General features: G+C 40.0%; 2 protein-coding genes and 1 pseudogene across 2 annotated transcripts; all 3 read left to right on the forward strand.

Moving 5' to 3' along the window:
* Nucleotides 1-7,126: 7,126 nt before the first annotated feature.
* LOC102509648 lies at nt 7,127-18,380 on the forward strand (annotated as a pseudogene).
* Nucleotides 18,381-22,821: 4,441 nt separating this feature from the next.
* On the forward strand, nt 22,822-29,001 carry LOC102509890 (NADH-cytochrome b5 reductase 3-like). The gene is given in 3 exon segments (XM_014567347.2): nt 22,822-23,006; nt 27,978-28,579; nt 28,582-29,001. Coding segments are annotated over 3 exon segments (825 nt in total). The 3' UTR covers nt 28,620-29,001.
* A 1,896-nt stretch (nt 29,002-30,897) lies between these two features.
* LOC116665515 lies at nt 30,898-40,240 on the forward strand. The gene is made up of 2 exons (XM_032485415.1): nt 30,898-30,921; nt 39,088-40,240. The coding sequence occupies exon 2, from the start codon at nt 39,209-39,211 to the stop codon at nt 39,902-39,904; it is 696 nt and encodes a 231-aa protein (XP_032341306.1). The 5' UTR covers nt 30,898-30,921; nt 39,088-39,208; the 3' UTR covers nt 39,905-40,240.
* The last annotated feature ends 31,849 nt before the right edge of the window (nt 40,241-72,089 follow it).

The raw sequence follows: 72,089 nt of genomic DNA on the forward strand, positions 1-72,089 counted from the left end.
GTTTGATTTTTAAACTACTGTCTAGGACTAGCTGTGGCTGAAGAATTCCGCTAATGGTTGTATTCAAGCCAGTTACTCAACATCTGCATCTTTATGTTTATTTGCTTTCTTATAATAGACCCACATGATGATAAAATAATAGAAGCTGACATGAAATAGCTTGAAATGATTAGGTAATAATTCTCAGAATCATAATTAAAACTGTCTTTGCTTTGAGAAATAAAATATAAGTAATCAATTTTCTCACTGAAATTATGTATTTTATTATTAATTTATGACTCATATTTTATTTGCATTTTAACTTTACTTTAAGACTGATGAGGGTTGTTGAGGGTGGAGTGTAGGGTGGGAAGGTGATGTTTGCCTGTGGGCAGAATGGTTAGAATATTCATGGGCAGTAAGTTGGTTTAAACTTGGCCTGTGAAAGGCAGTCCTGTCCAGTGTAAGTTTGCTGCCTTTATTCCTGCTCTCTTATTGTGAAATTACTCCAGAAACCAAAGATCTTCCTACACATATAACTGACAAATCTCAAAAATTGCTTATGGAAATACAAACCCTTTATCAATGATGACAGCATTTAACTAATAACATTCCAAACACCAGATGAGAGGACATGATTTGTATGGAAGTGACCAAATTTATTATTTTGCCTGCCTTTGGATGTTATGAATAAGAAATTCATAGTCTCATTGCGTATATGTTATATACATTCACCTTGGAACATAAAATCCTAAATATAAGTAGGAAACAGTAAAGTCTCACTTCTCAGCGTTAATGATTGTTAAGTATATTAAGGTGAAAATAAATAACTTCCTATTTGGTTTCTTAGGAATCATTTATTTGGCCTAATGCAAGAGCTTACCCTAAAAAAGAATTTTAAATATTTTAAACATTCTCTGAGGTCATAAACGAATGGCCTTATTTGCACTTTTTGACAGAGGAAGTTTGTATTTGATTACCTTTTCATGATTATTATCCTTGATGAATTTTAAACATCTTCCCATCAAAATGCCACTACTGTGTCTAGACATTGTACACTCACAAAGAAATAGGTAGCTGCTTTCCGTGTTTGAAATTGCTGGTAAACTCCATCTGAATGTTATAAATTATATGTCCAGTGAGACAGAAAATTGACAGATGTTGGGTCTCCAAACAGATGAGATTCTTTATTGAATATTTTTTCTTAAATAAGCTTATTTGTTTATAGGGTATGCAATATGAATTTGTGCTTAATCACATTAGCCAGTTTTTATCATAGTATCTCTTATAAATGCATTTTTCTGCTTAAAATATTTCAGAGCTCCTAATGTTTAATGTAAACTTTCTACATTAAATGAAGAGTTTTAACTCAACGAGAGAGTTGATGTCAGGCTTTGATATTTGCCGGGCCAAGGGTGATCAGGCCTTTCCCGGGTTCTGAACATCTCTCAGCCTGACAAACCCCAGGGATCCCCAGAGCAAGTCTGGTACCTTGTCTCCTGATGACCACTGTGCATGGATTCCTTGACATTGAGTCCCATGTTGCTGGTGTGCAGTGTGGAAAAAATAGCCAAGAGTGAAGAGTTAAGGTGCAAGCTAGTTGGGCTTGGGATGGGATGAGGCGGCCAAGCCCTCAACCAGCGGAGTCAGGGCTAGGAGTACATTGGACCCAGGTCTCTCCCTGATCCCCCACAGCCCTGGCATTTTATTGAGTTACAGATCAGTCAGGCAGAACGGGGTGAGGTGGGGTGTCTCTGGGATTGGAGGAGCAGGGTAGTGGTTAGTTTTAATTGGTGACTTTTAAGCTGTTGGAGGTGTTAGTGCTTTGGAGGTGTGGGGCGACTGTCCACTGGCTAGGCTACCTGGCCTGCGGCTAGTGCTGCTATTGCGGTTGGCCAGGTACTGCTTTTTGCAAGCTAGCAAGCAGCTCTTGTTTTGCTGGCCCATTCCTGTAGCGAAGCCTTATTTTCGGTTGATTCTAGTTTCTTTTTGGAGCCAGCTGGCCCGGACCAGCCTGCGTAGGCCCAACAGTTGATTCAGTATTGAAAAAATGAAATCAATAGTGAACCTTTAAAGTGAATGTTTCTTTTATAAAGCGAATTAATCCTAATTTATTTATCTCTGTTCTCCATTCTGGTTTTGGCTTCCTTGTGGTATCTAAAGTAACGCACAACTTAATGCAGAATGAAAAATACTAGCATTGGGTAACCATGTTCCCCTATAGAGGTGCAGCTACTGTGTGTGTAGACACTTGTGTTCATTACTAATTGGTATGAATCAAAGGCTTCAGGGAGATGATGTGTATATAAACTTGGTTCTTCATCCTGCAGGGTGATAGGGACAAAGATTATTGCTATTTTCCTCTCATAATTGCGCTTTCATAATTTTAAAATGTTTTACACTATTGTATACAACCAAAATAGGTGGTTTTTACTATTACCTTAAGGCCCAAATACCATGCAGTCAAATCATTACCGTTTCTATATCTCACGCTTCAACACCCTAAGAATTTTCTAGATCTTACTTGTTGTGGCCTTTATGATGCCAAGTTAGATGTTTTAGCGCATGGAAAGGGAATACCAGTGATAATCACACCAGGATAACAGGCCGGAACCACGGCCACTTCTGGAAATCCCAAACATATTCTATTATGTGATGATTTTGATTGAATGTATAAAAATCTTAACTCTCATCACCTTAAATAGGAAGTGAAGTGTTTAGTCCTGCGCCTGAGAGGCCCAGAGGTGGGCTGAGTTTGTTGTGTGGTTTGAGGTGGGACCTGGCTCCCAGTGGCTATACTTCTGTGTATCTACCTCTGGGCCTAATGTCAGAGATTTTATCAGCAGCTCATTCATATTTCAGAGTTAAAATAATGAAAATAATTGTGGCATTCAGAGTCTGGTAAAATTATAGAACACGTTTTATTTAAAAAGAAGTATGTTAACCCCTCCCCCTACCCTCAGCCGGCTGGCCCTGCTGGGGCCCTAGGAGGGGGTTGGGGGGTGGTGTGAGGGGGCATCTCTCAAGCCTGTCCTGGCCCTGGCTGGAGGCGGCCAGGGAACCCCCTTCCCGGGTATAGGGGGAGGGGCGCCTGCCACCGCCGCCGCCGCCGCCCCTCATGCCACCCTCTCCCACCCACCCCCCACCGTCAACGCTTTTATTCCGTGGGCCCCGCCGCCGCCTCCTTCCCGCTCCCCGCACCCGCTTCACCCCGCCCACTGCGAACGTTTTGGGTCCGGGCGGCGGCAGGGTCACAGCGGAGAGAAGAAAAGCGGCGGCGGCTCGCTCCCGCGGCTCCCGCGGCTCCCGCGGCTCCCGCGGCTCCCGCGGCTCCCGCGGCTCCCGCGGCTCCCGCGGCTCCCGCGGCTCCCGCGGCTCCCGCGGCTCCCGCGGCTCCCGCGGCTCCCGCGGCGGCCGTCAGACGCTTCCGTTTGAGGAGCCGGGAGCAGCGCGCTCCCCCCCGTCAGACCACCACCACCCTCCCTACGCTGCCCGCAGTCCGCCCTGCGCGCTCCGCCCGGAGGAGCGGAGCCCGCGCCCGGCCCGCCGCCGCCGCCGCCGCCTGCCTCGGAAACAGTAAGACCGCGGGGAAGGCGTGGAAGTCGCAGCGCGGGGCCAACAAAAAGATCGAGAAGCAGCTGCAGGAGGACAAGTAGGTCTGCCGGGCCACGCACCGCCTGTACACCGCCTGTGCGGTCTCAGGAAACTTAGGGATGAAAGATTAAATGTTGAAGTCATATGTGAAACTGGTTTTTGTTTGTTTGTTTGTTTGTTTTGCCATGTTCTAGGATATCAAGTTTCTTTACACCAACAATATGAACTAGGTGGTTCCAGGAGCCAGGTACAAAGCGAGGAACGGGTTATGGACATGAAAACCAGTCTTCCCGAGAGTTTTTCTACCTCACTAGAAGGTCAGAGTGTGGTGGAAAAGAGAGAGGTCACTTCATACGTGATGATTAGAATGCGCACAAAGAGGGTGTAGTATTACATCCCGCCAAAAAGGGTACGTCCGAAGTGGGTTTTGATGTTTGAATATAGAGCTTACTGGTATACCTAGTCTAGGACTGCTCTTAGACCAAAGTCCTAGAAGTTGTCCCATTAACAGAAAAAGTCATTGTTTTTTTCTGGTGTCCCAAGACCTCCGTACAGAGTATGAATATTAATAGGTTCTCAATGTATAATTTTTGACTGTTCACCCCCTCGAGGAATAAAATGATTAACTGTCTTCTAGAATAAATTCAAGAACCTCAATTGGGCATATTTTACATAATTATATTTGTTTTCTATGGCTTATTTAAAGTAACAATCTCTTATTTTTCCTTAGCGAGCATTTATTCTTATAATTTGTAAACAGTATGCGGTAGACATCACTAAATTTTTGGATTGTCTTTGTTTTATTTTGCTGTTGTTTTAGGGTATGGGGAGTGGTAGATTGAGCCAATGATAAAACCAAAACTAGAGTCTGAGTTTTCTGTCTAGCATATTATTGTACTTTTGTATTAATCATCAGAATTTAAAATATTAAGCACGAAAATGGGGTACTTCTATATAGTTTGGAGTGTATGGAGAGTGATTTGTTTGCACTGTGGAGTTCAAGTATGCCTTCTCTCTACAAAATCAAAAAAGATTAAGTGAGATGACTCTGGATTTTCTAGGCAAAAAGGTGCCAGTTTATGGAGACAGTGAAACTAGCCATACATACATGTATAATATATAGATATGCATGTGTATATATGTCATATAAGTTTAATTAACTTTTGTTAAAAGTGAAATTTGTTAATTGAGAGTTAATGAGATTGAAAATAGAAATAGCCATATAAAAACTAGCAAGATTAAGATAAAGAAGGATTATCACAGGCAGGAAAAAAAAATGAACAGAGCAAAGCACAAATAAGACCAATGAATATGTACATTTATCAAGGAAGGATCTGGAAATAGATGCAACTATTACAGAAATACCTTTTCTAACACAATTTGGAGATAACATATATTGGAAGTAAGTGCATCAGAAATCTCATAAGACATCTGTGAAATCCACCAGTTTACAGGTGACACATCCTAAGGAACAGGACCTGGGATTCTTGAGAACTCTGACACTAAATCAAGATTGGTGGCATGCGTCTTACTCCATTCTTAATCCTCCAGTTCTTTTCTGTTACTGTCAATTTAAAACACTAGCATGGAGAATGGCATGGGTGATTGATCTGTCTTAATGAAGTCTGTCTTGTCCAGAAACTTCTTTCTTGATGTTATCTTTTTAAATAATACAACTTCTTCAGGTATTTACGTTTTAAGTTGCTTTTTATGATTGTCTTATCCGTACCCTCTTTCATTCATAATAAATAAATCTTAAAGGGACTAACAGTATGAAATGCATGGCAAATATTACAAAACTGCTTTGATTTTAATGTTAAGCTTACTGAATACATACAGATGTGTAATGACTCTTTGTAACTGAATTGTGTGTGTCTGTGCGTAGTTGACAGTTTTACAGTATTTACTTTATTAATCTCATTTCTTTTCCTTTTCTGTTTTTGTTTCATGTTAGTTTTCAGTGCTTCTGCCTTAAGGGGAGTTGGGCAGGATAATATGAAATGGTGTATAATGTTAATTTTTTAAATTGAGTGTTTATCTGTATTTTCATATTTCATGCTCATCTGATTATGTAAATAAACAAGACTTATTCCCATTTAGGGGACATTGCAAGGAGCGTGTTGTAAATAATGATTTGGCTACAAACATTTGTTTTATTGCATTGGTACTTTCTTTGAGCATGCTGTTCACTGAACATAGGAAAAGCAAACATTCCATAAAGTAGTCAGAAAATCCGTCCCTGTCTCATTCCTAAAGCCCTAGTAAAGTTGTATGTTTGAAAAGATGATTTTTCAAACAACTGAACTATAAATGCAGAGTCTTAGCTTGGTAGGACCCAGTAGTTTTTTGCTTCTCCTCCTCCCGCCCCCTTCCTCCTTCTTCCCCTTCCCCATCCCCTTCCCCTTCTCCTTTTTTTGATTATAGGCCTGGTTGTTTGAAATTTACGTAAAACATCAGTCATGCGCAAATCAGATGCATTTGGTGCAAATCTCACTGCATTCTGAGATGATTTGGGGGAGGAACAATTTAACTTTAAAGGACATTTACAATTCTTTTACCACAAATAAGGGCTAGCCTTTTAGTCTCTAAATTATGTTTAATTATAGTTTAATGGAATTCTGAATTATAAAGAAAAAAATGTAAACATAATTTAAGAATATACACTTTAGTCATGAGCTTTTTTGACTAGAAATACAAAATAGAATTCAGATCTTTTAGTAGCCATGTAGTTTTTTAGACTGCATATGAGACTAAACACTGCTATATTTGTAGAGTGCCTTGAATGATATGAGGTTCTCTCTCTCTCTCTCTTATTTTTTTTTTTTCGGAGACTGGGGCAAATAGTAAATTTTAACAGATCTGATTTGAAAAAATTAATTCATTTAAAAATACTAGTTGCCAATGTGAGAAGGACTCTTCATATAAAGTACTGCTCTAAAACACCTTGGAAATATGTGGATTATTGTATTAATATTTAGGCAGTGGGAAAAATGTCATTTTTTAAAAGCATTCTTTGAAAACTGACTATATTGATTTAATTTTAGTAGTAAATTATCATTTTCTTAAAAAATTTGTCAGTATAGAGGAGAATTCATCTGTGTTCTTAGGAGATGAGTCGTGGTGGTTAGTGATGTGCATAGGAGAAGTATGAACTATCTCATATTTGGTAACATAGCCGATGGCTGTATTGAACATTAGTACCCAATAAGAGGGAGCCTGCTTCTGCTCAGGCTACTCGTTGTTGGGGACAAGTTTAGGCACTGGGAAGAGTGCAGCTTAAATTAAACTATTTAATTTAAAAATCCTGTGGCACTTAAAGTGTATTTACTACTATGATGATACGCCCCCATGATACGCACTGAATGTATGCAAAGTAAACTACGTTTGTCATTATCTTGTCTTTCTAATTAAAAATTAGACAGTATAAAATAACACGTGCTGTAGAAACATCCCAGTTTAAGAGAACAAAAAACTTGCTTTAGGAATCATAATTACAACTTATTAAAATCATGTTAGGTGTTTTAACAATAAAACAGGTGTGCTACGGGGGCAGCGGCGGAAGGTGGCTGCGACTGTGGCTGCAGACACTCAGCTGATGCTCAGAATCAGGCTGACTGAAAAGGACACAAATGGAGAAGTTCTGTGGGTGTGGTGTTATCCTTGCATGACAGCTACTTTAAGGAATCTGCCGCTGAGAAAATGCTGCCTTACAGATGAAAGTAAACTTCTCCACCCCTTCGTCTTTGGTCAGTACAGAAGAACATGGTTTTATATCACAACAGTTGAAGTTCCAGATTCTTCCATTTTGAAAAAGGTGACTCTTTTTTTCTATTGTTCTGACTGGCCAAAGATTTTAATCCAGAGAAATATGCCACCTTCACTAGGGTATTGTGTAGAATGTACCTGAAACACGGGAGCCCTGTTAAGATGACAGAGAGTTACATAGCATTTCTCATGAAGGGGATATGCCAGAGTGAAGAAAATGGCTCTTTTCTCAGCAAGGACTTTGATGCCCAAAAGGCATACCTTTCAGTCTCCATCAAAGACATTGTATCTCAGTCTGGAATGGAAACCATTATCTTAGACACAGCACTGATGCTAAAGAAAAGAATTGTCTTCTATCACCCCAAAATAGAAGCCATCCAGGGGTTTACCAGGACTCTGCCTGTCCTGGTGTGACATCAACAAGACTGGACCATTCTTCACTCCTTGTGCACATCGACACTGATAAACTGGAAGCCCTGCAGATGTGCCCAGGTTACGTTGCAGGATTTGTAGACTTGGAGGTGAGGAACAGATCAGACCTGATTGATGTGTTTGTGAACCTGGCAGTTAGTGAGATTACCAGTGCTCCACCTGCAAAAGAGAACAAAAAACTTGCTTTAAGAGGTCAGGACAACGGGCAAACTGCATAAAGAAATCGGTCAGTTAATTGTCCAGTTGGCAGAAGAGCCAGAGAAATCAGACAGCCAAGATATACAGCATATTTCCCTAAAAACAAAAGAAATTTTCACCAACCTGGCTCCATTTTTGGAAGTTTCCGGTGATGGAGAAAAGTGAGTGCTCAATTATGAGGCACTAAAGCAGAGATAACTTCCACCAGCAACAGAAAACGTCCTCTACCATCTAGCAGAACAAATGCTGAAAATCTGACCATAGGGCAGAATGTGTCACTGATGACAGATCTAAAGCCCTAGCACCATGATTATCCATCAACTATGTAAAATACTGGAAATAACAAAAGAAAACGTTATATTTGTAATGATTTATTTGAAAGCATTGCAATTTGACCTGAAAAAGCACTGAAACAAATATGAAAACACTTCTGAATTCCTCCCATCTGATTAATTTCATGCCTACTCTCAACATTTATGAAGTGCTGTTAACCACCATGTGTAACGTTATAAAACGGTGTCCTGGAGTAAGAGCAAAATAGCTCTGTCGAGTTCTCGTGCAAATGACAGCAACTCCGAAAGCTTTCATCACTCTGAAAAAAAAAAACAAACAAAAACAGGTATTCTTTTTAATTTATTTTATTTTTTATTCTTATTTTTTATTGAAGTGTAGTCAATTTACAATGTTAGTTTCAGGTGTACAGCAAAGTGATTCAGTTACACATATACATACATATGTACATTTTCAGTTTCTTTTCCATTACAGCTCATTACAGGAAATTGAATATGGTTCCCTGTGCTATACAGGAGGTCCTTGTTGTTTATCTGTTTTATATATAGTAATGTATATCAAAACAGGTATGCTTTAACCCTGATCATAGTCTAACTAATGAATGACCCTTGACGTTGTGTTTTCAATTCAAGAAGTTTCTTAGAGCAGTAGTCCTAAATTGCATTCTATCCGTGTGAAATAGGTATTTTGAGTCACGTAAATACTAAGTGAAATGTTGTTGCCATGACCATCACCGTAACTGCTGTTGAAGACTGGGGGCAAGAGGAAGTACTCGCAGCCGTCTTTGTGCGTAGTGTAAGATGTAGCAGTCCTCTCCTGTTATATAAGAAAGGACCACTAACCAGCAGTTTCAAACACCCCTTGCTTGCTCTCAGCTCTGGGACTCAGGAGTCCAGGCACTGGGCCACTGGGCTTCTGCTCAGAGTGTCTGCAAGACTGAACCAAGGTATGAGCCAGACTCAGTTCCTTTCTGGAGGCTGCTGAAGAGTTTGGTTCCAAGTCATGGAGGCCTCAGGATGGAGTCCCGGCCTTCCTGCTAGCACTCAGCTCCCACACCTTTGGCACCTGACTGCTTCCCTTTTCAAGGCCAGCAAAACACAGACTTTCCCTCCTGTTGAGTCTCTCTCCCACTCTGAACTTGTGAGTTTAGGAGGGGCCTGGCTTCTGTCACATGCTCACCCTGTTAGGTGAGGCCCACCCTACAGTCTACCTTTTGATTAAGTCAGAGTTAACTCATCTGATCAGGGGAGTCACAGTCCATCCTCCTCACAGCTCCCACCCCCTCCAGGCAGGGGTCATACACACATGAGGGATGTCGGGTCACTTAGAATCTGCCTTCCAGAATGGGAAGTGAGATTATCAGTGTGAAATCATATAGAGAGCATACAGAGTTTAAAAAAATGAGTACGGAGACTGGGCACCAGGGAATTCTTTGGTTAAAAGGGAGTTATGATGGACAGATATATACTACTATGTATAAAAGAAATAAACAACGAGGACTTACTGTATGGCCAGGAACTATATTCAGTGTCTTGCAACAACCTATAATGGAAAAGAATCTAAAAAAGAATATATATATAAATATATAATGATTGAATCCCTTAGCTGTACACCTGAAACTAACACAACATTGTAAATCAGCTACACTTCAATAAAAACCAAGAGGGGATTAGGGTGTGGGAGTGAAAAAATTGAAGAGGAAAAGGCAGAAAAATATAATAGAAAGAAAAAAGAAGAAAAATGTAGTTTAGTGTAAAATGTCATGTGACTTAATAGGCCTTAGACAACTGTCACACAATTTGATGGGACATGCCTTAAAGGAGTAATAAAGTGAGAAACCTGTTGTATTTCTGCAGGTAACTACGCATTTCTTGAGACTGGATGTTGAGAGAAGGACAAATAAAGGAAAACATGGTGCATATGATTATAATATCATATCATATCATACCATATCATATCAATATTCTTATCTCTGTATAATACTGAAAATACAACATTCAGTATTATGAAGTGTATCTCTGAATCATTAAAACCAATGAGGTACTGGTATAGTTTAAAATTGTCCCAACTTTACGAGTATATAAAAGTAGCACCAAAAAACAAAAAACAAACTGTCAGGAATATGACTTTGAGGTCCAGTTTAGGATTCTTAAATTGTTTTAGAGATTGAGTAAAAGATTGTTTAAAACTTTTTTTTTTACTGAAATTTAGCATACTTAAGTGGATTGGATTTTAATGGCCCAAAAGAGCATAATTTTCTTACTTTGTAGATTTTCTTTGTGTAGATAAACAGCTGCTCATTTTCCAAATATAAGTTCCATGTTTCATCTCATTATTAACTCTCAAGTGGGTGGATATAAGAACAGTTTTCTCTCAACAATACTAATGTGCCCTTCTCCTCATCTCTCCCCTTGGCAATCTAACCAAAAGAAAGAGGTATTATTAATAACGTATTTTAGCATTTCACAGTGTAAAAGGTTGCTGTGCCTAGTAAACTTGGAAACTATTTTATATTGTAGTCTCCTCTTAGAAATTTAAAATTCATTTGAGCCTTTTAAAGTCACTGATAAGTCCTGCAGCATTTCTTATAATTTAAAAATATCTTCATAGAGTGCCAATAATTTCCTTACAACAAGAAATTGAGACCATTATTTTGACCTCATTTGTGGTCTTCAAGGTCATTTAAAGATTGGGAGCATTTAGTAATTATGGTTCATGTAAAACTTTGGGCTTGTATTGGATAACTTTTTCAGAAGTTAATTTGAAACTTAAGATTTTTGAAATGTCTAAGTGTGTGTTCATGCCTGTGTTTTTACTTTTAGGAGTACAAGATCCCTAGCATGAGTGAATTATTATTGTTTCTACTAATAGAAGTATTCACAGCCTGAGGTTCCCTCATACTTACCCCAAAAATATGGTCTTGGTGTAGAGATTGGAAGCAGTAGAGGAAAGTGTGTGGATACAACTCACATTTGATAAAAGATTTGGGCTTGAAGACCCAGAAGATGACATATGCAAGTAAGTTATCACACAAAATGCCAACAGAGTGTAACAACTCTTAACAGTCTTCCAAGTTGCTTCACTTCGATGATGTGATTTTCAGTGTCATCTTTTTTTCTGTTATATTTTTCTGATAAGCCAAGAAATTTACAACCTTATTTAAGATATGTTTCTGTCTACTTTTGAAAATAATTTGAGGTACTATACGGTCAAAAATACCTATAGAGCAAAATGATTTAAAATAAGGAATAGAGGGGGGAGGGTATAGCTCAGTGGTAGAGTATCTGCTTAGCATGTGCAAAAGTTCAATCCTAATAAATAAACCTAATTACCTCCCCCACAAAGAAAAAGTCAAAATAAATAAATTTTTTTAAATGTAATAAAATAAGGAATAGAGAACAAAAAGCCCAGTAAAGGGATGCAGTTGTGCCAGAGTTACAGTTAGTGCTGAAAATTTTACGTTTGAGCTTCCTTTTGGCCAAGTCAATAAAATAAATGGTAAACTATTAAAGGGAAAAGCAGTATGCATGGATATAGATCCACATATAGATACATACACACACAGGACAAAGAAGTTTGAATGTTTCATTGAAGGGAGCAATACAGTTCTGAAAGTAGAATTAGAAATTTTGGCTAACATTCCAGTTGGCCAGGTAGAAATTCACCGTAATTCTCCTAGAAGTGCTCATGAACCAAAGTCAGCTGGAATATTTCACCCAGGCAAAAGACCACCTACCGTATGGCATACAAATATTACTCCATAAATCCTGTGTGAATACACTTGTCAAGATTGGGTGGTCTTATGGAAGACTGTTGACTTCAGTGGCATTTGTGTATCATGAAAATATTTTCCTTGTGCTTCTTTGCAGGGTTCTTTATTTTCTCTTTGATATACAAGTTAAAAGAGAATTTTTACTTTATGGTATATTATAGATAAATATTTCAGTCCAGATGAAATAAACTTTATACTTGCTGTCACCACAATTTGTATCTTTACCATTTATAGCAAGTTACATTTTGTTTCAGTTTCTTTCTGTGGCTCTGCATCTCAAGCTATTTTTCCCCTTAGATCTGTAATCTTAGCCTTTGAGAACTAGGAGTTGTCCTCGCTGTCTTTAGAGATGGTGTTGTCCAGCCCTTCATTTTATGGATAAGGACACAGGGGCCAGAGAGGTGAAGTGAGCAGTGCTAGATTTCATTCACAGTTTTTAACTAAACAGATTTTTAAAATCCATTTTCCCCACACTGCTGTAAATGGTTTGTCATCATGTTATACTGCAGCTCTTGCCTTCTCTTCATGCAGAGGGTTACATAATACTGTAAAAAATTGCAAAGGATTTGAGATTTTGCCCTCCCCGCATTGTAGCAAGTTAGCCTAGCACAGCTGCATGGATGCTGACTGCAGACCTGAGCCTCCTGGGTCAGAGACAAGGGACTGATGACAGCACTAACTGAGGACCAGTGCTCTCTGTTTCCATCCCCGCAGGTCCGGGCCAGGAGGGCCACGTGGCCCCTGCACACCTGGTGGTTTACATAGCAGGAGAGGCAGTACTGGAGGTGCACGTGTGGATGACTGTGATGCATTTATTTAGTCATCAGATAATAAACAATAAAGTATCATCCAGAATGCCTCATCTCGGGTGGGACTCAGCGTCACTCAGCATGAGACTCCACTCCAGAAAAGTGGCTCTTCTGATGGTTCTGAAATCCCTTTCCTTTTGCCAGCCTGATGGTACCTTCTTATTAGTCCTGTAACATAATCATTGTCCTAATTTTTCTTTTTTAACTGTCTCCTGATTTTCTGTATAATTTTACTGCATGTACAGATTTCCCTCTGTACTATCCTATGAAAAGTAAGTTACTTTTTGTTTCTTTTGCAGTATCTCCCGGTGGGATCATGCTGTGTGTGTGTTCACTTTTGTGACGCAGTATGCATTTCAGAGCAAGCAAACTAAGTAGTACTAGGATGTTTTTCAATTCACGTCGATGTGGATAGCTTTAATCATTTGCTTTTCTTGATGGACAGTATTTCGTTGTATAAATAGGCAGTCTTTCTGGAATCTTCTACTTTGCTGAACTTTTAGCTGAAGAGGCTGAAATAGCCAGTTCTCTTTCTCCAAAAGTGCAAGAAAACGTTCTCTGAGTGTAGCTAAGAATGGTACCCATGTCTTAAGACATAAATACTTTCAACTTTATGAGACAATCAAATTATTTTTAAAAGTGACCAATTTACACTTCTACCGACAGTATACAAACATTTGTTTTTCTGCATTCTCCCCAGCCTTTTGATTTGGCATTCTTCTAATTATGGGTAATATAGTAAGTTTAAAATTGTACCTCAGTGTTAAGTTCTACTTATTTTTTCTTATTATTAATGAGGCTGAGAATTTTTCATATTGTTATTGGCTACTCAGATTTCCTTCTCTGTGAAATGCCTACTCATGCCTTCTGCTCAGTTTTTAATGGACTCTCTGGCTATTTAATAGATCATTTGGAAAAGAATTGACATTCTTATAGTAATGACACTTCCTATCCTTGAGAACCTTGTTTCTCCTTTTATTCTGGTCTTCTGTATTGTCCACATGGTTTTAAAATATTCTTTATAAGGATTTATAAATCTTTTATAAATATGTGATGCATCATTATTTGGGTTTATTTCTGTGGTCCTTAATAGACTTGCTAAAGTCCCTTTTTGAAAATAACATTTCTAATTGTATATTGCTGGTATATAGAAATGCAATCAATTCTTAGTATCAATCTTACACCTAGCAAACTTGCTGAGCTACTTTATTTTAATCATTGTTCTGGCAGTTATTTTGGATTTATGCCAAAAATCATGTGGTTTGTGAAAAAGATTTCTCTCTCCTTTCAGTTCTTGTGCTCTTTCTTTTCTATCTCTTACTAAGTTGTCAGCTGCATTGGGAGGTATCTCCAACCTCTTCTTGATTTTAGAGTTTGCTTCTTTTAAAAATAATAAAGTTTAAAATTTGGAATAACTTAAGATTTACAGAATGTGGCAAAGCACAGAGAGTTTCCATGATGCCGGGCCCCTCTCTGGTAACATCTTCCGGAACAGGAGCACCTTTGCACAACTACGGGGTTAGTGTTCACACAATACTGTCAACTAAATGACACACTTTCCTCAGATAACAGCATTTTTTCCCTGCCTGTCCTTTTTCCATTTCAGGATCCTTCCCAGAACAAGTGTTTCATTTAGCCTCATGCCTTTCAATCTCTTCCAGTCCATGGCAATTTCTCTTTCCTTGTACTTCATGACCTTGACACTCTTGAAGAGTATTAGTCAGGTATTTCATAGAATATTCCTCAATTTAGGGTCTTAAGATGTTTTCTCATGATTCCCCAGAAGTGATGGGTTTGGAGGAGGGATTCCAAATCAGTGTAACATCCTTCCACTCATAGCATAGCAGAGGCTGCCTACTGTGAACCACACCTACACTGATGCTGTTAGCTTGAGTTCCTCATAGGGCTCATGTAATGAGCTCTTAGAAGGTGTTGAGGAGCTGCAGTTTAAAACCCTGTTTAATCAGCCATGATGAGTGATGTTCTTTTCCCTATGGAAACCCTGAGAGGAATCCGGGTTCCTCCTCCTCCACCCAGAGCATCACCAAGAATTGCTTTGTGGTCAGTCTGCTGTGCTGGATCTTTGCTTGTCAGCATGGAGGAAATGGCAGAATCATCAGCTTTGTATTATGAATGCCTACTTACAATGCTGGAGTGGGATTTTTTAAAAAGCACTGCAGCATTTGCACTGAACCTGTCACTCAAGCTCCAGTGTTGATTCCTTTCCAGTAAATGACCTTGTTTTCCTATTTTCCCCCCTTTCTTTCTACAAGGTTGTCAATGTCAGAAGATGTAAATTTCAAGTATACGTTGTATGGGGCTCGGTGTGCATATTGGAAGGAAAGAAGTTTGTTTAATGTAAAGGACTAAAACATTCATTCAAACTAAGCGTATTTGATTACACAAGGGAAAGTATATCTTCTTTAGGAGTTTTGATTGAATTTCATCATAATATAAAGTTTGCTGCTGTGATTTTCTTTTCCTTTGACCAGCAACATTTCCCAGTTTAGCTTATAGTCTATGTAGAGTGCCTGAGAAAAGGAGTGTTGTCTTTTTTCAAAGCATTCAGATCAACAGAAAGTGAGTGACCCTCAGGGATGGGTAGAAATCTCTGTTTTAACAAAGATTCTTCTCCACTTCGGAATTGTAAAGCTCAAGCTACAGACTAGGAAAATTGCAGAAGGAGCTGTGTTTGGTTCCATCCAACTTATTTCAGCAAGCACGTGATACTGGGGAAAATAATACATGAATTTATGTCTGTATCAGGCTTGCCACTGACGGGTAAGCTTCGAATAAAGGTTACTCCAAAGAAATGTCTCTTGTTCTCACTCGGCACGCTCATGATTTCTATTTCTTCCATATCCTGCCCTCTAAAGCAATAAAGTGATTTTAAAATAATAAGTAAAATATGATTTAATAGCCCATCTCCTGTCCTGTAATGATTACATGTCTCCTCTCTTGTAGCTCACAGCAGCTGGAGGACAGTTGACATTTCCCATATCCTACAACCTCAAAGAAGAGGAAGAAGATACAGAACACGTACTCCAGCTTATGATTATCTCAGAGGTAGATGACGGAGTGCATCATTTGTATTTAACTGCTTTACACTCACGTTATTTTAGGTTATTCCTTACTTGGTTAGTTTAACATTCATTTACTTACTACTAGAGAAGAATGTCATATCTCGGTAATTTTTTTATGCCAGTCTTATGGTTCATTCAGACATACCTAGAAGACTAAGTATATTCATTGGGTTTTAAAGATAAAGGAGATTTTTAGAGCCAGCTTGGAATTTTAATGTCAAACTTAATGACCACGTTCCCAAGAATATAAGGCTACTGAAAGTGTTTAGGCAAATGGCTGATTTACATAGTTGTATTTTTTCCATCTCTCCTTGCTTCCAAGTAGGTTGTATCATTTATTTCTTTGTTTACATTAGGCAAAAGTAAATGGAAAAGGAAACTTGTTTATTTAAGTGCAGTTAAATCTTGACTTCAAAAGTACTAATTTAGGTAAGAAAGATACACGAGAAACTGCTTTTGGGATTTGGAGGGCTATAGGCAATCCCCAAATGCTGAAGCCTATATTTGTCATAAAGGCTCTTTCCCCCTTTCTCATACTCTGCCTTTCACATAACACGTGCCCTTCCCTCAGCTCAGATGCTCAAAAGTACACATTTCATGCAAGTGTATGGTTCCAAATGGGTCCATGTTCATTTAGCACCAAGCTCTGTTTTTTGACTTGAAACTTTCATGTATCTGAATCAATACAAACAAAAATTCTTCCCTGAAAATGAATGTTTCCAGTATTAGATGAAGTGATCTAGGTGATATATATCAGGAGGTTCTCAAAAAATGTAAAATTTTGAGAAGTTATATATTATTTATATGAATGAACTAAGATAAAAGGTTAACCTAAATGATAATGGTGCCATTATCCTATTGGGAACATTAGACTGCAGGGGTTTTTTATTTGTTTTTATTCCCAGATAGAAGAATCCTTTAAAACAATAGCCTAATACAATTTTGAAAATAAAAAACAAAACAAAATAAATCAAACACAATAGCTTAATACACAGTTCTAAGTTTTCTTCCATAATTTCCTATACAACCCACATTTACCATAAAATAGTATATTTGAAAGATACAACTTTTGTGCACTTTTATAAAATTGAGGTATTTGTAATCACATATATGTATGAATCTCTCAAGTATGTTTTATTTTAGTTAATAGGGGAAGCAAGGTCATGAGTAACCAAAAAGTATATACTTTGTAATGCATCTAATTAAGGCTACTATTTAAATTGCTTTCTCTGCCTTTAATACATACCAGAAATATGCTGAATGGCAGGGAAAGTCAACCTGAAATTAAAACCCTACTGAGGATAATCTACAAAGTGGAGAATCGAAATACAGATCCTTTTTACCTGTTTATACCTTTTCCCCCTCAACAGTTTTACCCCATTTTTACTTTCTTTTCCCTTTAGGGAAATGACTTGAGAATCAGCACAGCCCAAGATGAGGTGTATCTGCCACAATCTCAAGAACATATAAACATATTGTTACATAAAGAAGAATTATTTACCAACATGGCACAAATTTCCCATCGGTAGAATAGAGTTTGTTACAGTGCTTGCAAATTTAAAGAGTCCTGATACAAATCACAAACAGCCTTGAGATGGATGCCATCTTCAGGTAATCTCAGGGTCTGCATCTCCCAGTGTTTACACCTTTACCTTGGGGCAAACATACCTGTATGTGCTAAGACTGGCTTTGAAGATCCCTAAAGTTTGCTGCCTTCAAATAGTAGATAAGAATGGAGCACTAGTTTTCTGAAAAATGTTTCTATTAAGCTTTAAAAATTTACCTACCCAGAATGGACTTGTCTGAATCCTTTTATAGTATTGATGATTTTTTTTCCCACAGTTATGTTAGAACATGCAATGAAAATGATCCCCATACTGAGAAATAAAGTTGCCTTTATCATGACTTAGAGAGTGGAAAACTAAAGTTATATAATTCCAGGGTACCCATGTTCAGAAAGTCCTTTGTGAAATATTTTCTTCCATTAATTAATTCAGTAGTTTCTGACTTAATAGTATATATTTTGTAATAAAAAATATGAGTACCTTCATTTAAGTAACCAAGTCTTTTATAAAACACTGTAATACAATAATGGCTGCATTATATAAAGGAAAGTATGAGCTTTGGGGGCAACCTGACTAGGAATTAGCTCTATTGCTTACTATATACGTGACCTTTGGCAAGTGGTTGGTCCTTAAGGAAACTTAATTTCCTCAAATGTGAAGTAGAGAAAATAGTGCCTACTTTTCACGGTGATTGTGAAAATCATATAGGATAATTATGTAAAGTGTTTATTACCTAGAACGCTTTAAAAGGTTAGTTCCTTTTTGTTCTTCATTTTTCTTCTTAAGGAGCGCGCTCCCTGACAAACCAAACATGCCCACATGAGACTGTCAGCCGCTGCGCTTTCCTTTGTTAAAACAGTGATGTATTTGTCTGACAAAATGTTAACTTCGATTGTTAAAACTGTCTGAATGAGCTTTTTCTTTTGTCCTTGTCTGATCTAATGGTAAATAACACAAGCTATCATGGCAATTTTCTCCTACGTTAGACTAAGTTAGATGATCGAATGTTACCCAGAACTAACAGCGGGGCATACCCATAATCAAAGCAGTGTCTCCAACATTGGTTCATCTACAAGAGGGTGGTTTTCATTATTTTATTTATTTGTTTATTTTTTCTTGCTGGTGGGGACTATTTTAATTAATTTCTATACTGCTAGCACCTAGCTCAATGCTTGGGACATGGGGCCCTTCAGATTTTGTTGTGCAAATAAAACTTATGGAGTTATAGGCTGAGAGGTATGTAAAGAGGGGCCTTTACAGTTTGCCTACCACACTTTGCCTCGGGAGAAGCAGAAGGTTCTCAAGAACATCACTCTGGCCTTGGAACCTGAGTGAAAGTCACTGCAAAGATAGGCACTTAGAGAAGAGCCTGTGAAAGGCAGCAAGGAACGGAAGGGCAGCCGTGTCCTAGGACAGCTGAACATTCAGGGCACAATCAATGCCATGAGACTATGGGAGGGGGCAAGCAGGTCTTGAGGGCAGGCAGCAAACTGGAAAGTTGAAGGGGTTCAGATACCAGGTTAAAGGGGTTTTCACTGATTACTCTAGGCTTTGGGAAGCCCTTGATATTTATTCCAGTGAGTGACACAAATATTCATCTCTTGAGGGTCTTTAGGCCAAAAGTTATGAAAAGTCTGGGTCCTCAAAGAATTTTATGTAGAGATGCCTATTTTAGGTTCTTTGGAGCTTTTATATCCTAGGTTACTGTTCTGCCCATCATTTTCTTATTTATTTATTTATTTCAGTCTCTGCTATGTTTCATTCACTCAGTATCAGGTGATGTGAAGGCTCATTTAAACACCTAATGAAATTCTTATTATCTGTTTTAATTTTTTAAGAGGGGGTTGGAGAATTCTTTTTAATGTAAAGCAAAAAAAAAAAAATATCCTGAATTCCTTTTTCATCACCATACTTAAATCTCAAGTTATAAGATGGCAGCATCCCATCCCAGTGCCAGTAAGGTTAGAAGCTGAGGGCCCACTTTACCAAGAGGGTTCCCTAACTGGGTTTAACAAGACTCTCAAACAAGATAATCCAAGAAGGAAGATTCTAAGTGAAGGGTCAACACAAATCTCCTAGCCCTTCACGTGCTGCGTCCAGGGAAAGTAATGCCGGCTTCTTACCATTAGACTTTGCCAGGTTTTTAAAAATGTAAGATAGAGGGTTATTTGTGAGCCGACTAGAAGGCACCGAAAGGCAAGGAGCAGCTCACGGACAGCCTCAGGTTTCACTATTGCAGCTCGGCCCTGGACCAGAGGGAAGCATCAGCCTGACGCAGGGCTGAAGACAAGGGCGCCTGCTTTCCCCAAGCGACCGCGCTGGGAGGCAGGCGGCGCGCCCCAGCACGGAGTGGCGGGTACCCGGGCCGGGCGCGCCGAGCGGCGCGGAGAGCCGGGCTGCAAGGCGGCCGTGGAGCAGCGGCTGTCAGGGCGCGAGGCCGGCATCCTCCCGGCTTCGGGAAAGAACCTGAGCCTCCGCAACTCCTACATAGCCGGGTTCCCCAAGGCGAGAGGCTGCTGACCGGAGGCAGAGGCGCGACTGCGCCCGCCAGGTCCCCCAGGGCGATGCCCCCGCAGTCCCACCCCGGCTGCGGCTGCCTGCCGCGTGGCCACCGACCGCAGGCTGTGGCCTGGGCGCGCGGGAGGAGGGAGATGCGGGGCGCTGCGGGGTCCTCTGCTCCGCTGTCCCAGAGATCTGGGAGATAAAAGTTGGCAGCATGCGGACGGTCTGCCGTTCAAGTCACATCCGCCGCGCCACCTCCTGCGGCACCAGCGCTCACAATAACATCTTCCAGCTCAGTACGCGTCCCTGCAGAAGGAACAGCCGACCAACTGCGCTGCCTGGGCCGGAGAGCTGGGCGCGCCGGGCGCGCGGGGGACGACCTTCCACTTGCCTTCCTAAGCCCCTGACACCTCTCCGCCAGCGCACGCCCTCCCCGCCCGCCGCCGCCCAAGAGGGTGTTTTTTAATTGCTGATGCCCTCGCCCATCATTTGCTTGTGCTGCCTTGGTTGTCTTACACTTGAAGTATTTCAGCTAAGTGTAATCATCGTCACCATCTCCAGGAGGGAACTGCAGGTTCATAAACAGAACCACTCAACAATGTACCTCTGTTCCACAGTGAAATCTGCTAGAAGCTGGGTTAAAATACCATAAAGATGAGAAGCAGCACTTAGGAGTTAATTCTGTTTTTTTCACATTTAGATTGAATTAAATAGATTGTCGATGTTTAAAGAGTACAAAGAGATGCATTCTCTGGCTTTCAAAATATAAATGACAACCAAACTGACAAAAAGTGGCCAGGGGATGATTTATTTTTGTCAGCATTACTGCTCAGACTAGTTAATTCAAAGCATTTCCCCTGATTCATGTCAGATCATTTCAGTGTCTACCCATCTTACAATCATTAGTTTCATCTGAGCCTTCTGAGGTTTTCCCATATGTGAGCATGGGCTCTGACATGGGCGCTCATCCAATTAGGTGTCGCTTTCTGCAGCCTACATTACGTAAGGCACTGTGGCTCATGAAATAAAAGCCATGTCAGATTTGAAACTCCTACCCGTTTCAGGTGAGCCAAGAGGCAGCATGAATCCTGAGTTGGTAAGCTTGTAATTTTATCTCTGATCTGCTAGTGGATTGAGTCATTTGTAAAATGTCACTTGGTTTCAACTTGTCTTGCACTGTAGGCTTCCAACGTGGTGTACATCCTGTGTGCAAACAGATTAAGTTGAAGCTATCTCAACAGAAATGGATGTTTAGATTTGTTTAAGGAGGATTTACTACCAAGGTAGTTGTCTTGGAAAATGGGCTCACGTTCCGCCCGCTGTGGAGGAACTGGAATTGAATAACTGGGATGCAGGTCTGGATTTTGATTTCTGTTTTCAACTTAGCCATTTAATAGTCGTAAACATAAGTGTTGTTTTGACCTCTTTGGATTTCAGTCACTTCGTCTGTAAAATAAAGGGAGGAGAATTTGCTTGCCAACTTCAAAAGCTGTCTATGAGAATGGAATTAGGGGACTGTAGGAACACTTTGTTAGTGTCAAATCAGCACACAAGTCCAACACAGTTCTATCTGACCTGCATCATTCCAAGGAATACCATTTTTTCCAAATACCACGAAGGCTTGGAGATGTCGAGAATAAAGCACATACTGATATTTTGAAAATTGTGACAGTTTTTGCTATAATTCTTTTCCCAAAATGCCCCATCCAATAAAATCAATTGATTTCCTTCTCATTGTCCTCATTGATAAGATGAAGATAAAAATGGAAAACTTTTTATTCTTCCTTTAGAATTTGAGAGAAATCAGTTTAACCTAGCTGTGCATCTGTCTCCTTTAAATGCTCCAAACATTAGATTTAGTAGCATAATTAATATTTAACTCAAACCAGGAGCCCTATTCAGTTTTCGTAAACATTTATTAGATATACGACTGTGCAAAAAAACCAGATTTTCCCTATTCCCTATAGTAGACATTAGTATGGTTCATCACATTTTCAACCTCCTTGTGGAAGATTGCACTTTCCTAACCTTCAAGGGTAGATGTGGTCATCGGACTCGGTGTGGCCAATGAAATGTGAGCTGCAGTGATGTGTTACTCCTCTTCCCCGTCCTCCAGCTTCTGGAAAAGACTGAATTGCCAGTGTGAGGCTCCATGGGGCTCACCCAGCTACCAGGAGATCAAAGCAGCCTGACATACGGACAGCACACGGAGGTCAGCTGCTCTGAACCGTCACCCAGACCTGTGGAGGATTTGACATGAGGAAATTTTTGCTTTCTGTTAAGCCACTGAGAATTTGGAGTTGTTTCTTGCCACAGCGTAACTGAGCCCATCATGATTTTATTCTGATGCTTCCCCATGTGTCTTTACTGCTTGTAAAGAAATAGGGGATTTCTTCAAGATAAGATGTTTCCACATGAGTTTTAAGAGTAATAGTTTTGGTATCAAAAATGTTACACAAATTTATGTAACAAATAATCTAGAAAAATCTTTATGAACAAAAGTGTGTTTTGATGATTATAGAAATAGTGTTGATAGCATACTTCTGCCTTTTGAAATTAATGATACAGGTAATCACATTTTGAAGAAATTATTCTGACGAGGGCTTAGGACTCTTAAAAAGGTTTATATAAATGTTATTGGAAAGAGTCTGAGCCTGGATTTACACCCACATGTGTTTTCTCCTCCTTATATTTGACTGCCTCCCAAATCTATTCTATAATAGTGGATTCATCCAGACCACCAGCATTTACTGAGTGCCTTCCTTGTGTGTGGAAGTCCCAGTTCCTTCTTCTGTAAAATGGCAGAAACAGTATCTAACCTTCAAGATAGAATGCTCAGCCAAGCAGAGAAGCCGCCTCGCTGGGTTACCTACAGTGAGGTTACACAAACCTCCAAGTGTTACATGAGACATGTGACTGCTATTGAATCTGCTTGGCTGCTGGAAGTGGCTCCACACTTTTATCAACAAGGAACACACTTGTCCCTCAAAGCCAAGAAGGCCAAGGACTGGGACCAGTGAGCTGAGCTGTGCTGTGGCCGCAGGCACAGCTTGGTGCCCTGTCCTCCATGCAGCGAGCCTCCATCTAGGGTGGGTGAGCCAGCATCGGCACGTGTGGAACCTTCAGCTGCCTGCAGTGGTTTGCAGCCCATTCAAGCCCCTGTCCGCCCTGTCCCTTCAGCATCCACCTTCCTTGCTGGGGTCCCAGAGGATTTTTTGCTTGAGTGGGCATCCTGCTGCATGGGAGTTGGAAGGACCATGCTCTTTGCTCACCCAGCAGCCTCCCTGACCCGGCATGCCATTTCCAGCAGACTCAGTCCTGGCCCAGGTCACAGGGAATGAGGACAGCGGGCCACTGCAGCTGAAGCACCAAGTGGGATGGGCAGACGGTTTGCTGGGCTGGCTTTGCTTTCCCTGCAGGGCCACAGCTCCATTGACCAGTAAGGTGTGTGGCCAAGTGTGAACAGCACATGGCCACGAAGGTCTGAGACCCTGTGAACACTGTGGGTTTCTGCCAGCATCGCTGAGGGGTGTGCCTGCTGGGCACAGGAGTTCCCAAACCAGGCATGTTCTGTTTTCCCTCTACCAGTGTCCTTGTTTGTCAGTGGCCAGGAGACTTGCAAGGATTGGCGATTGGTGCAGAAGACCCGTATGTGCTGTGCTTTGTGCACAGGGCCTCTGTTTCACAAGTGGGCTTAGCTTTCCCTCCGTGTATGGTACCACATCCCGGTGCCACTAGTTCACCAGCTCAGACCCCATCTGGGATCCTCTGTAGCAGAAATTCACCACCATTTAGAGGCTCAGCCTTCTGTAGCTCAGGAGCATCACTTGTACATTTATTTTGGTGTGTCTGCTTGGTTTTGGCCAGAATGTGGGGTTTGGTGGGTCTCCTCCAGCAGGCGCTGGTCTTAGTGGTGCCCCAGGGCTGCTTTGCTGTGATGATGTTTGCATTTCAACACATGACCAATACAGATTGTTTTCCCCTTACTGTTTCAATGACATCTATTTAAAAAATACGTAGCTTGAGAATTTATTTTTGTACTGATGTTTGCTTGGATGTGCCGCTTTTGGCACTAAACATGTATGCCATTTTTATTTCTGTTTTATAAACATGCAAATAATAGTGATAACTTGTTAATAGTAAACCTTTTATACCTAAAGTAAATATGTTCCCTTAAAAAAGAAGATTGAATGCTCAGAAAATGATGTCTCTAAAAACACTTACACTGCTACTTAGCATACATTGGGAGGCAATGTGGGGTAACAAACAAATCACTGGTTTGGGGTTTGAGTCTGTGCTGTACTATTTGCTAACTGTATCCTGTAGACAAGGCACTTGACTTCTCTGAGCTTGGGGTCCTTCCTTTGTAAAAACATGGACAAAAACATTACATTGGTTTCATTGACATTTAAAGGAGAAGTCTCTCATTTTCCCGTTAGAGTGTACAGAAGACGAGACACTCAGTGCACGATGATTATTATGATGTGATAGTTCTAGGCTAATGATAAAGGATACAAAGATGGATACAAGATGACTGAATTCAAAGAAGGCCTAGTGCAACATGAAAGGCAGACAGGTAGGTCTGTGACAGTGTAATAAAGAATACAGTGGATGTGTGGGAGTGTGGGAGGACTACAGTGCACACCTGGAGGAATGAGGAGGAGAGGGATTGTCATATTAGCATTTCATATATTTTTGATGAGTGGTTGCAATGGTGGCCAATTTCCCTTGTCCTGAGATTGAAAACGTATGGAGAAAATGTCTAGCTTGTTCCCAGATGGCCCACTCAGATGTTGACTGAGCCAGTGAGTAATTCTGTTACCTTTTTAGGAATGGAGTAAAAATGATCAGGCTTCACAAATTGAGTAGTATTTTGTGGAACTTCCACAGGACAGAGGCTAAAGGAAGTTCTAAGCCATCGTCTTATGTTTTGTCAAAAAAGAAATAGAACAAAGCACCCCCACAGCAATGAAATCTTTACTGATAGCGACTAACCCAAAGTAACACCTGTTTAAGTGCAATTAAACTAAGGTCTTCCATGTAACAAAGGTGACTTGAAAAAAATTATATGAAAGAGTTTTAAGATCAAAAGTCTTGTTTAAAAAAAGAATTTGGTGTTTTTTTCCTTTTTTGTAAAGCATAACATATCTAATTCCGGTGGAAAATATAGTAAAACAAAAATATTAAGAAAAACCTTTAAGTCAGTGCCAGGCCAATGTTTCAGATATGATTCCAATATTTTCAATACTAGTTGTATAATTATGTCTTTTCTCTTCATCCATCACCTTATCTGTATTTCCCTCTCATAAAGATGGGAACTAGCCAGCTAGAACATTTGACTTACTTGACAAATCTTTGATTGTTCATGCATCTCCAAACTTTAGAACTTTATTATTACTGGTGTTATGTATTTAAATGAATGCAGCCTGTATCAAAAAAAGAAAATGACCATATTGAAGGGAAAAACAGAATAAACTACAGCCTTCTTCATGAGTAACACTTAAAACCATTAAATGCATTAAAATCCCATTTAACAAATAGCAAAACCTAACAAACATTGGGATGGCTCAGTGAATACTAATGTGGAATATTGTCGGGAAGGATATCTGAGTGTTGAAATTTCTCAAAATGGTTACATAGATTATGGAGAGGAACATCTATTATTTCAAAAGACAAATTAAAGTTGACAGTTCATTGAAAATATTTTTGTTTTTATTCTGTTACATTTTAAATTGTTTCTTAAAGTAGTTAATCACTCATTTTCTATTTTAAAAATTCCAATATTCTTTATGTTTTGCTTATTAATTTTATATTGAAAATCCCAGGACTCTATCTATATACAACTGACCAGACTGCTGCTTAGTAAATTGTGATAGTCTTTTGTATGATAATCAACTAATATAGTCATCATAAAATCATCTAATTCTTAAAGTGATCAAAAATATGTTTGTCATATGATAGTCCATTAATTGCAGGCAATTAAATGTCACAATCAATTCAGATGAGTTCTGGCCTCAAGTCATATGCTAAGTCTTCAATTTATTTTCTTTATTAGCTCAAGTAACTTTTCCTCTACTTATCTGATTTTATTCATCTGAAATGTGGCTACTAAGCTTTAGTGTATCATTTGTTATGGAGTATGTTACACATTGTTGGTAATATAACTGCATTCCATTTATCTATCCATTTACTTATTCACTTATGTATGTATTTAGTCTTGTATCCATCCATTTATCCATCTACCTATCCACTATCCATCTGTCCTTCTATACATCCATAGATCCATCCATCCAACAAAAATGATTGGGCACGTATTGAGGTGATAAGGCTAGGTATATAGACACACAATAGAATCTTTGTTCTTAAAGAGTTGCTCCTAAGCTCATGGCAACATAAGCAAGGACTATCCTTACTTGTAGTAACTCTTCCAAGCCTTATGCTGTGTTAAGAATTACCAGGTCTAAGGGTGGGAGGGTATAGCTCAAGTGGTAGAGTGCATGCTAGCATGCACAAGGTCATGGGTTCAATTCCCAGTAACTCCTCCAAAAAATAAATAACTAAACCTAATTACCTCCCCCCACAAAAATTTTAAAAAAAATGAAGATAAAAAAAAAGAATTGCCAGATCTAAAACTTCCACTCCTAGTCATATACCCCCCAAGAATTAAAAACAGGTGTTATACACAAATGTGAAGCAATACCATTTAAAATAGCCAAAAAGTGGAAATAGTCAAATGTCCATCAGCTGATGAGTGGGTAAAGAAAATGTGGTATATTCCTACAGTAAAATACCCATAAAAAATAAATGAAATACTGGGATGTGCTACAACATGGGTGAACCTTGGAAACATTATGCTAACAGAGAGAAGCCAGACACAAAAGGTCATGTATTAGATTTGACCATTTGCATAAAATATCCAGAAGAGGTAAATCCACAGAGACAGAAAGCAGACTTGCAGTTGCCAGGGCTTGGGGGAGTGGTACTCTATAAAGAGTGACTGCTTGTTAGGTACAGGGTTTTACCATTGGCGGGAAGGACTAGTAAAAATATTTGGAACTAGAGAGATGGTTACATAATATTGTAAATGTACTAAATGACACTTTCAAGTGGTTATTTTTATGTTATGTGAATTTTACCTGAATTAAAAAAAATTGGAAGTGACACATCATATACAAGTTTATTCAGTGGAAAAAAATGACAACTTGAATTAAAAAAAAAAAACTACATAACCTGAATGTTGTAAAATAATGATTTTTAATTCTTCCCAGATTAGGACCTTCTGCCAGGTTGTCTAAATCGTGCCCCTAGTGAAGAACGCATTCAAGAAATAGTGTCAGATGAGTCAATCAGTAGCTAAAGATAATTCACTTGTTTTAGAGAACACCAGCTAGCACTCAGCCAAATGCTTGTTTTCTAAGATTTCAGGTTAATTTTCCTTTTCAGCTTCTTCTTGATTACGTGTAAACTCACACATGTTCCTAGGTACTATCAAGTGTCTAGGCTTAGTAAAGTCAAGGTAAAAACAGTATTTTAGAAACTTGTTGCTGAAAAGCTTACAACTTGGTTAAAGGTTGTCACTTTTGAAGATGTATTTATTGAGCCCACTGACTTTGTTCCCTGTCTCAATTTCAACAGACATTATCGGACTGGCAAGCTCTTCGATAATTGTGAAATTGCCAAGTCAATAAAAATCTACCACCACCAGACTAAACTACAAATGCATGACCTAGCAAGAATTAGCTGCATCTTTTTTAGGGCTAAATAATGGCATATTATGTGTTAACAGAGATCTATCAATTCTCTAAAAAGCCAATAATTATCATTATGAATCAATAGCAGTCATTTAATTTTGTGTTCTTAGAGTTTATTTAAAGTTTATTTTAATACATTAAAATGACCAAAAAAATCTAGTTTGAGGGACAAAAGTAGTATTTTTTTGTTTGTTGTAGTATTTCTTGCAGTCAGTTTTGTTGTTTCAACCTCTCAGCCTGGTCATTCAGCCCTACACACCCATGTCCAGTGATGATGACAAGGGCTTTGTGGACCTGGTCATCAAGGTTTGCTTCAAAGACACCCACCCTAAGTTTCCCACTGGAGGGAAGATGTCCCAGTACCTGGAAAACATGAAAAATGGAGACACCATTGCATTCCGGGGCCTGAATGGGCTGCTGGTCTACCAGGGCAAAGGAAAGTTTGCCACATGCACAGACAAGAACTCTAACCCCATCATCAAGACCGTGAAGTCTGTGGACATGGTCATGGGAGGAACAGGCATCACCCTGATGCTGCAGGGGATCCACACCATCACGATGGGCACGGACAACCAGACCATGCACCACCTGCTCTTCACCAAACAGACCGAGAAGGGTGTCCTGCTGTGGCTTGAGCTGGAGGCACTGAGGGACACACATTCTGGGCGCTTCCAGCTCTGGTACATGGTGGACAGAGCCCCTGAAGCCTGGGACTACAGCCAGGGCTCTGTAAATGAGGAGATGATGCGGGACCACCTCCCACCCCTGAAGGAGGAGCTGCTGGTGCTGATGTGCGGACCCCCACCCACGATCCAGTATGCCTGTCTCTCCAACCTGGACTGTGGGGGCACCCCAAGGAGCACTGCTTTGCCTTCTGATGGCCGGGCCCCCTGCCCTTGCTTCCTGTGCCCTGCCTGCACCCAGCCATCCTGTGTGGTTCCTTAACATCACTGTCCCCCACATCTGCTGTGGCCGGGTTCAGCCTGGCTTGCCCATGCCTGGGAGGTCACCTCACTGGGCTGGTCCCTGAAGGTCCCCTCTGGGAGCAGGGCTCTATTACAGGTAGGGCTGCCATTGGCCACATTCAAGACAGATTCCTGTCTGGGCCTCACTGATTCTTACTGGAGATGCATGGCCCCTGGTCTCCCTACCCATGCCCACACTACTGGGCTGAGGCTGCCAGCACCGTGCTCCCCACCCTTCCTGGAGTGCACCACACTCTGGAAATAAACATAAATGTATGGGCAGCCCACAGCTGTAGGTGCCAGACCCACAGCCACTGCCTCAGGACCCTTGCCTACTGCCCCTGCCTGCTTCAAGGCCACAGCCAGACCTTCGCACCTGACACTACATGATAGGTAACACCAAAAAGTCCTCCTGGCAAGAGCTGCTGTGGGTGAGAGACTGCCCCCACCCCAGGGCCCAGCAGGCCCGGCCAGCAGGGAGCAGGCCTCTCTCTGGGGCTGGAGTAGGAGGGGCTGGCTGGCCGAGGGCCCTTCTAGCTGGCACACAGGCCTCCTGAAGCCTCAGTTTTCCCAGCACAGCCAGACATTAGGGCAGCCTTAGGAAGTCCAAGCCATCAACCTCTGGTCAACCGCCTCGGGGTTCTGGGCCACCAGCCCTGATGGCAGAGCAAAGAGATGTTTATTCCTCTGTCCCAGACCCCCCTCCAGCTGCCCTCGCCCCAGCATGGGGAATTCTGCAGCAGATCCTCTGGTCTGAGAACATTCTCAGCTGCCTCCTCGCTGCCTTTAGACAACAGCGTGCTAGCCCCTTGCATATCAGCTTTTTCAGAGTCATTTGTGAGCTGACAAACATTGAAGTAAAACTTTTCTAACTTGAACCCTTAAAAAAAGCAGAAACAGAATAAATTCAACAGAATTCGACAGAAACAATAAAAATGACTACTAGTTATATAAATGCCTAGCATTTTACAACCATGGATATGTGTTATGTACTATATCAAGAAGTTTCTGTTCATTACTTCATTTATTCCTTTAATCAGACTCATGATGTTTGGGCTCATATTATCTCCATTACATAAATGACAATATTGAGGCCTAGAGATATTAAGTAATTTTTCTAAGGCTATTAGACTGGGAAATGTTGGAGACAGAATAGGAATCTTGGTCTATCTGACTCTTGAGTTTGTGTTTTTAACAATGAAGATTTAAAATTTTCATTTATTAAAAAATGAGGAAAAGTCAATAAGATGCCAATAACACTTATTTAAATTGTGAATATATATACATATTATTTGCATACTTTTTGTAAAGAAATATACACACACAATATACATATATACCACTAGGTAACAATTTTCAATTTGACCAGACCAGCTTTTCCCAGAAATAATGAATGATACCAACTCCCTTTGCCAAAATCACCAGATTGACAGAAGTACCAATAAAATAAAGCCCATAAATACAGAAAACAATGAATTTAATTTAGACCCAAAACAATTTAAGAAAATAGTTCTAACTAAATCAACTGAGCATTTGAGAAAGTTTCACTTTTACCTACCAACAAGCAGATTTATTGCTGAGAAAAAGCAACCAAAATAACTTCCATCTTTCCTTCCTTCCTTCATTTTTTTCACTTCCATTTTTTCAGTAAATTTAAAATCTCAGACTGAATGTTAATATTGTCTTTCCACTTTTCTAGCTTAAATGTTAAAAATGAATCAGTTAGATGTTTTTTGTTTTAAAAATTCCTCCAGCCATATGAGTTTAAACGATCTCAAAACAAACAAAAACAAAAACAAAAAGGAAAGAGAAAGAAAAAATGAAAGGGAATCAAGAAACAACCAAAAACCAAGAAATGAGTAAGAATGTTCTCATATCTTTTCAGTATTTGATGGTGGTACTGGTTGTGAGCACTTTTAACTGGGCTGAATTTCCCTAATATGATGAATGGCCAGACTCTCAAGTTATGGAGATTCCTATGTCTTTTTCCTCAACATAGATAGCTTGCTTGTATTTAAATCATTGTTTCTATACTCTTCCTCAGGTGATGTAGCACCTAAGAGCTTGTTTACTCATTTACCATCTCCTTTTCCTTCTGCTCCAGGTTGGGCTCTGTTGGCCTTGACCCTGCCGTCCCCTGTCCTGCTGACAGAAGCACTGTGGTGGCCGTGGAGTCTGTCCCTGTCCACCAGGGAGCACCAGCTTCTCCAGGGACGTGAGTTAACAGGAATAAAGCCTCAGTGCATTTTAAGTTCCTTCAACATTACTGTCAATAAACTAATCTAAAATAAATTTAATTTTTTCATTAATGATTGCACAAATGGTAGTGTATTGCTTAAAGAAACTCTGATGTCTGCCAACAAATCATGGCTTTCAAAAATTGTTATGCATGTCACCTTGAAATCATGTTTCTTTTGAAGATATTTTGCCTTACAACATATAGCTGAAAATCTGATGTTTTTATAGATACTTATTTTCTGCTTAATCTGTTGATAAAATTAGGGTGAATGATAGCAGGATAATATTCCAAAATATTTCTCCTTCATGTCCACCTCTGTACTTGCCAGGAATTTAGCACTACTTCTCTTTTTTCTTTTTCTTAATTTTTCCTCCATTTTTTTAACCTTACGTACCACACTCTTTCTCTACTTTATTCCTAAGAATACAAGCAAATCACAGCCATCTGAAGGATTCAATCTTTAAAATGTCAAGAACATGATATATGGAAGAAATACCTTGATCTGGAAAATTCCCTAGGGATTTTTGATTTGTTTAGCACCTAAAGTTTGAGATATTTATTGTTGTCTCAGTATTCTAGATTTATAATAAGATTAGTGTTTCTTAATACCACAGTGGGTCATATTAGGGTAATAATTTTTATTTACTTTCATGTATTTTTTAGGTAGTTTGAAAATTAATTTTACTTTAAATCAGGTCAAAAAAAACGTAAATACCATTTTCCTGATAGAGGGCATAGCTTACAAATAAACAGAAGCTTAAATCCTTTACAAATGGTGCCTTTAAGGGATCATTTGTGTGTACAGGATGTTCCAAGTCAGGGCACTGACCCACTGTGCATTTACAGACATACTCCAGGCATGGCTTTGTCAGTTCTCTTGTACTTTAAAATAATGCTTGCTTCCAGAGGATACACAGGACTCGAGTCGTATTCGCGACAAATGTGCTCTTTTCCTTTTTTTCTCAGAAAGGCAATCTATGTTTTTTATTTTACAAATGTGGGGAAACAGGCTTAGACCTGGGCAATGACAGCGCAAAGCCTCAGGTCCCATCAGGTGCCAAACACCCTAGCTTTTCCCCGTGTGCCTCTGCTGTTCTTGCCCATTTCGTCTCCTCCACCCTCTGCATGCACTTGACCCTCCGGGGGTCAGTCTGCTGCTCAGCTCGGCTGTCCGCGCGGCCTCTCTCTCCCCGCTGGGCCCCGCGCTCCCGGGCCCTCTCGCCAAGCCGCAGCCTGCGGCTCCAGACCCTCTCCAGCCTCCGCCGCGGGCCTCGCCCCCGGGGGCCGCCTGGATCAGCAGCTGCCGGGGCTCGGCCAGCTCCGCGCGCAGCGGCTCGGCCGGCGCGGCAGCGGCGCCCAGGCCGTGCGGTCCGCCTCGGCCCCCCGGGGGTCGTGCAGCCGCCGCGCGCCAGGCGCCGGGCCCCGCGCAGCCGGGAGCGCACCTCGCCCAGGCTGGGCCCGGCGGGCGCGCGGGGCGCTGGGCAGGCTGCCCGCCGCGGGGTCCGAACACCGCCTCCGGTGCAGGACCTGCAGGACCGCGTCCCCGAGCACGTCGGGCAGCGGCGGCGCTTCAGGCCCTCGAGGGCTCCAGGGCGGCCCCGGGCCTGGAGGCGGCGGCCGCGGGCGCTCACCGGCGTGGGCCCCCAGGGACGTCCGGCACCAGGCCGGTGGCGGCGGCAGCGGAGGCGTTGGCGGCCCCGGGTAGAAGAAGAAGCCGCCGCCGCCGCCGCCGCCGCCGCCGCCGCCGCCGCCGCCGCCGCCACCGCCGCCGCCCCGCCGCCGCCACCGCCGCCGCCGCCTTCCTCGGGGGCGGGGCTGCAGAGCCCAAATGTGTTTTCTTTAACTCGGCTCAGACTGATCTATCTATAATTTTTTTTAAATGTAATTCATTGAAGTTCTCTCTTTTCCAAACACCATATAGAGAAGGTAAAAACAATTAAGGAAATGAATTAGCTCTGTCAAACCAAATATGATTTTACATTTAAAATACATGCTGTATCTGGTGAAACATTCTTTTATTAAGAGCCTAGCAGTTTTTACTTCAAACCAGGAAGCTCTCTTTGAACCTTTAAGTTCTCATTTCAATTGGAATAATAAATACCTTGATTCTTTTCTTGCTTTAACACTTTTATTCCCACTTTGATTATTCTCAGTACCCTTCATCATCTTTCATACCAATTTCAAATGCCCATTGAATATAAAATTGTCTGAATATTAGAATGATTTAATTGGCTGTGGATTTTGTTTCTTCCTCTCTTTCTTCAAAAATATTTATTAAGACTCTTTGGTAAATTCTGCACTAGATGCCCAGGGGATTACCAAGGTTACATCATAGTCCCTGTTCCTAAAGAGCTAACAATCTGTTTAGGGAGACAGAATAAATACCTATGAAAAACTGAATCACAGTGTAATAGAAAAGAACAAAACTGACCCCATATTAGAACTGTTCTTTTGGTTTTAACCCTGCTCCCTGTTTTCTAGGCTTAGTCTTGCTAGCTCTGTACCTTTTGTAAAACATTGTTGCCTTTAGCCTGAAATAGACAGGAGAGCCTATTCTCAAGGTTCTGACCTATAAGGCTATTAACACTTTTGCACTCCTACAAAAATAACAAGTTGCAGAGTAGAAAACAACTTTTGTTTTGTTAGAGGTTTTACAAGGGCACCATGGCCTGACCCACATGGACAGCTGCAAGAAGAATTCTTACAGCAAGAAGTTTGCAGCAACCAACCAACCATACCCCCTCCCCTTTTTACTATAAAAAAAGAGCCTGAATTCTGACTTGGGGAAGATGGCTTCTCCAAGACATTAGACTGCTATCCTTCTTTGCCTGCCAGCTTTCTAAATAAAGTAACTATTTCTTGCCCCAGCACCTCCTCTCCCAATTGTGCAGCAAGCAAAACAAGTTTGGACTCGGTAGCAACAGCACTGTAAGAGTAAGGCACCAGGAAGTGGTACAGAACATAAGAACAATAATAATTGAAAGAGGTGAGTGATTTGAGTGTAGAGAAATGTCACAGAAAGTATCCTGGAGTGGAGAAACCTCACATTGGATGCTAAATAATGGTAACAATTAGGTGGGAAGAGAGAAACAGGCCAGTGTGGAAGAGTCAGAACAAAGAAGCAGAGGAGAAAGGAAGCAGAAGCAGAGGAGAAAGAAAGCAGAAGGAAATGCCAGTGCCTGTCACACAATAATTGTTTGATAAATGAAGTTACTTCGGTGTCCCTAAAAGAATTTGGTTGAATCAAGAGACAATGACTTCTGGAACTCTGGAGTTTCTCTGTGACCTCTTAATTTCTTCTACTCTCTAATAATTCCATCTTCTCTTTATCAGAATTCCCTATCCCCAGGCTCACTGTTACCTATGCCTATCCGTTCTTAATTTCATTTGCCTTTTTATTGAGTTCAGAAGGCCAAGCACCGTAGTTTTGTTGTCACTCATGTCCCTGGACCCTTTAAAAGCTGAGTAGACTCCAAAAGATCATTAATGTCTTAATCCTAGCCTGCTAAAAACAGATCAGGACTCCATTATAAAATCATTGTTTCTTTTTGTTTGGGGCCCCAGGGTTGATTCAGAACCCCTTTTCTCATTTCTATTTTTCATAAATCCCTTCACAGTTCATCTTCCAAATAGTGTCTTACTTTCCTAGTGTCATTATAATTCATTTCACTTGACAAGTGAGACAGGTGAGGGAGTGAAAGCAAAGTTGGGTATTGAAAATAAAGTGTTTTAAGTCAAACCTCAATTTCCTCTTTGTATGATGGAAATATTAACCACCTCATGGAAGTGTTCATAGTTTCATTTTAGCTAACAGATATTGGTGACCGTGTATTTTGAGACAACCAAGACTCCTGACATGGATGATAATGTGATGGACAATACAGAGATAGTCCCTGCCCTCAGGTGGGCTGGACAATGTGCCAGAAAGAAAATTTAGATAAAGGTGGTAAATGCCATGAAGAAAACAAACAGGGTGCTTAGATAGAGGTACTGAGAATGGGTTTAGGAAGACAAGATGGGAGGGACTCCTTTATGAAAGGTGGTCAGGAAGGCTTTCTGAGGTAGCAGCATCTAAACTGAGCTTCTGCACAAGTGTCAGGTGTGTGTGGTCACAAAGGGCCCTGTGCTGGGAACAGGTCCGTTCCCAAGATGAAGGGAGTGTGGGGTTCGCCTGGTGGAGGGGCAGTCGGGCTTACTCTGATTGCTGGCCTCTGGTGCATCCCCTGGGCTCCCCCACCCACCTGCCCTCTGCACACAGGGGTCACAGTGAAGGGTCACAGTGTGCTGTCTGAGCAGCTGGACCAGCCCTTTCTCGAAGATCCCGGAAGTGCTGTGACCCCAGGGTGCTCCTTCCTGCTGCCCTGGAATAGCCCAGTGCCCTGGAACCACTTCCTGTCCCAGGAGCAGCCCCGGGACACCCACACTGGCCTCAGGACAGCATGGGGGAGACGGACATAAATGGCCCAGGTCGACCTCCACAAACAATCTGCCCATGGCCTTGGCTGGAATCTGTCAGCTGCCTGAGGGACCCCCTGCAGCTAAGTAAACACCGAGACATAAATTGTCCCAGAAAAGGGGAGGTGTATACCTAGGAGCCCCGAAGGAGGAAGCACTTGATCTTCTAAGCTGCCTGAGAGGAGAGAAAGTGGGGGCCTGGAGGTGAGTAGAAAGGGTGACCCTGAGAAAAGCACCTAACAGATCACACAGAAGCTCAGGAAAGAGGGAGGGGAGGGGCTTCGGGGACCACCATGGTGGAGGCTCTGAAAGCATCCTGTCAGGAGCCCCTGCCTGGGGTGACAGAGCGGGGAGGAGGCTGTGTGCCCTCCTCACCTGTGTGTGTATGTGTGTGTGCGTGCACGTGCACACGCACACAGGCCATGTCCTCAGTGCACGCCGCCCCCGCCAGACGGGACCAGGTCTCCTGGCCCCTCTAGAGGCACCTGGTGCTTGTGTTCTTCCCCGATGAGGAGGAGTAATGAACCCCAGGCACCCCACCCCCACCTCCATGTCAGAACAGGGTCAGGGCCTGTCTCTGGGTGTGAGCAAAGTTAACCAGGTTGCTGTTAACTTCTGAAGTGAGGGCTCTGGCTCAAGGCTCCAATTGTTGAGAAACCCGCAAAGGTCAAAGCACTGGCGAGCACAACTGTCCTGGACCTTAGGCCAAACCCGTGGGGCACCCTGGGCATGGCCCCACCTACGTGTCCCATGTCAGTGTCAGCCCAAGGTGGGAGTCAGCCTGACCTGCTCAGTGACCAGCCAGGTCATCCTGACACCAGTGGGGCCCACAGCCCGTCACCAAGGCCCGTGCATCCTGGGCACTTACTGTCCCTGAGTACTTACAGGTGGACAGCCTCTGAGATCCCGTCCCCTCATCTGATGGGCCATCCCAGCCACCCTGCAGGGCCGGGCCAGCTCCCACTCCCAAGCCCAGTTATGGGATATTAAGGAAGTAACTTTGTCTTTTTTTTTTTTTTTTAGCTAATTTTTGATGGAGGTACTCTATCATACTTTTGAGCTGATAGTAATGGTCCAATAGAAGAGAAAGCTACTACTGATGCAGCAGAGAGAGGAAATACTGGGAAGACAACAGATAATGGAGTACAGATTATAAGTGAAGTGATATTCCTTTGAGAGGCTGAGTAATCCTGCATGTCACCCCCATTGTTACAGAAGAGAATGTGACAAATGGAGATACACACTTATGCTTGTGGACTTTATCTATATCTTGATCTATATATATATAGAGAGAGAGAGAAGGAGAGAGAGAAAGTGCTTATTAATGACAATTCCATTGTCCTGTAAATAGTCAGTACTCACCCTGTTACCAACACCCTTAATTACTATCCCCCTGTCTGGATATGTACTTCACCAGTTTTTAGAAATACAGATTAGTTTACAAAAGCTCTTCTGTAATGAATCTAGGATAGCAAATTTTTTTAATGAGAAATTATTAGAAAGGTTCAGGAAATTGCTACCTTTTTTGTTCTGCTCAAAGAGGAAAGTTGCTTTTGTTTTCCCTTCAGATGTGAAGTATCAGCTCATTCTTTTTTTAAATGTGTTTGCTATAGATGTTCAAATTTAAGAGCCCTCATATCCTGAGGCAGAAGGAACATTTCCAACAATACATGACACAATTCTATATATTTTATTACTTCAGTGGCTTCTCTCTTGTTTCCATTTTCAACTGGAGAGAAAAAAAGAAAGGCCTTTTCATGATATATTATGTTGTAGTAACCCTCCAGAAGTATAGTAAATAACCCACAAAATGCAATTTTAACTTGATGGCAGCCATAAGCTCCTAGAGGGCAGCAGTGCTGTCCCCCTGACCACCCTTATTTTGCATCCCATCCAGTTTGTGGTGACGCCAGAGAAGGGAGACTTAAACATGGTGGTGGACTGAAGGCCAGCACTGACACACATGGACTCGAAGGCCCAAATATCCTTTTTCTAATCATAATTCTATTTTTATATGATAAAGTGTTTCACACTTAAAGAGGAATGGTGGATTAAGCAGAGTCCTAGTAGAATAATGCCATAAAATAAAATATCAAGGGAATATATGGTAATAAATCATAAATTACTTTGTGTAATTTGAGAAAGCCTAATAGGATGGAGGCAGTTGAGAAATATACATTTATTATCTATGCATGAAAGACAGCCTTGTGTGTGACCTCACGTCAGAGTGGGGTGCTACCTTTCTTCCAAATGATTGCAAAGATTTTGTGAAAGTGACAGAGTTCAGGAGTTTGTATGTGGGAAAGGGAGCACATGCCAGAGCATCTACATCCCCTGGGGTGACGTTAGGCACTCTCTTGAGCTAAGGTTCTGAAGAGTCCATTTATGTCGGCTGCTTTTTTTTTTTTTTTTTTTTTTTTTTTTTTCAGTAACTTCCCCTTCCATTTTCTTGTCTGTGCTTTTACTTTGAGACTGACATGTTTCAACACTTTATATCTTGGCTGTATTTGACTATTTCAGAAGAGACATCAAGCCAGTGCTTCCTCTAACTAATCTCATTTGCTGGGTTTGCTACCTAAGTATTTTCCTTTATCCAAAAAAAAAAAAAAAAATATGAAATTTACAGATAAACTGCTTTTTAGTTAGTTTGGCTTTGAAATCTAGTTAGAAATTAACTGAACTATTTTTTTGATATCAGACCAAAATCCAGGCCTCTGTTACAGTGTGGACCTACATAAAAAGATTATTTTTGACTCAGGGTACATTTGAAGTGACCTAGGAAACATTCCAAGCCACAGGGGAAGATTGCATACTTGCTCCTTGTCACTCTTCTTGTGACGAGTGATGTGAACAAACATTTGGAAAGCAGTTTTGTAGCAGGACGCCACTAAAAATACCCAGATCCTCAGAGTGAATCATCTTTTTCAGTCTGGGTTTCCTTTGTATTGTTGTCTAATACTGTTTTATTGTTTCAGTTGCAAAAACACTTGCATTTTAAGGTTAATTTTATTATTTTGATTACATGAAATATGACCGTAGGAAATGTAATGAACTTCTACATTATTATTTTCCTTTTAAATCAGTAAAGAAAAGTGGGGTCTCTTGGTTCTACAAGATTTTCCATTGAGTTTCAGAAATGTTGTTTTCAACATGATTAAAACATAACCAGTTTTATGATCTTATTTTTTTAAATCTCTGTCTTTGAAGATATAATTTTGTGTCAATATGACTATTTGTAAGAAAAAAAACATATATTTTTTTTTTTTTAGTAATAGCCAACCTTAGCTAAACTAGAAAGTTGAAAGGAACTAATATGAAGGTGAATTCGAAGAGGAAAGCCAGTCATCACGTTCATCTATGTGTTGCACATTCCATCCCTATTCCTGTTATTTAGGCAAGTGTTGATAGTGAATTTAACATCTTTACTACTTTGATAGAAGGTTGCTAAGTAAATTTGAGAGAATTTTAAATGCCTTAAATAAAAACCTATTTCAACCATCAGCAGGTACTAAAGAATTACTTACTCACTTGCAGGCAATGAAACTGCCTTGGGATTTCAGAGCTTGGAAATTCTGTATATCATGTATATTAAGGGCTTTAGTTCCTACATTTTGCAGAATGTAAGCAAGTGGTTCAGGGTTAAATTATTGGATTGTAACTTAATATCTTTTTTCCTTCTTCCTCCAGGAAAATCGCTTTTCCTCTTTAACATTCAGCCTTTGCGCCTTGCAGACCACTCCCCAGCATCCTACCCTCAACGCCAGCCTTGCTCAAGTTAGAGCATGCTGCAGCTAAAACCCAAAATAAAATGCCCAAGTGTGCAGCAAGAACTGTGCCAAAGACCGCGTGCCAGCCACCTGGAACAGCCAGGCCTTCAGTAGGCGAAGGAGTCCAGGGAGATGCTGTCCACCTCATCCCGCAGGGCCAGGCTGCGGCAGCTCACGTCCGAGCCCCACGGCTCCCGGGGGCCATCTGCGGGGTTCTGGGAGCTGGGCTCGGGGTCTGCCAGGAAGCCCGGCTCTGCTCTGCCCAGCGGGCTGCTCCTGGCGGGCACCCGAGAAGGGGAACTGCCGCCTTTGCCCTCCAGGGACCCCAGCCACCTGTCGGGACTGGCAAGCAGCAGAAAGGATGCCCTGTCTTCTGCATCACATTCCAACAGGGATCTGGTGTCCAATGTCGGGGCCGTGTGGACCCCCGGGAGCTGAGGGCCCAGCCTGGCCCAGGCAGCTCAGAGGCTCCCCACTCAACAGGGGGGAGGGCTGCTGCCAGCCTGCAGGGAGGCCACAGTGGGGATGTTCTTGGGGCCTTGGAGGGACCTGGGCCTGGGGACCCGGGAACCAGGCTGCATGGCTCAGACAGGATGGGCAGTCTGTCTGGCACTGCGGCCACCCGTGACAAGGCCTCACCCTCGTCCACACCCGCAGCCACACAGCTCAGAGTGGCCTGTGGCATGGTCACACTGGGAGCCCCCCTGCCAGGATCTGGGGCATCTGCTGGGATCTGAGTCTCCGGGGCCAGCCAGCTGCAAAATGTCCCTTTGCCACTTGTGCCGTGTCTCCTGGGAGGAAACAAGAGCCTGAAACAGAAGCTACCTGAGCTCCCTCTCGCTGAGCACATTCTGCGGAAGGCCGGAGCCTGGACCCCCTGCCAACGCAGGGGCCTTAGCTGGCCGGCCGAGCCCCAGCCGGGGCCCTGCAGCAGACCTGGTGCCAGGCAGGGAGGGCCCACTGCTTCTGCCCCCGGAGCCGGGGACCTGGGGAAGCTTAGCATCGGGCTCAGGACCGCTGGACGCGTGAGCGCGCATCTGCCGGAAGCTGCCACGAGGCCACAGCCCCCTTAATATCCTCTACTCAATAAAGAATCTGTCCCTCTGCCCAAGGAATTTAACAAGCTATGTTCAAACGTGTTTGTTTATGTGTGTTTGTGTTCAAAGTGTTTATTTAGGTGTGTTTGTTATTAAATCCATTTACCAAATTTAATTAAAATTGAGCTTCTTAAAAATAGACTGAAATAAATAATAATTCAAAACTCTTATTAAATCAAGCTGGCTATCCCATTGGTCATCCAGATTAATAAATTTTTATTTTATACTTAACATGAATTGTATTTTAGCTATTAGCTATTTCCTCCACATATTTGGTTATTGATGATAAAATGAAAGGTTTTGCACCCCAAGCTGTGATAAACTCTTTCAAAATGAGAAAAAAATAGAATTTTATATGCTTGTAAAAATAGAAATGTATTTCAGTCACAATGAATCCATATTGTATGCTATTTAATAGGCATTAGATACATTTTATTAAATCATTGGAAATTGAAGAAGTTATGCCTACATGATGCCAAAACATCATAAAAATTTATCACATTGTGTTATTGGAAGCTTTCTGGACAATTTCATTGGTTGATTACCTGATTGGATTGTTCACCTTTACCAATCTTGATAAATTTTTTGAAAACGTTAGTTGATGAATATACTTTAATTAATACAAAGAAACGGAGATATAAATTATTTTATTCGGATTTTTTTTTGAAAAGTATATGGTTCCTAAAATACTTAGTTGGCAGAAAAATGCCATTTCAATTTAAAAAAAACAATGTCTGAGGAAAATTGTTAAGTGCCTTGTGGTTTTATCATATACTAGTGTACAGATATAATTGTTTCATTATCCTCATTGTTTATTATGTGTCAAGCAAGCCCCTCACAGATGTAATGCATTAGTCCACATCATCAGAGACTACTGAGGTCCAAATTAATCTTTGAGGTAAGAGGGCCATAGACTCAGAAGATATGTGTAATTAGCCACAGTTCTCATTAAATCAGCAGTTTTAAGCTGAACAATTGATTTTTACCTAAAATCAGGTAGTTTCCATGAAGCAAATGTTATTAAGACTCTATGACTCTACACACACACACACACACACACACACACTCACAATCACATATGTTTCTTTAAGAAAAAAATTAAAAACCAGAGGAGGAAAGGAACTAAGATTTGTATAATGAAAAAAATTAGAATGAATTTCAGTCATCTTCCTGTAAGTACACATATGCTGAAATTAGCATGTAGTTTATAAGATAGATATTGAATTAACTTTCAATGCTATTTCCCAGGTGTAAAACTGACCGTTTAATGTGGAAAATTATTCTTCCTGGAAGGGAACAGACTAATGACACTGTGGACCTACTTTTGGTAATGTGTTGATGCTTGAGACCAAAATAAACTCTAATGTGCATTTCTTCCTCAGAACTCTAAGGATCACACAGGTGGCCCTTATTGCAGTAAATGTCTTCCTGGTTTCTATGGTGATCCTCTTAAAGGAACCTCTGATGACTGTCAGCCCTGTGCCTGTCCACTCAGTATCCCATCCAATATATGAGTAACAAACTTCTCTCTGTCATGAGCTGGAAATCCAGTTCTGCAAGTGCATTTTTGATATAGAATCTACCCTTTCTCTTATCACACATAACTAAATAAATAATAAATATATGCATGACTTTGTTGGGAAGATAATAAGAGCTTTTCTAAATACAAAATATTTAAAGTTATAGTTATTTACTTGGCAGAATTTTTAACATTTTATCTCTAGTTTGGGAGATTAAATATCTAAGAAACAGAACTCAAATAGAGTTTCTTAAACAACTCCAAAGAACAGATGTATCTTATACAAATATCGACATGTGTCTGCACGCATGCATGCACACACACACACACACAGACGCACGCACATATCTTCATATTATGATAAAAAAAAAACTGCAAATATAAATGCTGCTCATTTGGGTCCCAGTCACCCTCTATTTGTGACTCGGGCAAGTCATAAACCCCTCAAAAAGGTAAAATAAGTGGTTGATCTAGTTGATTTTTAGGTACCAGTTCTATCCCTCACTTATCACATGGTTAATCATATTATCATATATCATATTATGTATATGCTTATCTTATTGAAACAGTTATAATGGTTTTATATTATAAATTATATTAATATTAAAATATGGGTGACACTTAGCATCTAATTTTGCATAAACTATAGCTTGAAAAAGTTTAGTGCAAACTTCATACAATTTTTCTAGTCATCCGGATTTTTTTTTTTTTTTAATTCTCTACTTGTTCACCTGAAATAGCAGGCTTTTAAAAGTATATATTTTGTCTGCTTTTCCCTTTACCTTTAGGGGAACAGTGTATTCCAGCTGCTCTAATTCACTTTTCCCTCAGGGCAGCCATCCCTTAAGCAAACACATAAGCAAGACCCTGAAAGCAAAAATGTTTTTATTTTAATGAGGCATATTATGTTGAACAATAATCAACACTTTTTTTGTACTAGTAAAAATTGTGAATAACTAATTTTAAATCAAAGACTTTTTTGGAATATACTTAAGGGTAAGCTTAGAGCTTAATAAAATTCATATTATATCACACATTTTTCCAGCTATTTCTAAATACTGTAGTAATGTTGCAGAGCAAAAATTTTTATTTTTAATGAAACGTGTTAGTGACAGTCTTTTAATATGAAGGTGTTATCAAGTTGATCATACTCTGATGTCTTACTCCAGATAGTCCTAACAAAAATGGATTTTGTTACTAGAATCCATGAATACTACAAACTAAAGACTCTGAGAACTATTCTGTCATAAAGTTTAAAAGCCCTCGTTAGAACTAGGCTTTTTACTCTTCAGCCCACATGAAATCCTGGTCCTCTTCCCCAGCCACCTTCCTCCATCAGTATTTTCCACCTTAGCCATTGGAAAAGAAGAGAAAGAAGTAATATTTAATGGAAGCAGACTAGTACATTCCAGGCATAGGGGCAAACACTGTATTTGATATTAATTTACCTTCAAAAACAATTCAGTGAGCAGATGTCATTACTCTCATGAATTAAGTTTGAGAGTGGGACAAGAGCATTAAGTGCCATCTGGAGCTAGAATGCCTTGCTTTAAATGTTATGTTTCATACTTTCTAGCTGTGAAACTCTAGGAAAGTCACTTAAACTCTCTGCTGCCTTAATTATCTTGTCATTAGTTGGGGATAATAGGATCCTCTCATAGGGCTGTTGTGAGAATTACAGAAACTAAAATACACAAAGCACCTGAAACAATGAGTGAACATGGTGAGTCCAAAATGAGAACTGACAATTATTAAGGAATTTGCTCAGAGTCATAAAATATTAAAGTGTCAGACTTGGAATTTTAAGTTTAAAGTCCATGTGCTCCCCATTCCTCTACAGCCTTACACTGAAGACTTCTTAAAAACACACACACACACACACACACACACTGTGTTTTAACATTAAGGGACTTAAATGGGAAATGAGTTAAAGTGCAACAGTGATCAGAAATTCCACCTCTTGGGGGAGCGATGGAAATGTTAGCTGTCTGGGTTGAGATAGTAGTTTCACTGGTGTCTACATCGATTGAAATTCATCAGACTGTACTTTTGAATTACGTGTAGTTTGCTGTACAGGAACCATACCACAATAAAGTTGTTAAAAATTTTTAAAAAAATAGTGAGCAAAACATTTCCAGAATTTAAAGAATTAGCCTGGGTGGTTACAAAACTGAAGCTCCTTTATCAACCAGGGATGTGGGAGAAGAGGAACAAGGCAAAAGGGGAATGTGGAAAATAATGAATGTGTTGATCATAACATGACACAGGCCTGGTTCTGGGGTGTGCTTGTGAAGGGTTAGAGCCAGCAATGGAGAACCCATTCACAGTGGTGGGATGGAATTCTCCAGAACCATCCAATTTACACAGAACTTTCACTGAAAAAAAAAAAAATAAAAAGGAGGGGTGGCACGTGGCCACTCATCTGCAGTGCTCTCCTTCTCAGCCAAAATGTCAATGGCATTAGGGCAGCTGCCAGCCCAGCAGAGCTGGCCATTCACAGCACCATGTGAAGCCTAGCCTGGTACCTTTGGGTTCTGCAACTGGGTGAGTATGTAGGCCTTGTGAATTTATTCTCAATTTGGACCATTACTATAAATGCAGAAGAGTCATTAGGGAGAGAACTTTGCCTGGGTAATTATAGGCATTTGTGACCCATCCTTCTTTATTTACTGTGCTTCTACTTTATTTTATTTTTTGAATTTCATTTTTTATTGAGGTACAGTCAGTTTATAATGTTGTGTCAATTTCTGGTGTACTGCACAATGCTTCAGTCATACATGAATATACATATATTCATTTTCATATTCTTTTTCACTGTGAGCTACTACAAGATACTGACTGTATTTCCCTGTGCTGCACAGTGTAAACTTGTTTACCTATACTGTGCTTCTACTTTAAAATAGATTCTAAATGTGTTCCTGAAAGAAGAAAGAAAGTCAGCAAATGTTAAAACTTGGCATCCTTCAGTGCCAAAAGGATTGAGGTCCCCATGTCCAGTGACAGTATTTTCTTAAGTATGTGTATTCCAATGTGGTATATATATTATGCAGATCTTGATTCTTTAAAATAAAGACAACTCGGTAATAACAATATCAGATACACCAAATATTTAAAGATCCTTTAATTTACAAAGTGCTTTCATTTACATTAAATAATTATTAATTATTACATAATAAATTTATCCTTAGAAGTAGAAGTAATCAAATGTAATGGCTTATTTTAAATTCCAACTTTAAATGTGACATTTTTACAGGGAGTTATACCTGATATCTTGTAAAAACCTATAATGGAATATAATCTGCAAAAAAAAAAAAAAAAGCTGAATCTGAAACTGTACACCTGAAATTAATACAATATTGTAAGTCAACTATACTTCAACTGAAAAGTGGCATTTTTTTTAAGTAGAAAGAGGGAACACTGATAATCTACTTTGATTAAAAGTTCTAGAAGTCTGTTCAGAGGTATTAGGTCTTTTAAATGTAAAAAACTGTGAAAATTAAAATAGTTTAGCTGCACAGTTATGGAGAGAAAAGTCCATCTTAATCTAATAACCTGAATTTTTTTCTCTCTAAATAATGGGGCACTTAGTGACTTAAGAGAGAAACTCTCCACCATTTGCAGCAACATGGATGCTCCTGGAGAATGTCATTCTAAGCGAAGTTAGCCAGAAAGAGAAAGAAAAATACCATATGAGATAGCTTATATGTGGAATCTAAAAAACAAACAAACAAACAAACAAACAAACAAAAACAAAGCATAAATACAGGACAGAAATAGACTCATAGACAGAGAAAACAGACTTGTGGTTGCCAGGGGGGCGGAGGGTGGGAAGGGATAGACTGGGATTTCAAAATTGTAGAATAGATAAACAAGATTATACTGTATAGCACAGGGAAATTTACACAAAATGTTATGGTAACTAACAGAAAAAAATGTGACAATGAGTGTGTATATGTCCATGTATGACTGAAAAATTGTGCTGAACACTGGAATTTGACACAACATTGTAAAATGATTATAAATCAATAAAAAGTGTTAAAAAAGAAAAAAGAGAGAAACTCCTTTTAAAAATGTTTTTAAAAAAGCATTACTCTTATAATCTGAGTTAGAGACTCTGAGGAATAAATTGAACAGTCACATATTAACCAGAAGATGGGATTTGAATGTTCACAGATTATTCAGGAAAAAAAATTCAGCTAAAAGTTGCTGCAACCTTCATCTAGAAGAAGTGTTAGGCTTGGTGATAGTTTTGCCTTGGTGATTTATCTGTTTAATCCCTGGTCATAAATCTTATAAATCACAAGCATTTTGGCTCCAAATTTCTTATATAATGCTGCAAAATAAATCAAATGTGTAGGAAGATAGAGATAAACTGGTATAATTATGATGTATGAATACAGACAAGCATATAATATTTAAATTACACATATGTATCAACTTCATCAACTATTTACAGCACCCACTGTTTGCTAAGCCTCCTCATCTTGGTGATGCATATGTTCTAGCTGTAGATTATAACCAGGTAGTGAAATTTACCTCTAGAGAAACAAATAAAAATGTAAATGTTTCAAATGTTTTATATTCATTAATTTCTGGCATCATATAGCTTACAGGCTAAATATGATGCGAAAGAGATAGGTGATTGTCTGCCCTTGAACACTTAGGATGTATCTGAATAAGTAATATTACTGAAATCATTATAGACTTCCATCAGTTACATAATAAAATTAGAGATATTCTTGGCACAAGGCTGGACAGAGGGTAGGCCCTTAATAAATTCTATTAACATCATTGTGAGTACTACTTCTTTCTGTGCATCAGAAATGCTAAAATTTAAATTTTTGAAAGAACAGACCACTTCTAGAGCTGATCCTGGGGCACACTCAGGGGACCACATTGAATTATTGTTGTTAAAATTAGTACTTAAAATAGAGAAATATAAATATTCTAAGACAAAAGGTAAATTTTGGGAAACATTCAATTCAATAACATTCTTTAAAAATTTTGGAGTGTGTGAGATATTTCAGCGCACTTTCCTGCATATTGTTTTGTGTCCACATAGGTGACGATCATGTACTTGACTAGTCACGCACACCAGAAAGTAAAACTCAACTCCAGAGAAATTCAGTGCCTTGATTGTGATCATAGAGCTTGCTTGTGGCCAAACCAACATTAAACCCAACATATTCTGATTCATCCTTCTGTGCTTCTTCCACTGGGGCTATAGAAATAGAAATAATTACAGACACATTGAAGAGAAGAAAAAAAATGAACTTAATGTTAGACAAATGGTGAATGTTCATTGTAAATAATGACTCCAGGGTTTGGCCACAGCTATGCTAACTCAGATGTAAGGGGCTGAAGCAGGATAAAACACTGCAGCTTTAATGACTAAATGAGTAACTAAATACCCTACACTTTAAACAAGTCAACATATGTTGGCCCACATTTTTAACTGTTATTAAGTTGTAGCTATAATTTATGGTGGCACTTTCCTAAGTATTTACTTTCATACTTTATCAGCATGAAAGGCTTTACTCAGTACATTAACCCATTCTGCAGAATGAGAAACTCAGGTTTGAAGAAACACAGAAAATAACCCAATTCCAATTATAAAATCCAATTATGGACATTAAGTCAGATTTCATATTATTTTACAATGAAAGAAATATGTGTTTGCTTAACGGTTCTACTGAGAATAAGTAGAACGGAGATCCTTGAACTGAAAGAAGAAACGACTTCTGGAGACATTTCAAAAATTTATGTGGCCAAACCACACTCATGAAGTAAGATGAGTTTCCCCTTCATTTTCCTCCCCTCTCTCTCAGTCCTCCGCTCCCTCGGCAGTTGCGCTTGGACGTTCTCGTGACCCTGACCCCCAGCTTACTCACTCACTGACACTTTGCAGCATCTTATCCCTTTGGCCTCTCTTCCCCTAACCAAGTGTTCCAGGTAACAATTTAACTAAAAGGAGTTCTGCTCCCCTATTGTATATGCAAACATAGAACATGTCCTGATTGTCTAACTGATAATGGTGGAAATTTTATGCCAGTGATGAAAGGATTGGTTATTTCATATCACATCACAGAAACCAAGAGGAAGTTCAGTTCCCTCTTACACTGGCTGTAAGAAAACTCAAAGCCATACGTTGATCTGACACTAGCAAATGAATGTACTTAATTTATACTCATACATATGTATACATATATATGCATTTTTTACAATATACATTTTGATTTTAGTTTTGGGGCTTTTTTTCTGTAATATTATTGCATCATTTTATCTTAATGTACATATTTTGTTAGGTGGGATTAAATACTTTCTGGAACAAAGCCAACTGTACCTGCATTTACATATTCACATACATAAATACATACATATATGTTCACATACATACAAATATATACTTACTTATAAATGGATCATTATAAATATAAAAATCTATGTTCAGCCACGAAGGACTATTCCCACATCCAGATCCTTACTACTTATTCCAGCAGTCGCTTTTCTTCCTCCTCTGTTTGTGGAAAATGCCTGCTGTTCTTAGATCTTTTTTTTTTTTTTTTTTAAGGAAGCAGAATCTAATTAAGTCCAGACTGCAGGTTGGGGAGTTCAAGGCACCTCAGCGGGGGTAGCAAGTTACGATCCCAGAGGCCTCAGCCCCCTTTCCCAGGTGTTTTGGGGATAGTCATTTTCTGGATGACACAGCATCAGGAACTTCACTGATGACTGCAGATCTGCCAAGGCATTGGCCCCACCGTGGCCCCCAGCAGGTGAGAAAGCCACCCTCATAGGAGCAGGTTGGGGGCCGTCCTGCTGGTACAGCAAGCGGCCTGCTCTCCTGAAGCGTCCATCCATCCGGGGCATGAGCAGGTGTCTGGCTTCCTCTAGTGGTGAGAAAATGCCTGCCATTCACCTGCCATTTCACTGGCTGTGTGGCTGTAGGCCGGTAACCTAATGTCTCTGAGCTTCAGTTTCTATTTGTAAACTGGAGGTGGAAAGACTCACTTCTCAGGGTTACCACAGGGGTTAAATTCCATGCCAGGTCTATAGTGCTGGGCACAGGAGAGGTGCTGAGTGAAGAATTATCTTGTGTTGAAATGAGCAATGGCATCAGTATAGCTGGATCGAAGTAGCCGTGGCTTTCAGTTCCAAGATCTCCGAGTTGACCCGTGGGAGCCCGGTCACAGGGGTTGGGCCTGACCTCCCACTCTGGTCCTGCTCTCCCCTGGAGGCCAGGGCCCATCACACTGCTTCTCTGAGCCTTGGTGACCTCCACAAGCAGCATTCCCCACCAGCAGGGAGCCTCTCCCCAGGCCACTGAGAAAATCCATTAAGCTTCCAAAGTCCTTTGAAGATACAAGCTGTGTTCATCGGTCAGATAACAAGACAGACAAGACATCTTCACCAGGTAACTTCTCTTCGAGAAGCAGCTCACGGAGGCCAGGGCAAGCTGGTCCAGGGTCTTCTAAGTCCAGCGGGTACACGGAGCAGTGACCCACTTCTGATGCAGGGGTCCCATATGCAGTGCCCCTGGGGGAGAGAGGGAGGGGCAGGTACTCACATACCTGGTCTGTCCGATGCCCCCATCCACATCCCTGCCCTCACCCCTCTTTGGATCTCCTCTGGTCTCCCTGCTCCTTTTTGCTTCCTCACCCCTAGATCCTGCCCACCCCCTCATTCCTAGCTCTTGTGTGCCTTCTGTTGCATGGAGTGGATAATCCAGGAAGCTGAGCACTGTCTCTGCTAGTGTAGAGCTGGCCAACTGGAGTTAGATGACATAATCTTGGAATTACTCAAAGTCAACAATGATCTTACAGTTCCTTCTTTCTGTTCCAGCACAGTTGGCATCATATATTTGCCAAAATCAGTGTCACATTGCTGCATTTGCCCATCCAATTTCTGGAGACATTTTTTACTGTACATGTTTACTTCTCACTTTAATTTTATCTTTGTGGCAGAATACTGTCTTCTCCATAGCTATAACTGCAGTTTCAGCAGCAAGGAAGTGAACCCTCCTCATTTTGTGGTCCTTATAGAATATTGAAGCACACGTACAGATGTATTTTATGAGAAGGTTTTATTTATATTTATCATGTCAAGTAGCTACACTATTAGAAGTTTAGACTCAATTGTTACCAATAGGTTGAAAGCCAGTAGTCAGTTATTGGGAAGAGACCATCAAGTTAGAAATCAAAAGTTTTGGATCTTGTGCTAAATTCTCCTGGAAATTAGCATATGGTTTTGGACAAGAAAAATTATGCCTGCCCCTTCCAGTTCATAGGACTTTGTGAAAACATGATAGAATTATTTGCAAATGCACTCTAAAAGTGCAAAGAGCTGGTCCGATCTCACATATTGTTATTGGTTAATTTTTTTTGAAGTAACATTGATTTTTATCAGTGAGTGCATTTTACTTTACTTCTATATATTTAATAGTTTGAAATCTATTTTATAAATAGTTTTTTTGGTAATCAAAAACATTTTAATGATTGCTGTTCTTTTTAATTGAGTTATAGTCCGTTTACAATGTTATGTCAATTTCCTGTGTAGAGCACAATTTTTCAGTTATATATGAACATATATATATTCATTGTCACATTCTTTTTCACTGTGCACTACCACAAGATCTTGTATATATTTCCCTGTGCTACACAGTATAGTCTTGTTTATTCTGCATATGCCTGTCAGTATCTACAAATTTTGAACTCCCAATCTGTAGCTTCCCTCCCCCCTCCCCCCAGCAACCACAAGTTTGTATTCTATGTCTATGAGTCTGCTTCTGTTTAATGATTACTGTTTAGACATTAACATTGTGGGTGTATCCAGATGAGGATGAGCTGAAGCACACTCTGACAGCACACTACTGAATGTTATAGTTTATGTATTGAAATATGTAAAGACAGTCACAAACTGGCACCTAGGGATACATACATTTACAAATTCTATAATTTGTAAATAAACCCACAGACAGAACAGTCAATTAATCTTTGACAAAGGAGGCAAGAATATACAATGGAGAAAAGACAGTCTCTCCAGCAAATCGTGTTGGGAAAACTGGGTAGCAGCATGTAAATTAATTAAGTTAGAACACTCCCTCACACCATACACAAAGACAAACTCAAAATGGCTCATAGATTTAAATGTAGGACAAGACAATGTCAACCTCCTAGAAGAAAACATAGACAAAACATTCTCTGACATAAATCTTAGCAATATTCTCCTAGGACAGTCTATCCAGTCAATAGAAACAAAAGCAAAAAGTAACAAATGGGACCTAATTAAACTTATCAGCTTTTGATAGCAAAAGAAACTATAAACAAAATAAAAAGAAAACCTATGGAATGGGAGAAAATATTTGCAAATGATGTGACTAACAAAGGTTTAATTTCCAGAATATATAAACAGCTCATACAAGTTAATAACAAACAAACAAACAAAACCCCAAACAACCCAATCCAAAATTGGGCAGAAGACCTAAACAAGCAGTTCTCCAATGAAGACATATGAATGGTCAATGGGCACGTGAAAAAATGCTCAACATCGCTAATTATCAGAGAAATGCAAATCAAAACTATGATGAGGTATCACCTCACACCAGTCAGAATGACCATCATCAAAAAGTCCACAAATAATAAATGCTGGAGAGGGTGTGGAGAAAAGGGAACCCTCCAATACTGTTGGTGGGAATGTAGTTTGGTGGTGCCATTATGGAAAACAGTATGATTATTCCTCAAAAAACTAAAAACAAACTTATCAGCAATCCCACTCCTGGGCATATATCAAGAGGGAACTCTAATGTTAAGATACATGTACCCTGTTGTTCATAGCAGCACTATTTGTAATAGCTGAGACATGGAAGCAACCTAAATGTCCAACAGATGACTGGATAAAGAAGTTGTGGTGTATCTATACAATGGAATACTACTGAGCCATCAAAAAGAAAAATTAATGCCCTTTGCAGCAACATGGATGGAGCTGGAGATTGTCATACTAAGTGAAATAAGCCAGAAAGAGAAAGAAAAATACCATATAGTATCACTTATACATGAAATCTAAAAAAAGAAAAAAGAAGGCACCAAGGAACTCATCTACAAAACAGAAACTGACTCACAGACATAGCAGACAATCTTAAGGTTATTGGAGAGGAGGGGTGGGAGGGATCAATTTGTGAGTTCAAGATTTACAAATATTAACTGATACATATAAAAATAGATGAAAAACAAATTTCTTCTGTATAGCACAGGGAACTATATTCAGTATCTTGTAATAACCTTTAATGAAAAAGAATAAGAAAATAAATATTATGTATATGTGTGTGTGTGTGTGTGTATGATATATGAGTGGGACATTATGCTGTACACTAGAAATTGACAAATTGTAAGTGACTATACTTCAATTAAAAAAAAAAAAGAAATAACACCTTTACAAATTCTGGCAGATTGTTCTTTTCCACTGTGTGCATGTACGATGGAAACATAACATGTACTAGGGTTTCAAAAGAAACACTGGGCCATTTGCTAAAAAGAAATGTCTCGTAGACACATCCCATATCATTGTGTCATTAAAGCAGCTGATCTAGTTTGGGCCAAAGAGACAAGTCAAACACATAAAAGTTGTAAAGAAGAGAACAGCTGAAGGTATAAATAGTTCATGGGAAATTGAATTTCCTGCTTTCAAGACAATGGATTAGTCAACTGAGTGACAAGGCTAAGTAAAGGTCTGAAATCTTTCAAGCCATGCAGCTTAAGTGAATGAGTTTTCCTAGTGAAAGATATGTACTGTGCCCAGATTCACTGTGAAAATTCTCTGCTCTCATTAAGAGGGATAGGACTGTTCAACGTGGCTTGAAATCTATAGGATTCTCTTCTACAGTTTCTCAGTTCTATTTTTCTTAAAGGGTAGTGCTAAAGGATATAAAAATTACCCTGGTTCGTGAATAAAATTATTCCTAGGCCCTTAAATTAAAAAAAAAGAAATGTTACTGTGGTATTAATACTTGAAATGAGCAGTATGGAAGAATGCAGGGTCCAATTCACCCAATGCACAAAAAAGCCTCACAAGCCAAATGACAGTAACACTGAGTGGCAAAATTCTCACCAGGTTCCAATTCTTGACACTCTGATCTCTCTTAGATTGCAGTTCAGTATGTATATCTTGAATGACATCATCAAGGATTTCATTCATCTTCTCAAGTGTTTTGATATCATCCTACAAGAAAACACAGAGGTCAGTAATAGCCACTCATTACTTTACTTCTGTTTTTGTGGTCTGTAATCTTGGAAAAAGAAGGGATTTTTTTTTACCCTGAAATCTATGTACTTCATTGGAGAGAATCTTATTTTCCCTCATGGCTTCTTTAGTACATTTCTTTATTTTGTTGAACTATACAATTATGTAAGAATGGATTCAGTAATCAAAACCATTAATTATAGCAAAACCTATCTCCTGTGGGTGAGTCCTTACAGAAATAAAGAAAACAGTACTTTACATGTGTATGATGTTTGCTTTGAACGGGCTGTTACAGAATATAATGAAATGGAACACCAGGATGAAAGAAAGAAGAGACAGTGAAGTAAGCGAGCTAGAAGGAGGCAGACGCCCTTCAAGGGGAAGCCATGAGAATGAGAATGAAGGGATGACTATACCTTCTGTGTGCACCTGGATATTTCTTCTACAAGTTCTGAGTTTTCCTTCATGCAATGCTTGATCGCCTCAGAAATTCGGTGTAAATTAACTAAAAAGAGATAAAAAAAAAAACCTCTAACATTATCACCAAAACAAGTAAAATCGGATTACCCCAATGTTTCCAAAGCAAAGCCACATTATCCTGGTACTATGAGCAAAAAATATCCTTTCAGCATTACTGTGATCCCTGAAGAAGGCAAATTTAGTTAGTAGCATTTTAAATGTAAAAAACAAATATGGAAAACAAGACCTCTATTTTTCAATGAGATTTCTATTCAATCTTTCTTCAAAGATGGGGAAACACAATACAATGTCTTCACCTAATATTACATCATTAAGGAACAAACTGCTTAGAAAATGTCAACAGTTCAAATAGCACCTTCATCAATAGATACAGAAGAGAAAAAAACTCAAGCATCCTATGTGCTTAAATGTTGTCCTCCCGTCACCAATAAAGTAAGCAGATTGTTGCAACTGCTTTAAAAAATCAAAAGAAAAAAGAAAATTCCTGACTTCTTCCAGATTTTCCCCACCTCCACCCACAGTTTAAATTACCCAGAGAAATCTTTCTAATACCACTTGCTTGGTTACTCAGACCTCCAATGTCTTCCTGCTGCCCAGAAATTTTCCTTTCATAAGAACCAGGGTGGGTGGCTTGGAAGGACACAGCCCTTGGAATCACACACCCTTGGGTACAACCTTGGCTTTACCACTTACTTGCTGAGAAAACGAACACCTCACAATCTGAGTCACAAGAGTCATCAGCCCCAGACGCGAAGGTTCTCACGCACCGTGCAGGTAAACACTCGCCTTACAGGTGGGTAACACCACGGAAAGCCCCGAGAGCAGGGCCCAGGAAGCCACAACCTCCTGCCAGGCATTGAATTATATTGTCTGACCCCAAAGTACAGACTTACCCTCTATCTTAACAACGTGACATCTCCGCTGCCCTGAGGTCACACCTCTCTATCCCCTACCCTGGGGGTGCACTTCGCCACAAGAAACACCCACGTTCGAGGGCCTAATAAATGTGTGCCAGACGGCTGTCCTGCCTCCCCACACACAGCTCCACATACCCGTCACAGCCTGGGAAGCCTGCACAGACCTCATTATCCCCATTTTACATCCTTTCATTTCCGCTCATTCGTTAGTGACATTCAGGCTCCTTCCACTCAGGACTCAACGCATAGTTGAAGCCTCTGCTGTGACGCAGACTTTGACCAGCGATATCTGTCTTCATCTCTAAGCCTTAAGCTTGATAACCTCAGACAGTGTCGTAACCTTTACACTTCCCTGTGAGCCAGGTCAGGCCAAAGTACTCCCCTCAAACTTCAGACTCGTAGCATCATCGGATTCCCTAACTTTTCTAAGTGGAATTAAATGCACCCGCTTCTTCCTACCAGTGTGACCTGCTCCCTCTCCTGGGCTCCTGTCTCAACAGGTGGTGACTCAATCCTAAAATGCTGTCATTTAGGCCGCAAACCAGGAATAGTAAAATTGTGAAGAGGCGAACTAGACCTGAGAAGTCAAGGTATTTACTTCCAGTCAAATTAGAACCAACACAAACACCTGTACTGAGAAAATATTACAAAGAAAAGAGAAGCCTGAAATCGTACCTTGAAATATTTGAGGCTTTACTTAGAAGAGACAGAAAGAGAATTAAATTTGATGTAAAAGCATATTATTTCATAGAAATTTAAGTTCCTAACAAGCCAAACTTTGACCCAATGGCAGTATACAAGTGATGCAGCCCAGCATAATTAATTCATAGAATTTTTAAAAGTAAAAATAAAAAATTTCCTATTCAGTTGGTGATATTTCCTAACCCATTTTTGAGTGAGAATCAAGGTAAATATCTTATTTTGGAACAAAAGCTCTGTTTACAGTCGTCTAAATGAGCACCAGTCTATTTAACTTTAATCCTGGAAATGGCACATATTTTAATTACTATCCTACTGCACCATTTACCTGGCATTGTTTTTTCTCAACTCCAGCAGCCATAATGACCCAGAACCAAGGACCGTTTTCGAAGCCTCTCAGGAAACAGGAGCAAAGGCAAAATCTTTGGACTAAGCTATGCCCCTTTCACGCACCAGGAGCACCTTAGAGAACTTCTACTCAGTGTTAACTATTGGCTGAACCGTCAAATGGTTCCAACAAGCCAGGTCCTACGATCTTTCCCAGACGACTCGTGACAAAGGTTGCCAAGTCAGAGGTGGAGTGGAGACTGGCTAGAGAAGATGCACAAGCAGCAACAGTAATGGCAGCCGACATTTACGAAAAGGGTGAAAAGAGCTCCCACGTGTGACTCAGCCCTGAAGACAGCACTGGGGGACAGCTCAATAAAATCCAGGCAAGGCCCCTGTCAAACACCGTGTCTTGGCCCCTGATACCTAGTTCCCAAATCAAAGGTTATAAATGGCAATCAGATGCTGAGTTTGGCCTGAAAAACTTGCCAAGATATCAGAATATCATGCAGTAGTCAAACAGCACCTACAATAATGCTATCGCAGAAAAGCACCGAGAAAGGGGAAAGGGGAAAGCCAAGGACATCCCTTTAAAGTCACACCTTGCTCAGCAGTGAGCACCTTCTGTCCGATGGCATCTCACCCACAGGCAGAGATGAGAGGGAGGAGCAACAGGCATGTGACCCAGAGGAAGGACTGGGGCAAAAGCGCGTCCTGAGGCTGCGGGGCAAAATATGGACACAGACAAGAGTCCCTTGAAAATCAGAACAGAGGGCTGTTCCAAATGTGGGAAGCAGAGTGGGGACATGAGCTGCTTCCCTTCTCCCTCTCCAACCTCCTTTGCACCCTGTGATGTTCTTTCTTCAGAGGGCATCTCATGGCCAGTGAGGGATAAAACACACCACAGAAATCCAGGAGAAAAACCTTTGATTTGAGTGAATTTTCCAATCAATATGCATGAGGATATTTCACTTACAATGACAGGTCTGTTATAATTAATAAGTCAGGGAATCTGTTCTCAATTTTAGAACTTTGTACTCCAAACTCTGTCACTTTGGGACCAGTTAATTTAAGTCATCTGCAAAGCTCGTTTATACAGAATAATTTGTTTCCAACAACGTTAGATGATTGAGGCATCTCTCAAATATGCTCTTGTCCTGCTCTCTCCTAAGTTAACGTATTAAAAGACCCTAAAATAGAAACCATGTCCAAGGGTGCCTGGGACATGAATGTGCTTAGAAATGAGAGGATGTGACAGAGTGAACAGAGGATGCTTTTTGCCAGGACCATTTCACTTCACTACAATCAGTTACGTATAACAATTAATCGTGTCCTAGTGTTGGTCTTAATCTAATCATGGCTTCAAATTTCATCTTGGTCTGTTAATAAAAGACTGCTGCACATGTTTGGAGAGTGAAATGCTTTTCCAAAGGAGAAGGTATTATATGCGCACAACAGGATATAATCAAATCAGCAAGTTTTGTAAACAGAAATGCATTAGAAAAAATTTTAAAATTACCTTGTCCCCTATAGATAAGGGTGTTTCTTTTTTCTATTTTATGACATTTTCATGCAATGATTTTTATTCATTCTTAATGTAAATAGAAGCACATACCTTTCTAACTACACTGTATAGAAACTCATGGTTTCTGCTTTTTCCATTTGACACTAACATTGTGCATTTTTTCATTTTCCAATTTTATTAGGTAGAATTATTACAATTTCACTGCACATATACAATGTATTGCATGTAAAAACATATGTACAATATGCTGCACATATTTTTAATTTACTTTTTAAACTTACACAGTTATCACAGGAATAAAGCCTACCACAAAATAAGAATCCACAGAACGCGGTGATCCAACCATAAAGAAGTCAGATGTACTTACACATATTCAAGAACATTGTCCATTTCTTGAAATGCCTTTGCACCATATGAATTTCAAAAGCTGCCTAATTTCACACCGTATGCATGCACAGTAATTTAACAATTCTCTTACCAAACATCATTTAGGCTGTTACTGTATTTTCCTTTCTCACATATCTATTTAATTTTATTTGGTCTATTTATTGAATTTTTAATGTTCTCTATTCCTTTCATATAACCCAGAAGAGCCTAATGTTTGACATTTCTCTTATTTTTTTGAAAAATAAAAAGCCAATGAAATTGCCTTTTTCATATTGATCATCAATGGTTTCTATCTCCTTTGAGTCACTAATCCTAAAAAGAAACAAGCCTCATTTTCATTATTAATTTATTTTTATGAAGTCAGAGTTTTCATTTTCAGGAAAAAAAAAAAAAGCTGGGGAGAGCTTCTAGGTTTTTCTTGCACCCCAAATTTTGGTCATCACTGCTTCTGGATTTCAATTATTGATTTTTCTTTGTTAAAAATAAGAATTAATATTCCTGTTTTTTTCCTAAAATTTTGTGCATATATCATTGTACACACCTGGCCTAAGTTCCATTTTATCCTGGCCACACTTTATCTCACCCTTTTAAATGAAAGATTCTGCTTAGGAGAAATTTTTTTCTCTCCTTTTCCACTCTCATCCAGCCCAATTTTCTTGCTTTAGAACCACTCATTCACTTCCTAATTTAGGCAACTCCCCCCCCCACCCCCAGCATATTCTAAAAGCACAGTATCTTGGTGGTTAAAAGGGATTAGTCAATATATTTAACCTGACTTAGTGGCCCCACAGTTTTAGTCTCTTTGGCTTAAGGAAGGAGACAAAAGGCTTATTACTTTTTCAACTCTAGAAACCTTTACAAAGCCAGGCACTGATGGACACTGGGGATTCAGAAATGAACAAAACATGGTTTCTATCTTCAGGAAACTCATAATCTACTGGGTGGAAAGATAAGTAAACAAATACCAAATATGTAAACAAGATTACTTCCATGAGAGGGAGATATTATAGGAGCATATAACCCAGGCTGTGGGCGTTCTTAAGAAGAGGATGCCTGACCTGGGCCTTGAAGGACAAAGTCCCAGAAATCCTCAAACTCTAGAAAGAGTCTCTGCCTTCTCACACATCTTTAAATGCATGTTTGGTTATTTCATTGGGGTTATGAGAAGTGGAGTCACACTGAATTAAAGGAAATCAACATTTTAAGGTTTCACATATTCTTAAATTGTATCTAAGAATCATTATGAGAAGTCACAAGTCCTTAACTGTGTAAGAAAGTGCCTATCAAAGGTTGAGATCTATGACTTCCTTTTCATAGCTAAGAACTAGGTCTTAAAGTTTTCTTAGTGAGATTATAGTTGTCATACTGTTTCTTATTTTAAAAGTTTAAAATATTTTCTAAGGTTGTTTCAATGTCAAACATCAATTTGCATTCATGTTAATAATCTGGAAGAAAATAAATGCAAGGTGCAGGGACTATCAAAGCCCTTGCGTATTTATGATTCAGGGGACAGCTATAAAGTACCGTAATATACTCACAGCAAGGATCATCTTCCAGAGGTAAATGGCCAGGATAGCAATCCCCAGGTAGGCAGCAAGGAGAGACTGCAAAGGAAACCATAAAAGTCAGGGCCAGGTTGAAGGTAGTCAGGCACCACACCAAGGAGGTGAAATCAAAATCATGTTAACATAATTTAAATTAACTAATAAAATGTCCCAATGAAATTTAAAATATAGCTGTCACAAAGATTCATTTTTCAGAATCATAAGCCAGTGTCCAACAGGTAACCACAACCCTCACATATCCCCAGTGGGTCCCACTGTTTCCAAAAAGGTGGGAATTTGGCACCCTTGTGTTTGGTTAGTGGCTTGTAGGGTTGTTAGACACTGTGACTGTGGGTGTCTTTAAGTAAAGCTCCATTTCCAGTTCACCTGAGACACTACTGGGTCTTGCCTGTAATGCTGTGCTGAAATCTCTCTGCTATTACAATTATATTGGAATAAATGTCAGTAATAATTAAGCAGAGAATATCTTTAAGACCAAATAACTAAAACCATCGATTTTTAAAAAAAATTTTTTCACCATTGATTTCCATTCTGAACCAGGGCACACAATGTCAGATTTCTGAAATGCGTAAATGATTTGTATAAAAGAGGAATCCTGCACATTGTATGATTAAAACTATGGGACTCAAAGCCAGTTAAAAACAAAATTCCAAACACTCACCAGCAAGAATTCATCTTTAGGTGTTAGCAACATAATGGAGTGCAAAACTATCTTCATCTCTTTCCTTATCCTACAACCAGTAAAAGCATCAGCAATGCAACTAAGTTGCCTTTGCCCAGCACACCAGGATACCGGAGAAGCTCGCACTTCTGTGCAACTAAAGGTGGATGGACTGCAACGCAGAGTAGGCAGAAGTGAAGGCACAGGGGAGGCGGTGCGTGCTAGCCCAGCTATCCAGCCCTGGTGGTTCAGCCTGCATCCCAGAGAAACCAGTAGCAAGAGGGGAAGTGGCCACACAACTGTAGCCTTGCAGAAGAAACAGTGTCCACAGCCACAGGTAACTGTGTGGCCATGGAGCCCGGGACCCCGGCCCTCCAGCTGCTGAGACAACCCTGGCCTCCCACCCACAGTGGCAGATTGAGCCCAATAACCTGACATCAATGGACACAGCAGAGGTGGTCTCAGGACCCCAACTCCCCGACACCCTCCCCCCTCGCCCTGGGGTGGCAGAGCCTCCGACCGGGGAGATCTCAGACAGGAGGGAAGTTTGTAAGCACTTTATGATAGCAACAGAAACAGACTCATACAGAGAAGAAACATGGTTACCACGGGGTAAAGGGGGTGGGAAGGGATAAATTGGGAATTCCAAGTTTGCATCTCTTGGGGAGTGATGGAAATGTTAGCTTTATTGATTGTGGTGGTGGTTTCATGGGTGTGTGCATCTATCAACATTCATCAAATTGTAAAGAAAAAAGGAAGAAAGCATGCCATGAACTGGAGGGCGTGCTCCCTTTTTACCTCGGGTTCCGATTCCACTGACTGGATGGGGAAAGTGGGTCCCCAGCTCATTGACCTGGAAGGTCCTGTTATTTATGTAGCATTTGGTGTATTCACGCCCCCGCTTAAGGCAGGTCCGTGTTCTCTCAATTTGCATTGGATTTCTCCCCAGAGACATTCTTGACTCTGTAAAGAAACAAGGAAACAAACCACTGCATCTAAGATTTAGCGTCGTCAAGGTTCCAACCAACGGATACTTAATTTCATCAGTAAGCTCTCTGCAAACTGTCTTCCTGAAAACGAAGGCTAAAGCAGCGGGAACAGCCTAAAAAGCCCAAGGGTCTGTGCCGCTCACCACCCGGTCCCGGAGAAACCTCACAGGTCCCCCCACTCAGCACTCGGCCCCAGGAGGCAGCTTCAGACTCACCACAGTTGGTCCAAAGCCTCCGGAGTCTCCCCGCCAGGCTCGGCAGTTTCCCGCCACGCACAGCAACGCCCGGCGTTTGGGACCAACAGCGCCTCCTCCGGGCAGGGAGGGCCTGGGTTCCAGCCCCGTTTCCGCGGGGAGAGCCCCCGCTGCGTGTCCATCACTTCTGGTGCGCAGCGGGTGATCCGCGCCAGCCCAGCCTTTTCCCCTGACTGGGACCTATCCTACCCACAGGGACTGGAAAACAAGGAAATCTTTGCTTTTCTGAGTGTTGAAAGGGACCTAGAATTTATTAATGTATTTTCATAATATGCACTGCTTTAAGCGCTGGTCTCAAACCCAGGCTACTACTTTACATATGCTAGATGGCAGGTGATTGTGTTTATCCACGAAGATAGTTCAGTTAAACCAAATTTTCACATTTTTTACCCTAGTTTTCAAATTTCTCCTCATCATTGAAAAAAGACTCTAATCATTAAAAAATATATGAAATTCAGTTTATACCAGACTGTTTCTCTAGCATCCCCATCCCGATCATGAGCTTATTTCAAAAGTTGCCATTTGGTGACATACACAACAGGGTCAGGATGCAAACCCTGAGGGTGCTACGTATCTGCTGTTAATTTACTGCATGCATCCTTGGCTAATATTTTCAATGGAAAGTGCTTTAGAGGTGACAGGCAGATAAACGAACTTCCATCAGTCCTACAAGTATCCAATGTTATGAGCAATGTTGAGCATCTGTATGTCTTCTTTGGAAAGATATCTAAGTAAGTCTCCTGTCCATTTTTTATTTGAGTCTTTTTTTATATTAAGTTGTATGAGCTGTTCATATATTTTAGAAATTAACCCCATCCATTGCAAAAGTTTCTCCTATTCTGCAGGTCGTCTTTTCATTTTGTTGATGGTTACCTTTACTGTGCAAAAGCTTCTTAATAATTAGATCCCACTTGTTTAGTTTTGCTTTTGTTTCTTTTGCCTTGGGAGACGGATCTAAGAAAATATTGCTATGATTTGTGTCAAAGAATCTTTGCCTATGTTCTCTTCTAGCAGTTTTACTGTGTCTTGTCTTAGATTTAGGTCTTTAATCCATTTTGAGTTCATTTTTGTATAAGGTGTGAGGGAATGTTCTAATGTCATTGACTTACATGTAGCTGTTCCAATACCACTTTTTGAAGAAACTGTCTTGTCTCCATTGTATATTCTTGCCTCCTTTGTCATAGGTTAACTGACCATAGGTGTGTGGGTTTCTTTCTGGGCTCTGTATTCTGTTCCATTGATCTCTGTGTCTGTTTTGGTGTTGCCACCATGCTGTTTTGATTACTATAGCTCTGTAATATAGTCTGAATTCTGGAATGGTTATTCCTCCAGCTCTGTTTTTTTTTTTCCCTCAGGATTACTTTGGCAATTATGGGTCTCTATTGGTGTCATATGAATTTTAGGATTGTTTGTTCTAGTTCTGTCAAAAATGTCCTGGGTATTTTAATAAGAGATTGCATTAAATCTCTTGATTACTTTGGGTAGCATGGCCATTTTAACAATATTAATTCTTCCAATCCAAGAGTATGGAATATCTTTCATTTCTCTTAGTCATCTTCAATTTCCTCTATCAGTGTTTTACTGTTTTCAACATACATTTTCACTTCCTTGGTTAAGTTTATTCCTAGGTATTTTATTTTTTGATGTGATTTTAAATTTTTTTAACTTTCTATTTATGATATGTCATTATTAGTGTAAAAAATGCAACAGATTTCTGTATATTAATCTTGCATCCTGCTACCTTGCTGAATTCATTTATTAGTTGCAATAGCTTTTGTGAGGAGACTTTAGGGTTCTCCATATAGTATACATATCTGCAAATAGTGACAGTTTTACTTCTCCCCTTCCAATCTGGATACCCTTCATTTCTTTTTCGCATCTGATCGCTGTGGCTAGGACTGCCAATACTACGCTGAATAGCAGCAGTGAGAGTTGGCATCATTGTCTTCTTACTGAATTTAGGGAAAAGCTTTCAGCTTTTCACCACTGACTACGATGTTGGCTGCAGGCTTGTCATCAATGAGCTTTATCATGTTGAGATATGTTCCCTCTACAGCCACTTGGTGAGAGTTTTTATCAAGAATGGAGGTTGAATTTTGTCAATTTCTTATTCTGCATCTATTGAGGTACAGAATACATCACTCCAAGTATAGCAGAGTGTAAATTCAATAGTCTATGCTGCCAGGGCAGAAGATATCTTGCTCCCTTAAAGTCCTCTGTTACAATTCCCAAAAATCCACTGAAATAGTTAGTGGAATTGCAACTAGTTACACCATGAAAATATGAAAACTTTAACTATGTTTGGAAGGTAGAGAGAATTGAGCCTTTACCAGAAAGAAAATCTCACAGATAAATGATGAAATAGCCACACAGAGTAGGTTTCTTACACCAGACGGTCTTGTCTTTAGCCGACAGGTGTAGAGGCTGCCTCCCCTTGGCCTCCCTCTCTCTTCTCCTCCTCCCTTAAGATCTCAATAAGCTTCTTTATCCTTTTCCACCTCTTCCCTCCTCACCCTCCTCATCCCACTTCCTTTTCCTCCCTCTGGCTCAGAGTCCTTCGGAATCTGACTAACTGCCTGAGCTAGAAAATGAGAAAGGAAGTGGGATGTGAGGTTTGGGCGAAGACTGCAGGCTTTCCAATTTACACTTAATGGAGGAGAAGAGAGAAAACTGATCACCTGGTTCAGTCTCAAGGTCAGAATCACGAAGACAGCAAACCTTTATTTTAATATTGAATCTAGTGTGTAATTTTGCTAAAGAGTATTATGTCTTTTCTCCTTCTCCTTGTATTACCCTGGCTTAGGGTGAGACAAATCCTCAGCAGAGTTGTGGGCCCAGAAAAGGATTGGGGGGAAGTGGGGTCTCTTACCAAGGGTACATGGTTACTTTTGCACATTTTTGGTTCACTAGCTACATCACATAATACTTCCTTATCTCCTGACCCTTGTTTGTCAACTCCAGTAATGGGCCTACATCTTAGTTTGCTTCCTGCATGACAGGGAGCACAGAAAACTAACATTTGCTTAATTGCTCCGTTTTTATTATCTCCCTGGAGCATTTCTCCCCTTACTTTTATTACTACACCAAACTTTTCTCATGTGATGGGACTTGACCATTTCTATCATTTACAAAAGGTATTTCTATATACATCCTTCATACTCTCTGCTAGACTGTAGACTAAGAACAAGTTGCATTTCCAAATTTTGATAAGCTCGGCAGTTAACACCTGGAACATATTAGGGACGTGTAGATGCTCAATATATACCGGTTGAATAAAAGTATGAGTAACTGTTCTCTTCTCTTCTACAGCTCTGCGACGGCTCCGCCTTTGCTTGGCATCTTTAACCCTTTGGTGTTTCCCTATGTGGCTCTCACTGTAATGCTTCCATCACTTTTACTTTCTCAGGCCATTAGATACTGCTTCTCCGCACTACTTTTAAGTGTTGTGATATGGTGGCACATTTTAATAAGATTTAAACATGTTTTTAAAAGTCACGTTTTATGAACATGACGTGAATTCTGTGCAGCTACAAGGCAGACGAGGCACTTTCAACCAGAATGAGCTCAGACCACTTTCTCTATTTGGGGATTTTATCTGCAATCCTTCCAAACATCTTTTCGGTTATGAGAACTTCGGCTAAATGTGACTAAATGGGATGTTTGGGAGAAAGTGATAAGTTTAAAATAAAAAAGAAAATCGTGTACATATTAAATTACTATGTAGAATAGTTTAAAATAGAAAATAAAATGAGAAGCACTGTCTGCTCTGCTTCAGTCCTTCTAGTAAAGCCTTCAGAGCTCCGTAGTTCTAAACAGCTTATTATTTCTAGATTTATCAGCTTTATTTCATATGTTCCGATTGGCTTTCATGCTGACTAATTTTTCTTCCACACCTCCCACCGAATTAAATAGTTGTTTTGCTTCCATTCTTGATCCACCATTATTAGGTATGTGAACTTGGGCAACTTACTTATCCCTCTGTGCCTCAGTTTTTTTCTCTCTCAAATGGAGAAAATCTGAGTACTTGATAGGCTTGTTGTGAAGGTTAAATGAGTTAATATATTTAAGGAACTGTGCGTAGCACATAGTAAATGTTATATAAGAAATGACTATTACTGTAGTTTTCTTCAAATTTACAAATGTAAATTAACTCTATATTTTTAAATATTGATTTCTCCTTCCATCAGCTTAGAACACATATGTCTCCCTACTCTCTAAGCTACTCTTACACTTTCCTTCAGCTGTGCTTTCAATTTATGGAAATTGAATAAATAATTTAATTTAATGTATTAATGTAATTCAATAACTACTTCAGTTCTGTAACCAAACTTAAGGTTTCTGTTTTGTATAATCTTGAAAACTGAAACTCCCCCCCCCAAAATAGCATTTAAAATTATTATGACAATGTAAACATTATTTGCTATATAGTGAAGTAGGTATGATTATCCTTCATTATAAATCCAGTATCAAAAAATAACATTTCAAACACTGATAAAATATTTTCTCACGTTCATTCAACCATTCAAAGCATTCCATATTTTAGTTTGCAATATTTAAATCATTGTTTCTTATGAAGCTTTTATTTTTCACTGCTATTTCTAAGTTACTTTTCTTTAGCCTTGCGGATAAGAGAACTATAGTCCTTTAGTGTATGCTGAAGATCACCCACCTTGTACATACTGCTCTCCCCTGCAATACAACTCCAGCATCCCCCTGGTTCCCTGTTTCCATCTGGACAAACTTGGTCCTGACTTTCCTCTGACTTAGCTTTGTTATTTTCATTCTTTCCTTGTTTTCTATTTTATTCCTTGTTTTGCTAAGCTGTATATTCAAATAATGTCCTCAGAAAAGATGATTGGGACGCAGACTTCCTGAATTCCTGCATTCCTAAAAAACAAATTTCTTTGACTTCTGATTTCTGATAATTGTCTAATAATTTAACTGGGCCTCAAATACTGACTTCAAAATCATCTCCCTTAGAAGTTTATAAACATCTTTCTTCATCATTTTCTCATATCCAGTGCTGCTAATTAGAAGACAGATGCCAGCTGGATTCTCATTACTGTGTAAGTGAAACTAGATTTTCTTTATGGAAGCTTTTAGAATTTTATCTTTATCCCTGGCAGTTTGAAATATAATGAGGACGTGTGTACGTAATATTTTATTTTATTTTTTATATAGCTTACTTGATTTTTCATAGGTATTTTTAGATGAAAATTTTTGCTTTCAGTCCCCTCATATCTCTTTTCTCTAATATCTTCCTGTCCTCTATTTCTTCAGTTCTCTCTCCCTGAAATACACTGTGAGTCAGATGTTGGCATTCTGAGATTGAGTGGCTACATACCATCTGTCCATCCCTTTTCCTCTTCATTCTGGGAGACTTCCTTTTAGTCCTTCTATGGATTTTTTTAAAAACAATCATTTTTTTGGTTCCTAAAGTGCTTCATGTCTTCAGATGGTTTGAATTTCATAGCCTCTAGTATAGTTTTTTGAATGAAAAAAACCCTCCCCTCAAACAGCTTGCATTTAGTGCCTTTTCCTATGAATTCCCCTGTTGCTACTTCGTTGGGAAAGAGGTTAGACTAGTGCACGGTAATCAGGATTGGGAAAGCAAGTGGAAGCCCAATGACAAATGCCTGATATTTGTGTTTAAAAAACACTTAGAAGGATCGAGTGAAGTTTGGTGGTGAGGGTGGGTATTAGGGGAATGAAAGATTCTTACCTTGTAACTTCTATTGGGCTCTTAAAAAAAAATCAGTGGACATGTGTTAGTTTTATAATAAAATTACTGCTTTTTTTTTTGGCAGGGGAGGGAGGTAATTAGGTTTGTTTGTTTGTTTGTTATTTTTTGAGGAGGTACTGAACCCAGGACCTGGTGCATGCAGTCTACCACTTGAGCTATATGCCCTCTCCCCCCAAAATTATTGCTTTTTTAAAAGCTTGTCTGGGAAGGGAAGGAGAGGGGAAATATGGGCATGATTAATTTCTGAAGAGAAAGCGTCAGGGAAAGTAAGTAACTTCATCACCTTTAAATGAGCCCAGCAATCTTGTTGGGCTGTTGAAACCATTAAATGTGGTAAAGTGTGTATCGTGTTTAGCAATCATTCTCAACAAATGCTACTTGTTTTCTTTCTTAGCTCTCTGCCTGCCTGCCTGCACAGAAAGTTTATAAGAACAGAATTCTGGAGCTGTTAATCTAACAACTCAACATGATCAGTCCTGCTGTTGGCACACTGACCTTGGCACCCCAGAGCCCCAGTGCAGGAGTCTGTGTCATGAACAGTCCACTCCAAGCTGCTGGTGTGGTGTCCCATAAACCACTCCTCCCCAAGACCAGTTTCCTACCCACACACCTGCCCTTTCAGTGACTGTTTCCTGCCTGGAGCCTGTCTCTGCTGTGGCTGGATTATCTGCCATTTCACCCATGACTGTACATCATAATACCTGCGGCCAAAATTCCAAATTCTGCCCTCACTGCCTTTTTGCCATCACCCAAAGTGATTAAGGAATCTGTAGCTGAGCTCCCAAGTTTGGTTGCCTGGCCTTCCTCTAACTGTGTGGGTCTGTCTGAGTCTCACGTACTGATCTCACACACGCTTCAGAATGTAACTAGGTTTATCGACGCCCCTGGTGTTGGAATTTGGTGGGTCACTCTATCCACACTGATCAAGAAAACACATATTTTGTAGTGAGAGGAGGCATTCTCAACTACCTTCTCTATTGTAGATTCAACTCTTCTCTCCCAGCATAAATTGCACAAGCTAATAGATTGGGTAAAAGACACATAGTATTTATATTGGGAAGCAAAAAGTAAGACAAATGTGAATCTTGGAGCTTGGCTTTCTCAAAATAATAGTCAAAATATCATGCTTTGTGGAAAGCTTTTTGGCTTTTTCAGGATTAGATATCTTTGTTTTGTGAATGTGACAGGCTTACGGTTCCTACATATATATTTTTACCTCCATTTTATTTTTTCAAAAATTCACAAAATTTCTCTGACGTTTTCCTCAGCTCTTCTAAGGGGACTTTCATCTGAAGATTTTTCCATTCAAGCTCTACTGTTCTGCATTCCTTTAGGGTGGAATTTTATTTATGGCAATAATCTTAGTCTTTTCTAATTCACTTTTCAAATTTCACATTGCAATTCATCCCAAACATTGCAAGTGAAAAGAGAAATCTTGAATATTCATTTCTGATTTCCTTTCCCAAAAAACATTTTAAAAAAGAGGAACTGTACAACAAAGTTTTAAGGGATTAATGACTCAAGACAGGGAATTGACTCCTAGGATTCCAGCACTAGGACAATCTAACCTTCCTTTGTGGAAGAGCATTTGGTTTGGGGAGTGCTTGAAATACCAGAAGACCGGAGACAGTAAAGGACAGATATTCACCGCACACCTATGAGCTATTGTTCTACTCTGCACTAAATGCGCTAAATCTTACAATGTGGCCTGAGGTTGGCTTGAGGCTTAAACCCACAAGCAGAGGTTTTAGAAGCACCGATGCTTGTTGGCTATCATGTTTTACTAGGTCCTGTAGTTAGGAAGCAATCCTGTCCTTAAAGGACTTATGTTGGTCAGGGTGATGACTAGGAACAATTACCTCACAGCGCTCATTATGGGCTGAGATATGTGTAGGCCAGGCTGCCGTGGAAGCACATAACCTAGACAAGCGGTTTTCAGACTTTTTGGTCTCAAAATGACTCTACACTCTTAAAAATTACTGAGGCTCTTCTGAGGTTATCGACAAGTGGTTCATTAAATTACAGGTATTATCAGAAGAACGGATTCCAGGCTTCTCATTTCAAACTATGCATAAGGAGTCGACAGTTTGGGTCCCAGGCCACGGGAGAGTGGATGGAGTGCCCCTCCATCAGCATCTTCATCGTCACTGTTTTTAAATATATACTCCATATCCCCATGATAGGACCAATCTAAGGAAGTACTTTTAATAGCTATTATTGCTCTGATTAAGCCACATACAGTTCAGTCAGTTCCTTAGCTGCAGAAAGACTTCTACTGAACCGAAATGAGCCACTTTTTAAGTATAGAGAACTACAGCCTTAAATTGTCAGCTTTATTTGATAGCTGTACCAAGATTTGTAAGAAGGATAACACATGAGTTAGAAATGGGACCAGTTTTTCCCTGTTCCATGTGTGCTTTATAGGTTTATTTATCAAAAAGCATGAAAGTGTAGTTTATTATACTGCTTTTGCATCCTTTAGGAGGATGGTGAACTTCCATATCGCCCTGAATTGGTTCTGCATTACATGCTGTTGGGATAGACCTCAGATAACAAGCTGATCTATGGTATACCAGTCTGTTGCATATTCAGATAAGTCAAATCTATGAAAAGTGGTCTGTGTAAATGTAGGTCCAAAGCAACTTTCAGGATAGAAAAATGGAAGGGAAGTTGTCTCATTTTAAGAGACAACCACCCCAGCCTTCAGCAAACACCACCCTGGTCAGCCAGCAGCCATCAACATCAGGGAAGACCCTCCACCAGCAAAAAGGTTACAGCTTGCTGAAGGCTCAGATGATAGGCAGCATTTTTTAGCAATAAAGCATTTTTAGTTACGGTTTATACATTGTTTTTGTAGACATAATGCTGTTGTGTACTTCATAGACTGTAGTACAGCGCAAACGTAACTCTTGTATGCACCGTGAAACCAAAAGAGTGGTGTGACTCACTTTATTGTGTGGGATACTCGCTTCACTGTGGTGGTTTGGAACTGACCCTGCGTTATCTTTGAGGTACACCTGTACTGGGTATGTGACCTTGGACAAGTTACGTAATTGTCTCAGTTTGCTCATCTGCAAAATAGAAATAATAATTACACCTATCTCACAGAGTTGTTTTGAGGAACTAATGAGATATGCATACAGTACAATTAGCATAGGGCCTGGTACATAGTACATGATAAGTACACATTAGTTTGGACTGTTCTCACGTACGTTATAGTTTCAAGGATAAGTTGCTTGTAGTGTTAATCCACGCTTCTAATACTTCCCATAATGACAGTAGGATATAGTTGTAAACTTTGAAGTTAACTCTTTCTTACTAATGGCTCAGTGTAATAATTCTGCTTTTGCCAGTTTCAGCTTGTAATTGTTAGTTCTTTATCTAGGTGCTTAGGTCTGCTTTGGTTTTAGTGTGGCAGTCATCTTGGATTCTTACATACTCTTTTTACATGATATATTCAGAAACAAAGTTATGATTCTTGCTTTTTCTTACGAAGTCTTGCCAGTAGATTCTAACCAGTGAAACTGGACCGGAATTTGAAATGGGTGTGTCGAGCAGGTGATTAGGTAGCATTACATTGTAGAATTGGACTTTGTAGAATTGTATCAGATCATATGGCTTAACCATTTAGTGATTTTCCTTGACTCCATCCTGGAAGAATAACTTCATGTTCATCTTTTCACGTTATTGTGTCATGGTGGTGAAGAACTGCCGTTTGTGTCAGAGCAGATTTGAGTTCCAGCTGTCATTTATTCTGTAATATTGGGTGTAACTTTGCTAAGCTTTAGCTCTTTTTGTAAAATGAGACTAATAATAATAATAGTAACAACAATAATAGCAGTAATAATAACAATAATAATACCTGCCTAATTGTGTGGCTGTGAAGTTTAGTGACATTATACATTTAAGTTTAGCATGGTGCACAGCACATAATAAAACAGTCAATGAATTTAACTGTGTAAAGAGATAATACAGGGTAGTGACTCTTGAATGAAATTTTCTGGGTTCAGATTTTAGCTCCACCACTTATTATAGCAATTGAATGTCACTGATCCCAATTTCATTTCTTTTGTATAATCCGGATTATAATATAGCACTGTTGTAAGGATTGAATTAATAAAGGTAGACCAGAGTTTCTTAACCTCAGCACCGTTTTTTTGCTGGGTAATTCTTTCTGGTGGGGCTTTCCTAGTGCATTGTAGCATATTTACTAGATGCCAATAGCGTGCCCTCCAATTATGATGACCAAAATTCCCTCCATACGTGACCAAATGCCCTCTGGAGGAGCTTAATCACCTCTGATTGGAAACTACTGATGTAAAATAAAGTGCATCGACCACTGCCTGGCATGAGGTTAGAGCACATTAAGTTTGTACTTTGTCATTTTTAATAGTGGTACTTTTTACCCCTCCTCCTCCTACTGCCTGTTAGAAATTTGTTAATAGTAAGCATGCCTGATGAATTAACAGCTTAATTTAAACTATGGTTAGGGATTGAAAGGCATCAAGTTGTTCTGTTCCCCAGGGCCTTCGCATTTCTGTCTTTTCCTGGGTTGCTGTTCCCCATTTATGTGTGGATCGCTCCCTCATTTCAGGTTTTGGCTCATGTGGAGCCCTTTATTAGCAAGGCTGTCATGTACCATCAGGCATAGAATGCCCTCCTCCTCCCTATTCACTATTATCCTGTTTAATTATTCTTCATAGGTTTTATAATCTCCTGATGTATATTTATCCCCACACCCCCAAAATGCCTTTGATAGCTTCAGTGATTTATTGTTAGGGTTACGTGTGTGTGTTTTGTTTTTTAAGGGGATGATATGATAAAATACGTAGTTTTAGCTTGAAGATGTTTCTGAATAGTTGAGATAGTCAGTTTTAATTTACTCTTAATTTAAATGGGATTTTGGTAGAATTTTTTTTTTTTGTTTTTTTGTTTTTTTGTTCTTTTTGTGGTTGGTGCTTCCTAAATCTTTTTGCATTCTATTCATACATGAAACACTTAGAAAACAATATAGGCTGGTTTTATCATGTAAACTAAACTTGACTGCAGTATAATTCTGTGAGTTATAGATGAGACTAGGAAATATCTTCAGACTCAGATTAAATTTTACATTGTAAATAAACGTAAGTTAACGTTTAGGGTGTTAGTATTAATGCTTATTTTTAGTTGTATTCTGAGTCTTTCTAAATGGTCCATTAGGACCAAGTGCTGCCATTGATCATCAGCACCTGCTGTTCCTTTGCCTGGAATAGCCCCTGGACCTTCAGGGCCCAGCTCACACGTCACCTGCTTAGCCTTGTCCTATGGCTTTTACATCCTCTGTAGTACTGTCTGAGCCCTTCCGTATGACACTTTCATATATTGTTGTGATGTTTACATGTTGTCATTTTTTGTCTGCACTTTGTTTTGATTCATGAGCTTCTTGAATCTGAGACTGGCATTTATTTCACTAGTACTTACGGAAGTGCGTAATAGTAAATGCTTAATAAACAAATGAATAAATGAGTAATTTTGAATTAAGCAAATT

The sequence above is a fragment of the Camelus ferus genome, chromosome 8, assembly GCF_009834535.1.
Source record: "Camelus ferus isolate YT-003-E chromosome 8, BCGSAC_Cfer_1.0, whole genome shotgun sequence".
Taxonomy (NCBI): domain Eukaryota; kingdom Metazoa; phylum Chordata; class Mammalia; order Artiodactyla; family Camelidae; genus Camelus; species Camelus ferus.

What these genes read in the sequence shown, in the direction of transcription:
- LOC116665515 (XM_032485415.1), top strand. Translation starts at nt 39,209, where the DNA reads ATGCCCAAGTGTGCAGCAAGAACTGTGCCAAAGACCGCGTGCCAGCCA.